We start from the raw sequence: 72089 nt of genomic DNA, 5'->3' as shown, positions 1-72089 counted from the left end.
GACAAATACAAAACTAGTGAGATGAACTGAACTCCACACAATGATGGCTGCAAAACAGCTCGGCTCCGCCACCCACCCCGCCCAAAATAACGATAAAGAGCGGCTGCCATGATTGGTTGCGGAATGGCCACGACGGAGCTACGAAATGGTGGTGCTCTCATGCTAACCCCAGCTTCAGTCTGAAACTTCCAGAAACACTGTAGACTACCAATTCGATCAGTTCCGGTAGCGCCCCAATGTAACCCGGTAGAGAAGAACTAGCCCTCCCCTCTTTGACTGATGGTTCTTGTTGCCTGTCCCTTCTGTTCTCATTTAACAGAACTATTTAGCCTGCTGAAAGGGGTTGTGTTCCGACCGCTGGTTGGTGGAGACATTTTGACTATATTCTGGACCTGCGTTGTCGCGTAATGCGTCATATGACGCGCCGCGTTAGCGCATCCGGAATTCATCCGGGGCGCGACGCGCAGCGCGTAACGTAAGCATAACAAGTCATGTGACTTGTTAATAAAACTTTTCATTGGTTCATTTTACTTTTCTTATTCTAATGATGAAAGGCTTGGTCATATGACCTAAAAATTACGCTTTTTATTACTTCCGAACATTATTTTTTCTTAAATATATGTTATAATGTTCCAGGCTAATGTACTTTCCCGGAAAATTTACAACTGTCCTGCAAGTAAAATATATTCTTTTTTCGAGAAAAAGAGCGTTTCTTCGTCCCATGACGGAGCCGTTGAGCAAAAGAGGGTCGACCTGCTGTCTTAGTCGCCGATACGCCTGAATATGAGATTCTTATCGATCACTTTATGTTGCAGGAGTAGAAAACACAACAGCCCTTGACCATTTATCTTTACTGCGTTCCTGCGTATTATACCTTTTACCCTTCATGTAATTGGTCTGCTTTATTTCACTTGCCTTTTAATGATTCTAAAACAGTGACTATTATTAAAAACTTTACCAATGTATATACTACTACCATGTTTTCTTTTAAAAACCTTTATTGTGAAAATTTCATTATACAAATACGAGCCTATAACCACGTGGGCCGGCCACGGAGCAAACTGTAATCGTATATGATGAGTAGACATTTACACTGTAGAGGAACGTAACGGGCGGGCCATTAGGTTGCAAGAACTAAGGTGTCTAACAGTTGCGGAATCGGTGGACGTACATTTTATAATTAAAATACGACAGGGCCAGTTACAATAAAATTATCTAGATATACATTTGCGGGCAAGTACCATGGGTGACGTTAATTCGAACTTTCAATAGTACAGTAATCAATAACACATCAGAACTTAATATCAATAGGGATGTCGAAATATTCAATCAATTCTCGTCCCCGCTCGCCATATGCTTCAAAACTGCATACGTATCTCGTGATTTCAAGGTTCTGCAACCAGTACACAACAAGGAGTTACGAGTCCCATTTATTCCGGCGCCATTTTGGGCGAGGACGGGCAGGTCCAGGATATAGTCAAAATGTCTCTACCAACCATCGACTATGATGATGTTCATATGCTGTATTTATTAGAGTAACACTCATCTGTCCACATGAAATTAATTTGCCACAATCTAAACATGTCATTTTTATCTTTCCAAAGTTCTAAATATTTGGGACCATTTCCCTTGCCTCTGATGCTGTCAGTGCCACTTCTTTGATGAATGTACTGGCAGGTCGGGGGTTCTCCTCCAAATCTCTCTTTTATGCAGCACTATAATTAATTGGTGCCACCTCTCCATATGACGATGCATGGTATAGTTACCATAACTATATTTTTTTTCGGTTCCTCTGGAGAGTACATCGTGGCAGATGAAGCGTCTAACGTACCGGGCATTTACCTTTTTTTGCATGTACAGGAAAGGAAAAAAAAAAAACGAGCGTCCGAGTTCTAAAGTGTCCCAGGGCCATTTTAGTAGACCAGGCCCAAATCCAAAGAACAAGCCGCCATTTTGAGAGTCCTGTTGCAGCCGCCTGTCGCTGTAGCATCAAGAGCAGCCGAAACTCAGCTGAATGGCAACTGAAACGGTAAAGGGGCGCCCCACTACAGCAGACGAGCCTCCACCTAGGAAGGCCCGTTCACGCCGCCTCCCCCCCCCCCTTCGGCACCCCACGCCGTTATTCGGAGCAGTATTGTAGGATGGCCACACCAGTGCGGCAACTTGCTAGACATCACCTCGGTGGTAACCGAATCTCAGCGCCTTGTGGTGTCTTCTATTCAGAAAACATTGTTGTGCTGCCTTCGACCTATTCGCCGCACGTGCGCACACAACTCAGCTGCATAGCTTGCTAGACACCACCTCGGTGCCATCCGGATCTTGGAATCTCAGCGCCTTTTGGTGTCTTCTCTTCAGAAAATATTGTTGCGCTGCCTTTGGCCCCATTCGCACATCGGTCCGCTACTGACGCCATCTCACAGGCTAATGGGGCGCCCCACGCCGAGTTTCAGCATTGTAGGATGACCACACCAGTACAGCAACTTGCTAGACATCACCTCGGTGCCATCCGGATCTTCGCATCTCAACGCCTAGTGGTATCTTCCATACAGAAAATATTGTTGCGCTGCCTTTGGCCCCATTCGCACATCGGTCCGCTACTGACACCATCTCACAGGCCAACAGGGCGCCCCATGCCGACTTTCAGCATTGTAGGATAGCCACACCAGTGCACCTTACTAGACACCACCTCGGTGCCATCCGGATCTTGGCATCTCAGCGCCTTGTGGTGTCTTCTATTCAGAAAATATTGTTGCGCTGCCTTTGGCCCCATTCGCACATCGGTCCGCTACTGACGCCATCTCACAGGCCAACGGGGCGCCCCACGCCGACTTTCAACATTGTAGGATGGCCACACCAGTGCGGCAACTTGCTAGACACCACCTCGGTGCCATCCGGATCTTGGCATCTCAGCGCCTTGTGGTGTCTTCTAGTCAGAAAATATTGTTGCGCTGCCTTTGGCCCCATTCGCACATCGGTCCGCTACTGACGCCATCTCACAGGCCAACAGGGCGCCCCACGCCGACTTTTACCATTGTAGGATGGCCACACCAGTGCCACAACTTGCTAGACACCACCTCGGTGCCATCCGGATCTTGGCATCTCAGCGCCTTGTGGTGTCTTCTATTCAGAAAATATTGTTGCGCTGCCTTTGGCCCCATTCGCACATCGGTCCGCTACTGACGCCATCTCACAGGCCAACGGGGCGCCCCACGCCGACTTTCAACATTGTAGGATGGCCACACCAGTGCGACAACTTGCTAGACACCACCTCGGTGCCATCCGGATCTTGGCGCGTTGTGCTGCCTTCGGCCTATTCGCACATCGGTCCGCTACTGACGCGAACTCACAGGCCAACAGGGCGCCCCACGCCGACTTTCAGCATTGTAGGATGGCCACACCAGTGCTGCAACTTGCTGGACACCACCTCGGTGCCATCCGGATCTTGGCGTGTTGTGTTGCCTTCGGCCTATTCGCACATCGGTCCGCTACTGACGCCGCCTCACGTGCCAACGTATTTTCTCCGCATATTATACCCTATGCCGCATAACAGGTCATGTGACTTGTTTATAAAACTTTTCATTGGTTCATTTTACTTTTGGTTTCCTAATGATGGAAGGCTTGATCATATGACCTAAAAACAACACTTTTCATTGGATGAAAACTTTTTTTTTTCCCCAAACGATGAAAGCCCCACCTTGTTTCTGGATGTTTCAGACTGAAGCTGGCGTCACCATGAAAGCACCACCATCTCGTGGCTCCGTCGTAGTCATTCCGCGAGCAATCATGGCAGCCGCTCCCCACCAGAAGCCTGCAGGAGTCGGGGGCCCCCAAAACTTTTGATGAATCCTCAAGGCGGAGGGGACGCTTTCGAGAATGGGGTCCAAGACCTAGCAGACAAGCGTCCGATTTCCAAGGTGTCCCAGGGCCATTTCAGTGGACCAGGCCCAAAAAGGAAACAGCCTGCCGCCATTTTGAGAGTCCTGTGACAGCCGCCTATCGCTGCACCGCAAGAGTGGGCGCAACTCAGCTGAATTGCGGCTTTTGACACAGTGGACCAAAAGCGGACGGAATGGCAACTGAAACGGTAAAGGGGCGCCCCACTACAACAGACGAGACTCCACCTGGAGAGGCCCGTTCACGCCGCCTCCCCCAGGGCGCCCCACGCCGTTATTCGGAGCAGCATTGTAGGATACCAAAACCAGTGCGGCAACTTACTGGACATCACCTTGGTGCCATCGTTCTGCTGCCTTGGAACTATTCGCACAGCAGTTTGCTACTGATGACCCACCCCCCGCGACGCCCCACGCCGGATTCCGAAATCAGTGAAATCTGGACGTTGTGCTGCGTTGGGACTATTCGCACAGCCGACCGCTACTTCGTTGTTTTTCCCTAAAAAATGTTATATGTTATTACTGTTTTTGTTTTCTTGTATATATTTATAAGTTATTAAAGTTTTATAATCTTACTACTTTGTTGGAGTGCTATATATTTTTAATGTGACACATAATTGTAAAAACTTTGATGTACAAAGAGTCATCCCTGGAATCTTCCGCTTCAGGCTCGGTCCCCTCCCCAATCACAATACAGGATGGTTTTCAGATAATAGGAACGCGTCTGCTGTGACGGATCTCATCGAGTGTGTGCCTTGATCTACTATAACTCCTTTGAAGAGGGGTGATTCTTTACAGCTGGGGCCATAAACTACATCTGCAGGGCTAGCTGATACCCTAGGACCGGCCTGGACAATCGGACACAGAGGAAAAGGAGTGTCAGAGGGTGCGGTAGTGAATAGGGCGAAAGGGAGGTGTCGGGCGGGCACAGGGTGTGATTCTCAGGGAAGAGCAGCGCAGATGGGGGGTGGTTTATTACCCATGCATAAGACAGAGAGCGGGGGTGACCACTGCCTGGGGGAGATGCTTGCGAGGGTGGGGAGCCATGCTAAGGATCGACAGCGTGCAGAGAGTGGGTCTGGTCAAGGCATCTAAAATGACTGCCGTGCACGACAAAAGTGTGGCATTTGAAAAAAGGCAAGATGGCGCAGACAATGTTTTTCAACACTTCCTGATTTCCTTCGAATCGAACGTTAACAGACGTTGGGGCATATTACCAAAGTTAAGCGATATTTATCCCTAACGATGCTTAGCAACGAATTTTTTACCGCTAAGCATCTTCAGAAATTATCGCAGATAAACCTTGCTATTATCAAGGTTTATCGCAAATACGATAAAAAACGACCGCAATGCATTAATATCGCTGAAAACTCAGCGATATTCATGCATTAACGAGCTAATGCTCTTAGCCATGTTATCCACCTCCCATTGGATAACATGGCTAAGAACTGCTCAGGGCAGGTGGTAGCTTTTGGAGATATTCGCGCTTATCGCGAATATTTCCAAAAGTTGGTAATAGGAGATAGCGATGTTAGCGACTGTTTCCAGTCGCTAACATCTTGGCACGCCCACTTTGCATGTCATTAGTGATAAATATCACTCACATGCAAAGTGGGGCCCAAGATGGTCGCTATCTCCTACTAGCCGTCGCTAACTGGTGTTAGCAACAGCTAGGTAATACAGAGATAATTTTATCTCCGCGAAGCGGAGCGCTGTTACAGATATATATCTTGTTTTTGAACGTTAATTTCTCAAAATCCACTGAAGCACATACATTGAGACCTAGCAAAGGCACATCGAGCTACCAGTCCCTACAATTTTGCCAAGTTTCGTGCAAATCCATTCAGCCGTTCGATTATTATTATTATTATTTTTTTTGCCCCGCGGGGCCCTTTTAAAACCTCCACATCAAACCTAAGAGGTCAAGGAGGATCTACTATGCCCCCTTATGGTCATTTGCCCCTTCGCTTTGGCCTCCTCTTGTCTCTCGATCCTACCGAGAGACAAGATGGCGGCCGCTACGGACTGTTTGCAATGTTTACAGACGCCGGAGAACCAATCAGCTTCGCAAACCTCCGTTACGCGAAGCGGAACGCTGTTACAGATATATATCTTTTTTTGAACGTTAATTTCTCAAAATCCACTGGAGCACATATATTGAGACCTAGCAAAGGCACATCGGGCTACCAGTCCCTAATATTTTACCAAGTTTCGTGCAAATCCATTCAGCCGTTCGATTATTATTATTATTTTTTTTTTTTGCCCTGCGGGGCCCTTTTAAAACCTCCACATCAAACCTAGGGGGTCAGCGAGGATCTACTATGCCCCCTATGGTCATTTGCCCCTTCGCTTTGGCCTCCTCTTGTCTCTCGATCCTACCGAGAGACAAGATGGCGGCCGCTACGGACTGTTTGGAATGTTCACAGACGCCGGAGAACCAATCAGCTTCGCTTCACAAAGCTCCGTACCGCGAAAAGTCCGCGAACGGAGCGCTGCCCGGTCCGCTGTTACAGATATATATCTTTTTTTGAACGTTAATTTCTCAAAATCCACTGAAGCACATATATTGAGACCTAGCAAAGGCACATGGGGCTACCAGTCCCTACAATTTTGCCAAGTTTCGTGCAAATCCATTCAGCCGTTCGGGCTAAAAGTGAGGCCAACCGCCCTATGGAAAACTCAATGTTAAAAACATGTTTTGGGACCCCCCTTTTTTCTCGGCCCCCCCTTGACGAACCCCCCCAAATTTTCAAGGGCTGCTCAGAAACAAAATATGCCATTTTCCTGAAAATTTCAGCCAATTCCGTCCACAAACGCCAAAGTTATTAGACATAGAATTTTCAAAAATCCCATAGAGAAAAAATCCTAACTATATATACCTACTGGCGACCGCCAGTAGGTAAAATATATATATATATATATATATATATATATATATATATATATACTGTGTGACACACATGTGCGATTAATGAACACCAATCCAGTCCATGGGAACGGTTGTATGACGTTTCAACGCATGCTTTTACCACGCATGCCTTTACAACGCAGGTATTACAATGCAAGTCGTTACAACAACTTGCTTTGGGGGGCGCTGGATAGTGAAATAGTTTAATTTTCTATTCAAAATCCAGTCCCCGTGGATAGTAGGGAAGGTGTTGGATAGAAAATTAAACTATTCCCTATCCAACAGCGCCCTCCAGCGAAAGTCGTTGTAACGACTTTCATTGTAATTCCTGCGTTGTAATGGTAGTGCGTGGTAAAAGTTTAGTTGTAAACAATGTTCCCCATGGGAACACAGTCCACAGCCATGGAGATTAGATTATCAGTCCCATAATGAGACGTATCTCATAATCAAAGTTTTTGCTTATCTTCTTACTAAAGCTGGAAAAGTAATGCCACGCTACCTGAAACCAGTCAGGAAAATTGTTGAATGAATCGCATTGCGCGATATGTCAATGCAATTAATCAACCATAATTTCACAAGGCATTATTTGAAAGCCGCTTGTGTCAACTTCGATAACAGTATCGTGACACGTTAAATCACATATACACAATGGTCTGCTTTACATGCACTACCTGAACCGGATGTAATGGTTCAGGTGACTATCCATGACTGACATACAATGAAATATCAAATTCTATGTATGAAATTGTTTCTAGCACCAGCATATAAGACCAGGCCCATGGTTACAGCAATTGACAAAACATATTAAATTCCAAGTTATAGAGTTCCAGTAGCTGTAGGACATACTGTTGGTATAATCTCCCACCGTATGTTAACAACAATAAGTCAACATCATCATACAAAGTCTAGAAATATAGAAACAGAAGTAACCTTCAGGAGAAATCAATGTAACATTACAGAATTGCACTCCTCCATTGCATTTAGACCTGTATTTATGCTGTCACATTTGAGGATCCAGCGACTCTCTGCTCTATTCAGCATTGCCTGTATGTCCCAACCCCAGGTGGCCTTAGTACCATGGTGTCAAATGCAAGAAGTTCAACCGGCATCATATTGCTAGGTGGATTGAATGAGGTCCCAATTTTGAAGGATTAAAAACCTCAGGGGAGCAATTATCCATAAAAAGGCTTTTATCGCAATTTGCAATTTGCAAAAGAATTTAAGAAGTTCCACTTGGCTATTGAAAAAGTTTGTCACTTTAGTTGTCACAAAACTCAATCCTTTGCTGAGTACTGATATGTTGAACTTCTTCCATTTGAAACCATGGGTATGAAAGAAGTGATTAAAATGTCAAGAACAAATTTGAATACATCTAATAAAATATCACATTTCTACTGTGACTGTGTCAAAAAGTCTTTTAACTTCAAGATATTCTTATTTGTTTCTTCCAGTTGATTTTTAAAGGCGGTTACTGAATGTGGCTCGGTTGGCTGGTTGTATTCTTAATACTAACCAGTCTGTGGTCTCTGTCAGAAATTATGGGATAAGGATTACCCAGAGGCTTTAGTTCTACCATCCATGAAAAGGGCCCAGTATAAACAGTGGGAATAGTTATTGAAAGGCCACGAAAAAAGGAAATAAATTGACTTGTGTCGCTACGTAAGGGATACATTAAACCTTGGTGAAGAAGTCAATCAATAAACATCAGAAAAACGTGATCTCTGGTGGTTTACTTTACATTAACCCACTGTTTGCTTTTAAGAGAGGGCACTCAATCAAAGACAACATCATCCACACAAGAATAAGACAACACATACTGAAAGAAACAAGCATTGGCAAAGGCAGTAGGTCTCGCCTATACAAGAGCTATTGGCTTCACCAATATGTTGTGCACATGGTGTACACCAGCATGGCTAAAAGTTAGTGGGATAAAAGAGAGTGGCGTGGAGTGGAGTCGTGTGAAGTGGAGAAGACTGGAGTGGCATAGAGTAGAGTTCAGTGGCATGAAGTGGAGTGTCACGGAATGGTGTGGGGTGGTGTAGAGTGTTGTGGAGTGTCGTGGAGGGAGTAGAGTGTGGTAGAGTGGAAGAGCATTGAGTGGAATAGAGTTGAGTGCTGTAGAGTGGAGTAGAATGTTATAGTGGTTTAGAGTGTCATAGAGTGGAGTGGCATCGAGGGTCATAGGGTGGGATGAAGTGGAGTGGATTGGCATAGAGGGTGTTGCCTAGAGTGGAGTACAGTGTTCTGGAGTAGAGTGTTGTGGAGTTGAGTGTTGTGGGGTAGGATGTTGAAGAGTGGAGTGGCTTAGAGTGGTGTATATTATCGTAGAGTGGAGTGGCATAGAGCGGAGTAGCGTAGGAAAGTGGAATGGCATAGAGCGGAGTATAGTGTTGTAGAGTTTAGTAGCGCAGAGTGGAGTGGAATAGAGTGTCATAAAGTGGAATGGCATAGAGTGGAGCAAAGTTGTGTAGAGTGGAGTAGAATGGACTAGAATGATGTGGATAACAGTGGAATGGAGTGGCATAGAGGGAGGTCCGTCAAGAGTCATAGAGTGGAGTAGTGTTGTAGAGTGGCATAGGGTGGAGTAGAGTTTAATGGAGTAGAGCATCATAGAGTGGAGTATCGTAGAGTAGAGTGGCCTAGAGTGACGTGGCGTAAAGTACAGTGGTGTAGAGTAGATGGGCGTAGGGTGCAGTGGCATAGAAGTCATTGGTTTTGAGTAAAGTGGTTTAGAGTGCATTGGTCTAGAGTGCAGTGACGTACAGTAGAGCGGTGTAGAGTGCAGTGGCATATAGTAGATTGTTTCAGAGTAGAGTGAATTGGCATACAGTGGAGTGGTGCAGGATAGAGAAGAGTAATGCAGGGTAGAGTGCGGTGGTGTAGAGTGCAGAGGTGTAGAGTAGAGTGGCGTAGGGTGTAGTGACTTTGAGTAGAGTGCAGAGGCATGTAGTGCAATGGTGCAGAATAGATTAAAGTGGCATGGAGTCATGCAGAGTGCAGTGGCATAAAGTGCAGTGCGTATAGTTGAGTGGTGCAGAGTAGAGTGCAGTGGCACATAGTAGAGTGGTGTAAAGTACAGTGGTCCAGAGAGTAGTGGGTGGGAGTACAGTAGTGCAGAGTATATTAGAGTGGCACAGAGTGCAGTGATGTAGGGCTCAATGGTTTAACGTGGCGTAGCATGCAGTGGCATAGAATGCAGTGGTGCAGAATAGAGTGACGTTGAGTTCATTGTCAGAGAGTGCAAACTTGCAGAATAGAGTGCCGTACACCGTAGTCGCGTACTGTGCAGTGGTGCAGGGTGAAGTGGCGCAGCGTGCAGTGGTGCAAAGTAGAGGGATGCAGAGAGCAGTGGCATAGAGTACAGTGGTACAGAGTAGAATAGCGTGGCATAGAGTGCAGTGACATAGAGTACACTGGTTTTGAGTAAAGTGGGGTTGAGTGTATTTTTGTATAGTGCAGTGGTTTAGAGTAGAGTGGTATGGAGTAGAGTGGTGCAGAGTAAAGTAGAGTGCCAGCATAGAGTGCTTACTGTGGTGTGTCGCAGAGTAGACTAGAGTGGCGTAGTGATGTAGAGTACATTGCTTTTGAGTAGAGTGAATTGACATAGATTGAAGTGGTGCAGGTAGAGTGGAGCGGTGCAGGGTAGAGTACATGGTCATAGAGCAGTGGCACAAAGTGCAGTGCCATATAGTAGAGTGGTGCAGAGTAGCGTAGAGTGCAGTGGTGCAGTGGTAGAGTAAAGTGGCATAAAAAAGCAGTGGCGTAAGGTAGATTGTTTTAGTGCAGAGTGAAATGGCATAGGGTGGAGTAGTGCAGGTTAGAGTGGAGTGGTGCATTGGCAAAGAGTGCATTGGCATAGAGTGTATTGGCATAAAGTGCAGTGTTACTGTGTATAGTGGCATAGGGCCACATGTATGAACATTTTTGGCATTCGCAAATGGTGCAATTCGGTAAAATCAGCCATTTGCAAATGCAAAATAGCGTTTCATGATGTGTGAAAGGCTTTGTAGTCGCAATTTTAGGTAATCGCAAAAATCGCGCTCCTGTAAAATTGAGACTACAAATAGGGAATCTCAAATTATGATTCCCTTAGCACATGTATGAAGCATTTTCCAAATGCAAACTGTGCATTTAGGAAAATGCAATTACCATTGACTTCAAGTTGATGGAAACCATGTGCACACTTTGAAATATCCACAAACTGCATGTTTAGGGCTTGCAAGCGAAGCGAAGCGAAGCGAAGCGAAAAGCCCTTTTTCAGAGGTTTTAAAAATGGACCTAGATATTCCACACAGCTCGTGCATATTATTTCCTAGGTCCAGTTTGATTAGGCTTTGAGTGAGTGTTGTTTTTAAACAGAACACGCAAAGGCCATAGGCAGTCGCGTAGCTCCACCCATGGCCTATTTGTGGCTGTTACGATTCCCTTAGCACATGTATGAAGCATTTTCCAAATGCAAACTGTGCATTTAGGAAAATGCAATTACCATTGACTTCAAGTTGAGGGTAACCGTGTGCACGCTTTGAAATATCCACAAAACTGCATGTTTAGGGCTCGCAAGCGAAGCGAAGCGAAAAGCCCTTTTGCAGAGGTTTCAAAAATGGACCTAGATATTCCACACATCTCGTGCATATTATTTCCTAGGTCCAGTTTGATTGGGCTTTGAGTGAGTGTTGTTTTTAAACAGAACACGCAAAGGCCATAGGCGGTCGCGTAGCTCCACCCATGGCCTATTGGTGTCTGTTACGTGCACCAAAGCCCATATGTCTTCAATTATCGTGGCCAGACACGGCCGCGATAATTGAAGACATGTGCTCGCAGTGGCGCGCGCACGCACCCCTCACGGGTGTTTTTTTTTTTTTAACAATAGCGATCGCAAAAGAGATCGCTTTCAGTGCTGCTTGTTTAATATTCCGGATGTTGTTTTTTTCCTTCTGTTAAATTTATGTGCCATTCCTGTGCCCTTTTCCATGCCCTTTCTGTGCAATTCTATATTAGCAGCTCTCGGCACCAGAGTCTGATTGCCAGAGCAGGGGATGAAGGGAACAGACCTGGTGAAAGGTTTTCAAAGTATGTTCTCTCCAAACTCTCACCTCTTTGCCTCGTGCTTGTACCGCTTATGCCTGGGGTCCCGAAGATCCAGACATGGGGTCTGCAAGGGAGGAGATGCGCTGCACTGTGCCACACTCCAATGCCCTTGCTCTAATTTCGGGCACGTCTCAGTACGTGAAAGGCTCCGTGCAGTGTCAGGGGTGTTTTGGTCCTGGTGGGGGGCCCAAGCAGGAACATACCAGGCTTCCCGCAATCCGCTCCGAGGCCTGGCTGGGCCTCTTCTGCCGGGGTCCGGGTTCACGCTCGGCAGCCGGTAGCTACAGACCGCCTCCCCTCCTCCTTACCTTGCCTGTAGCCTTTTGCCTAGCAGCCTCACTCATCCTGCCTGCCTCTCCCGCCTGGTAAGAAATAGGTAGAAGTCAGGTGGGTGGGAGGAGGAGCTGGGGAGCAGCACCGTCTCAAGCCTCAAGTCATGAAGTGTGTGTTGGAGCAGATACAGCAAGTAGGGCCTCGGTGGGAAACCGCTGCTCAGAACTCACCCCAGTGTTGAGGGCCCCATCTACTATCGCTGTCCTGCTGCCATGACAGCTGAACCGAGCGCCCCGCCGCCGCTCACCGCTGCTTGCTCCTACTTGCTCTTGTCGACCCTGCTGCCTCCTCACATCTTGGTAGTCACTTCTGGGTCAACCTCCTTGCTGTACACCCCTTGAATAAACTGAACTCTCTAATTGGTTTGCAAGTGAACCAAAACTGCCTCAGGGTAACTGACACTAAGGAACACCAAAATATTTTAATTGGGGAACTAAACTACTTATCCCTTTCTTAACCAACAGTTCCCTTTTTACCTCATTTTAATGTTTAGATTTTGGTATTATAAAAATATGCTACACACTTCTTTCTATTCTGACCCTTTCATTCACCTTACAAATCAACTTTTCCTTTCTTTTTTGCTTTCAGAGATGCACAGACCCATAATTTCAATTCCTTTGAGTCACCAAAGTAACTTTTTTGTTAAAAGGTGACAGTCATACAGCTCCAACATTTATTTGTGCCACAAAGGACCAATGCTTCCCTTTACTGCATGCAAAGGAGGCTACACTAAGTCAAACTGCACTAACAGGATTCAGCAGAAAGCCAGATTATTCAAACTAGCCAGCCTGGCTTTGTGTCAAATTATTATGCCAAGTGAAATCAAGTGCAATCAAAGGGATTACTAAAATATTGTGTGATATACCTTTACATGACATGCAATTTATCTTAAACTAGCTTACCCGTCGCGCGTTGCCAAGATCTCCGAAGAAAGGAAATTCAAGGAAACTCGTTATGATAACATTCAATTTACATTGTGTCATTTTTATTGAAACGTATTCATTTTGTTATGGAAAACATTTCAAAGTGTCGTTTTAATTCTATTTATTTATTCGAGTGCTTGTGGATACACGATTTTTTGTTTTTCCGTCTGGTGCGTACATCAGTATTCGAAAGATTATGAGGGCCCTGGGGGGGCCGATATTTAAAAAACATGTTATGCCAGAAACCTTTGCGGGAGTATACTCAACAATTTCCCAAAGTTTCCTGGCGATCGGATGAATGGTGTTTTAATTCTATTTATTTATTCGAGTGCTTGTGGGTCACGATTTTTTGTTTTTCTGTCTTGTGCATACATCAGTATTCGAAAGATTATGAGGGCCCTGGGGAGCCAATATTTAAAAGTTTTATGGCAGAAACCTTCGCGGGAGTGTACTCAACAACTTCCCAAAGTTCCATGGCGATCGGATGAATGGTGTTTTAATTCTATTTATTTATTCGAGTGCTTTTGGATACACGATTTGTTGTTTTTCCGTCTGGTGTGTACATCAGTATTCGAAAGATTATGAGGGCCCTGGGGGGCCGATATTTAAAAAAATGTTATGCCAGAAACCTTCGCAGGAGTGTACTCAACAACTTTCCAAAGTTTCATGGCGATCGGATGAATGGTGTAGTAATGCATAAAGGACAAACAGACAGACAGACAGACATACTTTCGTTGTTATCTATATAGTTATGCTTGCAGTTGCGCGTGCGCGCGCCACTCGCGGGCTTTTTTTTTTTATCCATTTCACAGCGAAGCAACTAAATAAAAAAATACAACCACTGACGTCTTGTTTTTTTTTATACCAGAGGGAATGAACTAGAGGTTTCAGGAGCCCTTCCCTACACCTTGGACGCCCGCAGCCTTCTTTTATTGGAAGTGATTTATTTATTTTTTACTTGATAGTCCAGTGGATGCTTTCAGCAGTGAGTAGACAGTGTGGTCGTGCGCTTCTGCTCTCAGTAAAGACGTTTCTTTTCCAATTTTTGGAAATGACAGTTTGAGGCATAAATCTGACGATCATGCACAAATCCGTATCTGCCCGAGAGGAAACTAACCTAAGAGTTACCAAGTAAGATTTCTGCAATATTCACCTAGCTGCAGCGGCAGGAGTGCTGTGTGCGGTGCTTGAATTTGTTTACGTCAATGGCTCTGTGCTGGAGTCGAGAGGTTGAGCTGTAAGTATTGCAAGTCACTGAGTGAGGGTGGAGATGGCATTCAGGGCTCTGGAAGGGACGAGGAGGTGTTTCATTCAAAAGCTGCGCACCCTTTCAGCACTGCTAGCTTGCATGAGAGTTTCCAGGAGTGGGGATGTGTATTCTTTCATAAGACACACAACATTAGTTTTCTTGTCAAGTACTGAAGAGAATAATGTGCTGCTCCCATTGTGCTCCCTCCAGCATTTCAGATATTACTAAACATTCCTGCACAAGACACTGTCCCGTGTGTTGTTTGTAAACGCTGTGCATACAGTGTGCAGTCAGGAAACTATGGGCCTCATTTATGAAGGCCTTGCGCCGCCGGTGGGTCACTTTTAAAATGGGAAAAAGTGATGCACCTGTGGCGTAAGGCCTTCATAAATAAGACCCTATGTTTCCGCTTTACCAGTACGTAATTCTATCTCTGCTCGTAGGGAAAAATGTTTAAGGAATCATTACGCACTTCTATCTCTGTTCCTAGGTATTGCATAATATAATTAGCTGGAAAACTGTTGAAGAAATCATTCTGCACACAATACAAATTTGTCTTATCTTGGTCTTCGATTCTGGTCGCGTTTGCTATTATTTGCTTTGTCCAGCCCACAAATCCTAATATTTGTTTCACTGCCTCCAGTGTTTGTTGTTTGGCTTTTGGTTGTGTTGGAAGGAGAGTTTTGAAGGGAGGCTGAGGGGTAGGGTAATGAACCAAACGTAAATTGAAGTTGTACTTGAAAATTAAGAAAGATGCACTGAAAAGCTGGCGTTGTGTTGTTTTTTTCACTTATCAATAATGCGGCTGTTGAAACGATGGCGAAATAAATGATACTTTGTTATCTAGAATTTTTTTAAATGCCTTTCAGGTATGTGCTCGAAAATATTATGAATTGGTGCATTGTGCCACTGTCAGGGGGTTTGCACGTGTGCTCAGTCCACGCCCTGCTGCGGCTTCTCCCGAGTGTTGTGAAGAGATCCTCCTTAGAATGCAGTGCCCCTGCTTGAATGTATGTGGCATATTTGGACAGGGACACACACACTGTGGCCCTGGCTGTAGAGAAGCAGGTTTCATCCTCCTGCTTGCAGGGGACCAGCGGTGTGGCGGGGGCTGCCTCAAGAATCCTTAGGCGGGACAGGCCAGTAAGCGCAGGTAGATGACCCCATGCCCACCTTTTATCGGCGAGGGGGTCTCCCATCACTGTACCTTACTGACCCCATCGTCACAGAGACGAACGTGAGCACTAGAGCCAGGATGGGATGGATGATGGCCTGACTGAGTAAGAAGGACAAGATTTTAAAACGATTGCTGAGCTGTGTGCAACGGCTTGTTTATGCGGGACAATGGGAGTCTGCACCGTGAGAAATAAACTCTCCTCTGTCTAACTTGCTTGGGTAGAGGAAGGACAATGTGCCGAAAAATGTACTGATTTGAGACAGAAAGAAGTATCTGGCAGAACAAGTCACCCGAAAGAAAAGGGCACTTTAAAAACCTCACATCCCTAGTAGAAGTGCTAGGTGTTAGGGGCTGGAGTAGGCAGAGGTAGTAGTGTTCAATAGTTCTCAGTGGTGGCACTACTGGCAGGTTTGTTTTTAAACTAAAAACGCATTTCTTAAATACAACACTGAGTTATTTTTCTTCTTTATTGTGTTAAAGTTGCCCGTTTATCTGCCAAGTTGCAGACAGAAGAGGTATATATAGAGCCCCACCCCGCTCTAGCTGCTAAAGTGGGGGGTTCACAATGTCAATGCAATAGATCTATGATCTGTGGCTCGGAAGCTGGGGCGTTGCATTTGGGGATGCTGCCCACCGGTTATTCGCAGCTGTCTCTCCTGTCTCCTAGTAACCCTGCCCCTCCTTTCAGCATAGGCTTATCTGTTTCTAATCCGGTCACTTATTTCATCTCAGCCTTTCAGTCTATACTTGTGGCACTCCCCACCACCACTCTAGGCTTGTCTCTGCGCTCTCCTAGTCACCCTGCCCCTTCCTTCACTAGAGTCTCTGCTTCTTACTTGTCTTCTACATTGACTTCACCCCTTCAGTATCTCCTAATTTCCCTCCCCATGGGCTGTCTCTCCCTCTCCGAGTCACTCCGTTCCTCCTTCCACCAGAAGCTCTCGACTTCTTAGTGGATTCCTCCTGCCACTGTCTTCTAGTGGTACTGCCATCCTGTACTACACGGGCTATCTCTCCCCTCGTCATTCTGTCCCTCCTTTCAGCAGAGGCTGTCCTTTCTCAACCAGTCACTCATTTCATCTCCGTCTTTTGGTCTCTCATGGTGAGGATGGGGAGGGAAGAAAGACTTGAGGGGACACTAGGGAGGAATAAAGTGATAACATTTGTGAACCTACATCATTCCACTGCAGAGAAGCAAGGTGACTGGCCGCCTTCACCAGCTGGCATTTCATCGTGCCAGTGCTACGAGGCAGGGTGACTGGCTGCCTTCCGCAAATGGCATCTCATCGTGCCAGTGCAACGAGGCAGAGTGACTAGCTGCCTTCAGCAGCTGGTGCAGGGTGGCTGGCTGCCTCACACACATACAACCACACACACACACACACACACACACACACACAAGCACACACACAAGCACACACAACCACAACCACACACACAAACACACACAACCACACAGCCACAGCCACACACACACAACCACACACAACCAAAACCACACACACAACCACACACACCCACACAACCACAACCACACACACAACCACACACACACACAACCCCACACACACAACCACCCACACCCCCACACACACACAACCACACACACACAAAAGCACACACAACCACAACCACACACACAACCACAACCACACACACAAACACAACACACACAACCACACACACACAACCACACACACACAACCACACCACACAACCACACACACAACCACACACACACGCAACCACAACCACCACAGTGCACCATCTGAGAAGGATGGAGCTGTGTATTTGCTTCCCCACCTCCCTGACAGCTATGACTAGGGAAGCCTGAACTGTACATGTCGGGCAGGCCATAAGCAAAATACCAGTCACCCTGACATGCGCAATTCAGTTAAGAAACCCTAACTGCCGGGTGCCAATAAACAACACCTACTAGTAAAACAAGCATTGGCATCGCCAATAGGTCTCGTTTTTATCTATCTCCCTCACTTACTTTTTTGTATTTGTTCACCCCTCTATGTTTTCCCATTTTTCTCTTCTGTAATTTAAAAAAAATTGTAATGTATGTTTCCTTCCCTGTACATGCCAGCCCACCTCCCACACCTCTCTGTCATGGCATCCCCTAACAGTGACATCCCCTCTTGTGTGCATATCTCTGTCTGCGTGTGTTTTTTGCTTTTGCGTGTGTTTCTGTGTCTGTGTGTGCATCTCTATGTGCGTGTTTCTGTCTCTCGGTGCACATCTCTGTCTCGGTGTGTGTGTCCCTATCTGCGTGTATTTTTCTGTGTGCTTCTCTATCTCTGTGTGTGCGTCTCTATATGTGCATTTGTCTCTGTAAGTACGTCTCTTCTCTATGTGTGCATCTTTGTTTCTATGTGTGTCTCTGTGTGTGCGTCTCTATACATGTATCAGTCTCTATGTGTGCGTGACTGTGCGTCTCTGTGTGTTTGTTTCTATGTGCGTGTCTGTCTCTGTGTGCGTTTGTGTGTGTTTGTCTCTATGTGTGTATCAGTTCGTGTGTCTCTCTGTATGTTTGTCTCTGTGTATATGTCTACTGTTAGCCTCACTGGCAATGTAAACATGGCATGGGAACGCTAAAAAACACATACTTACTCCACAGATACATGCAAACCTGCCATTTCCTAACACACACAGTACAAATAACCAGCAAACATATCCATCTAAATATAAACAATGCCAAATTCTCTAACTCTAACTAATGCGAGACCTGTTGCATTGCAAATGCTTGTTCAAAGTCCCATGTAGTGCATGTGCGCTTTAAATGTGCACATTTATATTTTTATGGGCACTGCACTCTATGCCAGTTCACTATATTCTGCATCAATGTAGTCTATGCCACTCTACACCACTGCACTCCATGCCAATGCACTCAATGCTACTCTCCTCCACTGCACGCTATGACAGTCTACTCTGCAACATTGCCCTCTTTGCCACTAAACTCTATGACACTCTACTCTGCATTCTACGCCACTGGACTCTGCAGCACTCCACTCTATGCCACTACATTCTACACCTCTCCGCTCCACTATACTTTACTTTACATCACTCTACACCACCGCACTCCACACCACTCTATTCTGCACCACTCTATGCCACTGTATTCTATGCCACTGCACTCTATGCCACTCAACTCTGCACCACTGCACTCTACACCATTGCACTCTACTATGCTCCACTCTGATCTATGCCACTGCATTCTGTGATGCTAAATTATATGCTGTTTGACTCTTTGGCACAATACTCTGCAACACTCTACGTCAACGCACTCTACACCAGTCCACTCTATTATACACCACTCCACTCTACTGTACACAACTGCACCCTACCCTGCACTACTCTACACCCATGCACTCTACAACACTGCACTCTACGCCACTGCGCTTTACCCAGCACCACTGTAGTCATCACCACTGCACTCTACACCACTCTACTCTATGCCACTGCACGCTACCCAAATGCACTCTACACCCCTGTACACCACTGCACTCTACAACGCTCTACTCTGCAACACTGCACTCTATGCCACTTAACTCTACCCCACTCTACTCTGCAGGACTGCATTCTTTGTCAATGCACTCTATGCCACTGTACTCTACGCCACTCTACTCTGCATCACTCCACTTTACACCACTGCCCTCTGCAGCACTCAACTCTGCACCCCTGCACTCTATGCCACTGCACTCTACAGCACTATAATATACTGTACTCTGCACCACTCTACGCCACTTTACTCTGCACTGTTCTATGCCACTCTTCTCTTCAGTGAGAGATAAGGATTCCAATGTTTTTTTAGATTCTGGTCACCTTAATTCAGGTTAAGCTAGTTACAAGCACTGTCATGTATGTAAGTCCCTTCAGATTGAGTTTGTTTTGTCCGCTGGTGTCCACCCTCAAACTAATGGCAAGCCAGAACATCTCAACCAGAGTCTTGAACAATACCGCTGATATTTTTGCAACTCCACTCAGAGTGACTGGTCGAACTTTTTGCCCTTAGCTGAATTCTTTTTCAATAATTCTGTTTAATGTGCTTCCCAGATATAGGAAAGTAGGATCTGCTTTTATGGTCACCCCCACTTTATATTTATATGTGGATAAATGGGAACACGCACTTACCGTCGCATGCTGTAAAGGGTCTCACTCTCTGATCCTAGAGTGTATGTAGCAACATTAAATAACAGCGTTCTCTGTTAGGGTCCGTCTCCCTCAGCTCAGCAGATGGCCCTATACACAGGGATTGTTATCTCAGGCCATGCAGCGTAAACACTTGGATGAAGTTTACCCCTCATTGCCTGAGATAATTGATATCCCCTGACGAAGGGCCACAGCCCAAAATGCATTGGAATGGGATAATGCAACATAAGTTTTCATGGTTGAAATTCATTATGAGAAGAATATTATTTGTTGAATGAATATGATTTACGGTACAAGGTGGAAAGAAAATTAACACTACCTGGCATTATAAACACATCATACCTGAATTGAAATGAAGGTTGAATTATTTTGAACAACCCCTGTTTAAAGGGGCATCTGCTGAGCTGAGGGGGATGGACCCTAACAGGGAACTCTGTTATTTAATGTTACCCCCACTTATTGCCTGGTGCTAAGTTGTTACTGACTAATTTGACTGGGATCCTGCTAATCAGGACCCCGGTCTATCTGCTTTCTCCCTTAAATTGGTATGTTCAGTACGTAGGTACATCCCAGATTGGATACTGGGGTACCCGTATCATTCCCTAGAATATTGTACTAAGGTACCCAGGCCATAGGTACCCTAGAGGCAGTGCTTAATTTTTGCCGGTGCTTTCCGGTGCTTAGCACCGGCACTTCCTTCTCAGGGCCGGGTCTACATGCGTCTTCTGCACGTAAAGTCATATTGATGATTGATATTTACCTCACTGACTCCGTGCAGAGTGTTGTTCTCGTCTCCCGAGTCCCTGTGAAGAGTGTTGCGGCTGTCAGAGCCTGATTCAAGAAGATTCTGATGGCACTACAGCTTTGGTGGCCCTTAGATCAGTGTTGCCGGTAGGCTGGATACTGATTGGGCAATTTGGGCTGGATTTGGTTCTGCAGGTGTAGGGTCTGTGGGGCAGCCAGGCAGCATGCGCAGATTATTTCCAGATTGCCACGCCCGGGCACACACACACCATCCCCATGAGTCATCAGCAGCTTTCAAGTAAGCCCAACGACGTTGAGGGCAGGCAGCAGAAGCACCAGGCCTATATCAGTGAATTAAGGCAGTGCCCCAGCCCACCACGTAACCATAAGTAATTACCGGTAGCCATGCCCATTGCCCGACCAACGCTGCTTTTTTTTTTGCGTGGTGAATGTGACGGTGATTTGATGATGCTGCACGGCTGTGCCACTCCCTCTGTCTAGCCTAGTAGCGGCCGCCGGCCGTACAGTCCACATAGATATGATATATATCACGATGAAGGGCCCAGCTGGGGTTAAGTTTCTTCCAGACTCCCGCTCCCCTAAACAGTTTGCTGCTTGAGGGCTATATGTATCAGTTAGTTAATGCAGTGCCCCGGCATGCCCACCACGTAACCGTAATAACCATAACCGAGTACTGATAGCCACGCACTGAGCCATGCCCATTGTCAAACCTTAACCAATGCTGCTTTATTTTTTTTGCGTGGTGGCGTGACGGTGATGTTAATGCTGCGCCACTGCCTCTGCCTGGCCTAGTAGCATCCGCCGGTCGTACAGTCACATATATCACGATGAAGAGCCTGGCCGGCTGGGGTTAAGTTAAGGCCCTGCCCGACCCCTGCTCTGGTTCTGAAGTGTCCCCCAGGTTCCTGCTCCTCTAAACAGTTTACTACTTCGAAATGGCTAAATCCATGCAATTTAACCTTCAAAATTGAAAATACATTTGGTTGCGTTCCGAGATGGTGCAGCGGACAGTGCATCACAAGTTGCCACATGGATATGTCACCACCAGGGGTCAGGCCAGGGAAGTCGCATTTCAGGTGTTTTCAAATGGAATAAGCAGAAACTTTAAACTTTGGAAACATCGCTTTCTAATCACAGATTTAGCACAGGAAGCATAATCTGGGGCCACAGTACCTTAGTCCTAATATCCGATTCTTTGGTGCCAAGCAGAATTTCTACTTTAATGGTTTATAACTTCAAGGTTATTAACAATCCATCTATGGGATCCGGTCATGAAATATATTTTTTGTCCTTTAGTTACCCTCCCTCCCTCACTAACTCTGTGCCTCACTGTATACTTCTCTCCATTCTCTGTATGTTTCTCTCTTTCTCCATACTTCCCCTATTCCTCACCGGATTCCTCCTGCCTTCCTCTCTCATTCTTATTCACTGACTCTCTCTCTTCTCTACCATTCTCGCTGTATGTATATATTTTTTTGTAGTTTTACTTACCGTGGACCAGTCCTCCAAAGTAACATAATATGAGTATCTATAAAAGATTCTCTTTCTTCTATTGTCCCTCTGCTTTACATTCGTCTTACACTGGTGCCCCTCTCATACTCCACACATGTGCTGTGATTGTGCATTGTCTTCTCCAATCCCATCCCTGGTAGCTAACTTGTCCCTATATTTAAATCTTTATTGGCTTGAGTGGTTGGGTCTGGAACTTGTTGAGTCTCTCAAGGCAGACTCTCTTTCCTCTCAGGAAAACATGTTGAGCTAAAAATTGCTCACACACTTGATTAGAGTTGGTAAATATTCCTAACTTGTCCATTAAGGCTGTGGCAGCCCTCAATATGAGTAACCAGCAGTTTCTTGTTGGGTAAGGCTCCCAAAAACAAAAAAGGTTCCTCAGCATTCTGGCCTGCATAGTCGTTAATTTTCTGTGCTTCTTTCCTCAGCTCAGTGCTCAGTGGGACTCTGACTCTGTTGCCATGATGGTATGGTGTACTTGAAGGGGATGGCTGGATAATTATTACAAACATCCATGTGCTTTCTAGGATTTGTGGTACTTATGTTATAATGGGATAAAACAAGGCAACATGTTCTAAAATGTAACGGCCGAACCGGAACAGCTACTCGTAAGTAATCCAATAAAACTGGAGAGCTCCACTTCCACACTGGTGTTAAAAAAATGTTCATTCATTAAAGTGTTCAGTTTTGAAACTGTACTTTATTAAGGGACAGGGGTGCTTGGTAATTTGGCTTTTTGCAGAAGAATGTGAAACTACCTTATTGCAGAAATAAACAATCCCTCCCCCCAACCAACAAAGAGACAGACAACCTTTTAGACATGTTACCCATTTATCAGGCTTTCTTGAAAACCAATTTACAGGAAAATTGAGCTACCTTTGATCTCAGTGTGGACTGAGGCAGTAGTTTCTTCGTGCAGACCCTTTGGCGAGGTTTCAGCATTGCCAACGTAGGAGTCTGCACCACGTGGGGCAGTGTCCGGCGCAGCCATGATACCACTGGTCTCCTCTGTCAAAGGTGGGTGCACTCTGACAACTTAGGTTTCCCTTCTGTTGAACCCAAACTGCAGGTGCTGCTCCAGGACCCCATGCGCAGACATTAAGGACTAAATACTAGGAAGATATTTTACCCTGGGCTGCGAGGGAGACTTCAACCCAGTGCTTATAGTGAGTATCTGGGATTACTGCAGCAGCACGACATCTTGCAGATGTAGATGCACTAAGGGAAAAATAGTCTTTCCACCGGTCCAGCATTGACTCTCAAGGGCATGCTCCCACATAAAACTTCAAGCCTGGCCTACATAAAATACACCAAGAAAAATCAGCATGGAAACAAAATGGCGCAGAACCTAGTTTCTGAACTGCGTAAGAAAGTGGATAGCTTGGGGGAGGCCAGAAGTCGGGACATAAAGACTACTCAACACCCTCTCTGGCCTATGTGAATACGTCACTACAAGCTTTGCTTTGTACATGCTTTTGGAGGGTTCACATAGGGTCCCAGCACTGGCCTATGCATGTTATATCAACACCAATGTTTGCTGCAGGCTTAAGCCATCCTAATCCGAGTCTTCTAGCATTACTTTGGAGGTCTGGATGACGTTCTCACTCTCGAAGCCACTAGTAAACAGCTGCCTTCCTTTAAATGGGTTGCTTGTTGCCTGTGTCCAAAGTGATAAGGCCAGTAGAATATCAGGCTCCTGGGGGCTGTAGCCGGTGAGTGTAGTTTGGCATGAACCACTGTCCTGCCACATCCAAATAATTTGTTCTCTGCCTTTACCTATGCATGCCTGGGGCCTATAGACAAACGGATTGATGTTCCTGCTTGCACTGTCTTGGAAGACTTTTAGCTCCAGTTTGGAACATCATATTACCATTGGGCGGAATGCTCTAACAGCTTAATTAACCTTCAGTGTATGTCAATACCACTTATTAAAGAACTTCCCTCTCCCTTATAGGTGTGTGAGTTGGGCCTTTAGCAGCAACTTTACCTCAGTGGGGGGGGGGGGACCTTTAGCAGCAAGTATAGACATTGGCAGCAGGATACACTCTCTGGTTCGGATAGCAGCTTGGTTACCTTGCAGCAGATGCTGGATGAGTAAATAGGGAACAGCCAGGCATGGAAGGAAGTGCTCTTCTCTTGGCAGCAGGACTCTCAGTGGAGAGTTTCATTTGCCAGGTAGTGAAGTCCTTCTGCAGTGCACCCTTCCTTCGCTCAGTGACACTGATATCCGCCGCATAGCTACCAAGGTTTCAGATTCCTATGAGTGCCATTTTCATAATTCCAGTCAATTCAGTGTAATTATGAGTGACATTTCAATGACTATGAACCAGTAGTACTGACTATGAATGACACTTTCTGGCGAGCAAAATCAAGCCATGAAGATGAGAGATTAGAAACATATAAATATCAGATATTGCACCCATTTGTGCATTAAGCTTGTCTCCATCATACATTTTGAGCTGAATCATCACCCTTTATTAAAGCAGCTTCATTATGCTCCCAAACAGGGCGTTACACGTCCATGATTGTTCAACACCTTTGAGCGATGTATGTAATTTTTAGGACAAGGTTATGGTGAAAATGTACTCTATTTTGCTCCGGAGAAAAAATATTTCTCTTTCATGGCCTGCAACAAGACTGAAATCCAAAATATCTATAATACTTTAGGCCTCCGATTCTTTCTCCCTAAAGTCATTACATTGAAGTTTCTTTTTCAAATGTATAAATATGATATGTTAAATAAGTCTGCACAGGTGTTCAAGCCGGAACATAGAGGTAAAGTTATCCCTCGTAAATACACACATGGTAGTAGCTACAACACACAGCTGTTGCAGGAAGCTCAAGAAAGTATCCCTACCAGCACAAGCATCTCTGGTATAGGCTCGGGCTAGCTTGCAGTTTCACTCTTACCATTAAAAACAGGCCTACAATGCTGCCTGCAAAGTGGCCTTGAAGTCTTGACCCAAGGCACGTGTCTGCATTTCGGATCTGGGAAAGTTTGAGTTTTCCCTATTTCGAGGGAGGCCAGCTCACCTCGCCAGCCCATTCCTGAGATTGCCTTAAGTTAAGCAGGAGTCGGATCCCCTCTATACAACCTGTCTTCCTCACAGGACTTGCTTTGCTTCAGAGTCCAAATGTCGAGTTATCTTGAATCGTTACCGCTGCTTCGTAGAGCTATGCTGACAATCATATCATTAACAACTAGTGATGTCTGGTAGCTACTCAACTGTCCAAAGCATCAGCCGATAAGCAGAAATTCTACCACCGCACTGGATAGAGCAGGAAGTTGAGGCCCTGGGGGTTGGTGAGTTTAGGATTGTGGAAAGATTTGGTTCATACAGTTCACTAACACCACTCAACAAGCAGTGGTCTTCAAAATGCTTCACTGCAACATACCTAACCACACCTTCACCACCTCTGCCGGAATGGGCAAGGCTCATTTGCTATGTTTGTCCTAAGAGTGATGTTTGGACTTTTCACAATCTTGACTTCTTCAGTGATGTAACTTTGAGGGCAGCACCAACACTCTGAAAATGGTTCCAGCACCACTGGCTTGGGTGCCTTTCTTTGACATTTCCATGCTTTCTGGCCTGGGTGCCTTTATTTATCTGCTTAGAGTGTTTTCAGAACATTTTGGTTTATTTTGTCACATAAGCTACGTAAAAGTTGTATCTTTCAACTCATAGACTATGTTAAAAAATGGCATACTCCAGTATTGTACTTTACCTAAATCAGCACATAGAGCACTGGAATTGTCCCTTTTCAATGTTTTACTGATTTTAGTCAATGTATTCCAAAACTGTGCTTTAAATGCACTTTTGATGTAACCTTTTTAAAAATGTTCACAAGACAGGGCAACCTCCTATCAAAAGCTGACTTTGAGGAAGGCTCCCTTGCTGAAATTCAGATTGGGTATTTCATCCAACTTTTAGCAGTGCCAGTTGATGTGGGTGGAGCTAATAGAGTAAATGAGTGGTGGCTGTAGAAGAAAAGTGGGTGTGGCCTCCAACAAACATTTGAGCACCTGCACTTCATATTTTACAAATTAAGCACAGCCCAGAGGTCCCCCATGGGCTGAAGCACGCATTATACCACCCATGGGAAACCTTTCAAAATGGAACTGCAGGCCTGCCATTGCAGCCTGTGTAAGTTGTTGCCAGCACCACTTACTAAAGATATAGGTTTCCTATACCTAGAGTCATTGCACTTGAAAGCTATAAGTCACTCCTATGGCAGGCCTTATCAATCCTGATCCAGGTGCTTGGTTCTAAGTGAGATGGTGCCACTGCATGAGCAGGACTCGCCTACAGCCTATGGAGCCCATTCTACCGAATTGTCAGCGAAGCAGCCATATACTTTATAGACAGGCACCGCGTGATTACGCGATGGCCATCTCGAAGCTGGCTGCAACAAATCCTATCATGTTTGGTACCAAACATGTTGGAATCATACCCCCACACCATAAGCGGTGTGGAGGTATGATTCCAAGCTCTGGAAAAGTCCTCTGTTAGGCTTTCAGTGTTCTCGGTACCAATCTTCTAGATCCGGACAGCACAAAATAGTTGCTGCAGACCAGAGACACTCTTCTGCCCTCCTGCTGATGAGCCAAGCTCGAGCAGGGGAAGGCAGAACAATAGGCATCCTGTCACCGGGAGGTGTGACCACCTCCCAGACAGGATTTAGTGTATTGGGACCAGGTGGGTGCACTTGCCAGCGCTACTAAGTCTGCATGAGGGGCATATTTGGTGTCCCTGTGCATAGTCCAGTTCAAATCAGTCCTGGGAGCTGTTGGCTTCTGCTCTGGTCCAAAACTGGACAAAGGACATGAGATCAACCTCCCCCTGTCCAGAACCTCCCCTGGGCGGGTCCCATGAATCGTCCCAACCCTTAACTAAGGGTACTTAAGGGCTTACCTGTGGGTGGGTCCCTAGATTCATCGTGGGATAATATTCAGATCAGACACCACTTCTACTTTCTGGGCACTCTGGACTTCGCTGTACTTCGCTTGCGCCCGACTTCGTCTCCCAACCAGTCTGCTGCATCGTCTGTTTCTGTGCACCATACAGGAACATTCCAAGGCCTGTGGGCATGAAAGACACCTGAAGGAATCTCACTTAGAGTGAAGGAGTTACTCCCCTGCATTTGCAGGCACCGCAGCTAAGTCGACCGGTCTGCTGATCCTGAGCTCCTCCGGACTCTGTAAGGTTCTGCACACAGGTGGTGGTTTTCTACAGCTCCGAGGCCTGCTCTTTCCTCTCACCAAGTTTTTTAAAAATATATTTATTTTTATTAATACAAGGCATTCAAATGGGTGCACAAAACAGAGGTTAGACATTCCCACATATCATTACAACAGAGCAAGGAAAAAAGAGGAGGGGGGCCGGAATACTATTACATACAAGGGTCACGGGGATGCAAGTATGTCCAAAAGAGGGTCAACCCATGGTACACAGATCTCTCCCCTGTACCGATTCCACAGACCCCAAACAGTTACCCATTTACGGGGTCGGCCTCTGGCCAGGTAGACGGTCTTCTCTCGAAACATACACCAGTCCATACTCTCTTTCCATTCCTCAAGCGTGGGCGGTCTCCCGGATCCCCACTGTTGTGCTATATTCCGTTTCGCTATCATTGCCCCTAGAGTGGCCCACTTTGTCTGAGTTGTGTTTAGATCTGTGGGTTCCCAGATATTAAGGAGACATCTTCTTGCCTCTGGTAATATTGCTACCCCCAACACCTCTCGCATAACATCATGTATCGAACTCCAGTAATCCATCATATAGCGACATTCCCAGATGATATGTAGGAACGTGCCCACCTGTCCACATCCTCTCCTGCATAGACCCTCGTCAGAATGCCCCATCCGGACCAAGCGTGGGCCTGTGACATACACTCTATGCAATATTTTCAATTGGACTAGCCTCAATCGCGCCGGAATCGCAACCTCCTTCGGGGAGGACACGGCCGATTGCCCGTCTTCATCATCCAGTTCAATACCATCCCTCATCCATTTGGCCCTCAACTCTACAAGGAGATCTACTCTGTGATTGATCAGTTTCTTATAAATGAAGGAGATAGTTCTATCCGGTAAGTGCCCATCTAATATCCTGTCCTCCAATGGCGAGGCCTCGGGTATCTCCTCCTCCACCGGTAATGTCGACAGCAACGCATGCCGAACTTGCGCATAACGGAAATACTCCACTCCACTCATCTCAAATTCAGTCTGCAATTCAGCAAACGTCTTGATCCTGCCCTGGACCCACATATCTCTAATTTTAGCAATCCCTATCAAGTCCCATCTATCAAAACCCTTCGTGTTCCAAAGCTTCCCTAGTCTGTCCGAGTCAAATAGCGGAGTGGCCAGCGTAAGTCGGTCTCTCCACCCCAAAGAGTTAGTGGCGTCATGCCATATCCGAACCGCTACCTTCGTTGGTCCCGTCAAACTATTCCCCGCCGACTTGGTATATAAAGCTCTACTGTAATTTCCACCCGGGAGTTGCCATCTATCCATAGCATATCCAGGGTCCGAGCCGGGCCCATAAGTACCCTGGTTTATGGCTGCCAATTGAGAAGCCCAATAATACCTTCTGATGTCAGGGAGGGCAATACCACCGTCATACCACGGTAACGTCAATTTAGTCAAGGCAATACTGGGTCTACCCTCCCATAATAAACTACGCTGCACCCTCTCTACCTTTCGGAAATAACTGGCCGGGACTATGTCTAGTGTATTCTGGAGGGCGTAAAGGAAACGAGGTAGGGACATCATCTTAAAAAGGGCCGCCCTCCCCAACAGGTAGAGAGGCAATTTCCTCCAACTATTTGCGTCACTTTTTAACCTAACTAAAGGGGGAAGGAGGTTCCTCTTGTACCGAACTGTGGGATCCAATGAAATAAAGATTCCCAAATACTTGAACCCATCAGTAGCGATCTGAGTCGGACAATTTTGTGGGGGAATCGGGGTGTCACCACTCAGCACATACAAATAGGATTTTCCCCAATTTATTGTGAGCCCCGAATTTCTACCGTATGAGGCCAAGACATCACAGACGACATTCAAAGATTTTCTGGGCGAAGTCAGATAGAGCAGAATATCATCCGATTATAAAGAGATTCTGTCCTCCACCTCAGGGGACCATCGAATACCTCGAATGGAAGGCTCCCAGCGGACCCAGGCCGCCAAAGGCTCCAGTGCCAATGAGAATAAAAGGGGAGAGAGTGGACACCCCTGTCGGGTGCCTCGCCCCAAACAAAATGTTGTCGAGACTCGATTGTTCACTACCACCTGCGCAAGAGGGTCATTATACAACAGACGCACCCAACTAATAAACTCCGGTCCGAATCCAAACTTTGCCAAGACTGCCCACAGATATGGCCATTCTAACGTGTCGAAGGCCATCGTTGCATCAAGCGATGCTATTATAGCCGGTTCCTTCAGGGTATGAGCCCTGGCCAACACCTCGTGCAATCTGCGAAGATTTAAAGCCGTATTTCTATGGGGAATGAAACCTGATTGATCAACGTGTACCAGACCGCTAATAACCTTAACAAGCCTGTTAGACAATAGTTTAGCAAGAATCTTGGGCTCCGCATTCAATAGAGAGATAGGCCTATAAGAGGCACATTTGGTTTTCGCTTTCCCCTCCTTATGTATAGCTACAATAGATGCCACTCTTTGATCATACGGCAACACACCCTGTTCTCGTGCCTCCACAAACATATCTCTGAGATGGGGGCAATCTTATCAGGCCTAAGCTTATACAATTCAATCGGGAGCCCATTCCGACCTAATGCCTTACCAGAGCTCAAAGAGCGGACCGCGAGAGCCACTTCATCTACGGTAAGAGCGCTATCCATAAAATCACGGTCTTCCTTAGTCAGGCCTGGGAGTTGGATATCTCGCAATAATGAGTGAGAGTCCTCCTCTGGCCGTCCCGCGACCAAGGTATATACAATACGAAAATAGTCTGCAAAACTATCCACTATGCCCTGGGGATCTTTTATTTGTGTGCCTTCTGCCGTCTCAAGTTCCGGAACAACCCGATCAGTCCTGTCTTTCTTATGTAACCAAGCAATAAGCTTCCCGGCCTTGTCTCCAACATCATATAACTGGCCCTGCTGTTCTCTACTTAGAGCTCTGGCACTTTCAGTGACCAATGCTTTATACTCGAGCTGCTTAAGATTCAGGACATGCAGTTTAGCACGGTCACCTCTTGCTCCAATTCCGCCTCAACACGAGCAATCTCAGTTTCTACTTTTACAATTTCTGCATTCCGATCCTTCTTTGCTCCTGCAATCAATGACAATACGTGATAGACTACCATGTGCATCAGAGTGGAAGGTGAACTGTCGTTGGTCCGGATGAAGCAGTCTCCAATCATCGACCAACCCCACTGCATCCATGAATTCAGGAAGCCATCTTTGCGCCTGCCCCATATCCCTAGGGGGGTGCCTGTCCATGGTGCCAGAGACCACAGCATTAAAATCGCCTCCCATAATCAGAGAACCTCTCGGGAGGTCCAGAAGGATTTTCCCCAAATCCACGAATGTGGTTGCTTGCATACCTGAGGGGACGTACACTGACAGGAAGGAGAGGATATGCCCCTCCCTGCGACCCGACACCCCTATATACCTGCCCCTGTCATCCTCGATGATAGAATCAACCACCATAGGGAGCATCTTCCTAAGCGGAATCCCCACCCCTCGGGATCCTGACGTGAACCCTGCGTGTGCCACCAAACGGTACCCCATTCTGTGCATTGCCCTACAAGAGTTCCCCAATAAGTGCGCTTCCTGAAGCAGTACCACATCTGGGACTTGACTACTAAGGAACTGAAGAACCACACTACGCTTGAATTTGTCCCCCAACCCATTTACATTCCAACTTAACACCTTCAGCCCCCTACCCCCCATCATAAAACATGTAGTAGGTCAGTCCCCCTCCGCACCTTAAACGTGTCACTATTCTGAATGAAGCCTTGAAATGCAATGCTTAAAAAACACAATACAAAAAAATTACAAACAATACCCCCCCAAACAAACCCCGTTTACCACCCCATTCCCCGAACCCCTGCCTACGGTGTTCGTCCGCCCCCAACTCGCAGTGTGCCTGTCGCCCCATACTCTAACTACTAAACTATCGAAAAGTAACCCTGAGGAGGAGTACGACCCCCGATTTCCCGCCCGTCCCCATACTTCCCAGCAGATCGTGGCACTAAGTGTCCATAACTAACTTATCTGCACAATCTTTTCGTACCACTCCCATCCTTCTGTTCGGTCAAACACCAACAGCAATACTGTTAGTTCTCATTCTTGCTCTTGTGCTTCGTTCTCTTCGTCTCCACTCCTTCGCCGCTGTTCATGCTGAGAGGAGATGGTCTCCAGCCAGTCCGAGGCAATTTCAGGATTGTCAAAGAACATTGCCCTACCCGCATATTCAACCCTCAACTTGGCGGGATATAGCATGGCATACTTAAGTCCTTTATCTCGGAGTTTCCGTTTGACGCCTATGAAGGTCTGCCGTTGCTTCTGCACCGCCTGCGTAAAGTCCAGATAAAAACTTAGAGTGGAGTTTTCATACTGCAGAGGGCCACCGGTCCTGGAGGCTTGCAGGATAGCATCCCTGTCCCTGAAATTGGGCACTCTCGCAATTATAGGCCGGGGTGGTGCTCAAGGTCGCGGTCTGCCTCCTGGTATCCTATGTGCTCTTTCAATTGTGAAGAAATTTCCCAGGCCTTTGGGTTTTAGATGATTTAGAATGATGTCTTCAATGAAAAGGTCAGTAGCTTGTTCCTCTGCCTTTTCAGTTACTCCGATGATACGTACGTTGTTTCTACGGGCCCTCCCTTCATATTCATCCAGCTTGCGACTAGTGACTTCACTGGAGGTTTGGAGATCACGCACTTCCCGCTGGAGGAGAGCCACATCGTCCGTAAGACTGGTGGTTTTAATGTCCAGTGATTTAACTTTTTCACTGGTCTTCGTGAGATCCGCTCGGATTAGATTAACTTCTATGGTTACCGTATCAAGTTTATGATCTAGGGATTCCATCTTCTTGCCGAGGGAGGTTTTCACCCCATCTATCGCTGCCATCACATCCTGCAGCGTAGGCTCTGCTGTAGAGGCCGAATCTCTCATATGACCATCTTGCAACTTCCCTAACCCAGGTGGCGACCCCCTGGGTTGCATGTAGCGGTCTAACTTATTAGTTTGGGTGTACCTAGCTCCTCTGGTCTTCGAGTGCAGCTTCTCAGTTTCAATTTTAGTCGCCATTGTGAGGACAGAGGGGGACCAAACAAGAGGTGGTAGAGCACCTACGACACTGCGGTAATCACTCCACTCAGTACACCGACCACCTTATAAACCTCCAGCTTATTCAGCGCTATTCCTCACTTGCGGTTCATACCAGGTCTCCCTGGGAGGAAGGATTAGTGATCAACCCAGTCGCACCATCCACCGAACACAGGTACACCACACTGATCTGTAAAGCGCACGATGATGGCTACTACACAGGGCGCACTCTCGTCCCTATGGCCTCGCACTGAACATATATGGTATTCTATGTAGGGCATTTGCCACCTTGCTAATACTGACCACAGCTGTAGTGTAGCCCCAGCCTGCTGTGCCACAATTCCTATTTCCAGTCTGCATACACTATAGTAGGCCCCTCTTAATTGCCAGCAGGTACGCCACTGATAGTCCTGGGTGTCCGCCTTTGCCTCCGCTTTATTGCCCAATGAGGCACGAGTTAATAGGGCCCACAGTCTTGCAACAGCAGCATCTGGGTTTATAATGCGGGCCTCGCCGATCAGAAACGCACCGACTACGTGCGTGTTCCAGTCTATTTACCCGGCGGGCCGCGAAGGGGGGGGGGACGCAGTAAAAGAAGCACCGGAGGCGCGGCTGAAATTCCCACAGTGCCGGATCGGAGACTTCCGGCGCTGTGCCCAGTGTTGACGCACTGCGGCCAGGACAAGCTCACTACCTGAGGCCCCGGCTTTTGGGCCTCCAGGCTACGATACTGTTAACCCCTTTTCCTCTGCTTCTCGGGGGCCATTCAGGACTCGGTTTGTAGCGACCAGCTTCTCCTCCGGTAGCGATTTCCACTGTCTGATATCACTCAGGATATACCCAGGGGCGGCGGGGGTCTTGGGAGCCCGGGACTCAATTGGCCATGTTGGTCGCTCTCCAAGCTCCTCCTCCCCCTCTCACCAAGTTTGAGGCAGTATCCCTCATGGGGATTGCAATAACCGAACCCTGTGCACCGTGTCAACTTGCAGTTGCAAAGGCTTGTTGGCTTCCTTCCAAGAAGATCCTATGGCTCCAAGTAGCCCCAACCTCAAGCACTTCCAGTGACCAGAATCTTCAGCCACAACACACCGTGTGCATCGGGCCCTGCATCTTTTGGTGAGCTGCTTGAGGTCCTCACGCGACTCCAGTAACTCATGCCTGAGGGTCCATTTAAGGGTCACCATTGTTTCTGTTGGGCTCCCCTGATTGCTCGGGGCCTGCCCTGACTCCCCTGCTTGTGGTGAGTCCCATGGACCTTGCTGGTCCCAACGTTGCTCCTTCTTCATTTCATGTGTTGGTTGCATTTGCCAAGGCTTGTTGTTGCTCCCGCCGGACATCAGCCCTTCAGCATTCGACATCCTTGTGCATGGCTCTTGGTCTTCCTCATCGTCGCCTGGTCTTCACAGCTGTAGAGTCAAGGTCATTGTCTCCCATCCTGCAACACCCGACATCGGAGGGCATTCATCTTCCAAGTCTCCTGGTCACCCCTGAGTGACATAGATTATGTTCCCTCTGCTTGCAGGTACCTCTTACCTAGAATCCACCTTCAGATTCCACCGGATACTTTCTCCTTCTTTAGCAGCTGCACTTTCCTGAAGTCCTCCTTTGGGTTAGACGGTGGTTTCCGACACCACTTCACATGTATGCATCCGGCTTCCCTGGTGTAGGTAACGTGGGTATTAGGGTATCCACGGGTGGGGTGGCTCTCCAACCTTCTGTATTCCAGGGAGTTTCTTCAAGGTCCACTGGGAAGGGGGCTTAACCTTTAAAAATCCAACCACAATTTACCTGTATAGTTGTATGGAGCACGCGGTGGTGGTCCCAAACTGCACATGCTCTGCGTGCGGTCCCTATCTACTCACCATGGGTGGTTCCTTGGGTTCCCAGCACTTCTACGTCCTCTCAACACTGTCTTGAAAAGAGTTGTGGTTCTTATACCACTTTCTTAGTATATGGTTTGGTCTCCCCCTGGGGTCCACTGTATATTTCATGTTATTTACTGTATTTCTATGCAGAATATTGTGTGCATTGTGTTTATCTCCATGTAGGAGATATCTAAACATGTTAGAGAGTATTCTATGATAAATACATATTTTAATAAATGCCTTGTGTGGTTCTTTTTAATTAATCTATACTATGAGATTGCATTTTGGTAAAACAGGCTGCTTTAAACTCCTTTTGGACTAAGCCTGAAGGCTACTCTCCACAGCTAAGGTTGTCTAAGACCATAAGGGTTATCTGGACTGGTGCAAGGTGCCCACTTACATGAGTGGACATCATATACCAATCCAGCTTCTTACACCAGACTTTACCATTTTCCTGTCAGAATGGGCTTCATCCTCTATCCTTCCTTTTAGGTTTGCGGGGTTCCATCTCACTTCCTGAGGCTGCTAGTATTTGTTTGTCATCTCCAAATGATTAGATGTAAAAATGTTCTAGATTTACAGGATTCTAAAAAAGAAGATGAAATCCACCCATGATGTTTATCAGTGTCAGTCCCCTGCTTATCGGGATTGGAACAAGGTTTGGTTGTTCCTACCTGCTCACCTATCCCTGAATAAGTTCAAACAATGGTTTTATTGATTTTTCAAGATTGGCTACATCATTAATCCTGTGGGCATTCAGGTCCAATTACCCTTTCTTTGGAAAGTACACCCAGAGTTTCATTCCTCTCAGTTAAAACTCTATGTAAAAGATCCTTTTCTACGCATGTTCTCATGTCCTCCTCCAATTATGGTGAATGATGTTTCTGTATGCAAAGTCCAAGACATTTATGACTCCCGCTTTTAGGACCAACCTGGAGTGTTTGATCCATTGGAATCGTTATCCTCCCATTGAGAGATCAGGGAAGATGCTTTCACAGTTCATGCCCCGGTCCTAGTCTAGCGTTTCTTTAGGAAATTTCCTGACAAGCCCGGACCTTCGGAAGGGGGGCATACTGTTGTACCATCTTTTGTGTCCCGTTCGATACAATGGGATGTGCAGCACAGTGGCCAGCAGGACAGCAAAGGCGCTGGCTGGCCACCATGCACTCCCACAGGCCTTACCTTGAGGTACTTAGCCAACCAGTGCAGTCTCCTGTGGCCCTCTCCCCGTGGGCCTCCCTAAAGGACACCATAACTTCTCCTTTCCACTGTCCCAGAATCCTCTAGGAAGGATTCATTGGATTAAATGGTTGCCAAACCAAGATGGTGGCTATCCCAATCTTTTCTATGGGATTGTCCTAGCCTAAGATGGTAGCATTATTCTGATGAGGTAATGTCCTGTCCCTGGGGTATATGTTTCCTTGCTCCAGTTGATTCTAGTATTCCGTCTCCTTTATCCAGTGTCTGCAGTAGTGTTCTTTACAGCCCACTACTGTCTTCAGTGTCCTATCTTTTAAAGCCTTGTCATCTTGGAGCCTCGCTGACTTCAGTGGAAGTTTTTTGCCTTTGGGTATTTTACCCCCTTTGGTCTCTTCAGGGAGGCACTATCTGCTTAGAAGCTCAAAGTGTCTGTTGCACTGGCTACTGGAGGGGGTCCGCCTTAACTTTGGCAGACTAAGGATATCAAGAACTAGACTCCAAGATCCTCTGGCCACCCAAGACTTACAGACAGAAGAACTCCATTTGAGAGGTTTGACAGTGCAGGCAGAGAAGGATGCTGGCAGGGGCAGCCGGGGGTAGGCTCCCTGTGCTTCCCCCAAAGACAACGCTAGTCAGGGTGCCAAGGTGGAACGGGGCAGCCCCAAAGATAAAAAAAAACAGAAGAGAAGATCGCTAGAACAAAGTAGTGGCTCGGGACACTATTTGAATATTCAAAGCTACTCGAGGGTGCACATCATAATGCCCTGCAAGGCTTGTTCTGATTCATAAATGGTGGTTTATGGTGACCTCGGAACTGACAGCGGTACTTCTACTAAGTTGTGGGGGCTGCAAGAGGCGCATCACCCCTCCACCGCACAGTGAAGTACAAACCTGACCCTTGAAAAATGCATGATTTTCATCACTGTTTAAAGCACTTTTGAGGTCGGACCTATGGCTTTTCAGCTGGGAGTGCAGCACCCTCTTGAGGTTGGATCTATGGCTGCATTTAAGGTGGTCTGAATGTGTATAATTAGACACCGACATGTTATGTTCATTTCAGATGTTTTATTGATGGTATAATGTTGACAGTAATTCGTTATCAATGTCGAAATGCTTTAGTGACAATTACTGATTGTATTTACACATAGTTATACATTACAGTGAAATAAGGGTGGCTTTGACAAGTGGATTATTTAACTTTTAAAGAGTTGAACCTTTGACAAAGCCAATAGGATTGCCTTATATGTTGTAGGGATAATGCTTGTCAAAGCCATAGGTCTGTTTTTTAAAGTGATAACTCTATATTGTGGTGTTTTATCTAGTATTGGTGGGATGTACTGTGATTTGAGGGGTCATGACCCTTAGGTTAAATGTGATTTCAGAATGTCATCTAAGGTATTCTTATCTGCCTGGTATATACATTTGTAAATGAATACATAGTATTTAGTAGTGTGCTTATAGTAATTGTACTTTTCCTTTAAAAAAGAAAAAACAGTGACTAGATGTTAGAAATGGGGTCTCTAGTTGGCAGAGGTATACACCGGATCACTGACATAATATCGATTACACTAATATAGAATTACACAAATATCGAGGATAAAATATCGAATACAAAAATATCAAATTCCTATCTCCAAACAGGTAAGTACAAAAATATCGAATCCAAAATATATTTAAAAAAAATATAGTTAGTCAAAATATCGAATTTTTTTAAATGTCTTAAAAATAATTTATAGCGTAGGGGTAAAAATTACTATTCCAACTCCAGTGAGTGCAACGGTAGGGAATGCATTGGATAGCGTAGGGGTAAAAATTACTATTCCCACTCCAGAGAGTGCAACAGTAGGGAAAGTGTTGGATAGCGTAGGGGTAAAAATTACTATTCACACTCCAGAGAGTGCAACAGTAGGGAAAGCGTTGGATAGCGTAGGGGTAAAAATTACTATTCCCACTCCAGTGAGTGCAACAGTAGGGAAAGCGTTGGATGATGCTGGGGTAAAAATTACTATTCCCACTCCAGAGAGTGCAACAGTAGGGAAAGCGTTGGATAGCGAAGGGGTAAAAATTACTATTCCCACTCCAGAGAATGCAACAGTAGGGAAAGCGTTGGATAGCGTAGGGGTAAAACTTACTATTCCCACTCCAGAGAGTACAACAGTAGGGAAAGCGTTGGATAGCATAGGGGTAAATATTACTATTCCCACTCCAGTGAGTGCAACAGTAGGGAAAGTAAATACTTCATATATTAATACAAATAAAATAAATATTAATACCAATAAAACATTATTTAAAAATTATTTCCAATTTAATATAATATAATAATTAATCAATTAGAAATAGAAATACAAATTAATTATTAACATTCATTACCTAATAATACAAATTAATGACCAATTAACAATTAATTAATTATCAATTGAAAATTAATTAACAATTAATTCAAAATAAATACCAATAAATAAATTAAAATATTTAATTATTTACAACTAAATTACTTCCCACCCTATTCCCCTATAAACCCACAACCCGCTATGTAAAATAAATGTATAAAATTAACATAATTATCAATTAATCAATTAATAAAAATTAATTACTAATTAAGATTTAATTAATTACCAATTAAAAATTATTTAACAATTAATTCAAGATAAATACCAATAAATAAATTAAAATATTTAATTAATTATAATTAAATTACTTCCCACCCTATTCCCCTATAAACCCACAACCCGCTACAGAATTAAATTACGCAAAAATTAAATAACATAAAATTCATTACTTAACATAAATTATAAAATAAATATACACTTTTCACACATATACTAACATAAAAAAACTTTAAAAAATTCGATATTATTAAATATTCGATATATTCAATACCTATATTATATACTTCGATATTTTGACTTTCTATATTTATGAAAATCGATATTAAATTACTTACCTTAAATTCGATATTTTTGCTGACTATATTCTGTCCATTCGATATTTTGTTCATTCTATATTTTGACTTCGATATTAGTGCAATTCTATATTTTTGATTTGATATTTTCACTGTATACCGTATACACCATGTCCAAGTAGGGACCATTGCTTCTAATCAGGATAAGGGAGTTACACACTTTAGATAACCCATGCTCACACCCTTGGTAGTTTGGCATGAGCAAACAGGCTTATCCCAAAGGTAATGTGTAAAGTATTTGCACCCAGTCACACAGTAACACAGTGAAAGCACTACAAATGGACACCACACCAGTTTAGAAAAATAAAGTATCTTCATCTAAACCAAACAAGACCAAAATGACAAAAATCTAACAAACACAATTCAAAATGTGACTTTAAAAAGGTTTCAAGCCATTCTGTCAATAGAAATCTATGGATGCGTGATTTTATACAATGTTACTTCAGATGCATCAAAATGCACAAGGCCAAACAGCCACAGTGATGGGAATCGTCAAAAAACGCAGCAATGCATCACTTCCTGAGTCCTTGGGGAGGCGGGGCGACAGTTCTGCAGGAGAAGGGATGCGTCGAATCCGGACTGTAGGGGGAGTGATGCGTTGATTCCAAGATGATTTTGGTCTGCGGGTGATGCATCAGAAAACTTGCTGCACAGGTGCGATGTGTGGAAATCTGGGATGCGGTGGAGGGAGTGATGCGTTGATTCCAAGATGATTTTGGTCTGCGGGTGATGCATCAGAAAACTTGCTGCACAGGTGCGATGTGTGGAAATCTGGGATGCGTTGGAGGTCAGTGCCGCAGCCGCAAACAGGCACTGTGCACAATTCTTTCAGCTGCAGACTTGGGCCTTCAACGGAGTGATGATCTCGGACTTCGGAGAGTGATGCACTGGACTCAGTGGGCGATAGATTTTTCAGCATCAGAAAAACAGTTCTCCGCAGTAGGAACAACCTCCAAGGGCCCAGACCTACTTGAGTTGGCACCACAAGGCAGGTCAGAACTCCCAGCAATGGAGTTCAAAGATGCTGCAGGTGAAGACTGAATTCAGAACAGGAGGCACGCTCTTAATCAAACTCTTGGAGATCTTCTCAAGCAGGATACCACAGCAGGGATAAAAGTGTCAGTCCTTTTCCTCTGCCCACAGACAGAAGCAGCAACTGCAGGCCAACCCAACATAGCAACACCACAGCAAAGGGACAGTACTCCTCCAGGCAGCTCTTCTTCTTGGCAGGGCCCTCTTGTTTCCAGAAGTGATCTAAATTTCTTGGGTTTTAAGTTCAATATTTATACCCCATTTTCTCTTTGTAGTCTTTGTTGCTAGAGTCTCTGTGCTTTGTAAAATCTAGTTCTGTCCTCTCTGGCCCGGCTTCACTACAGGACATGGAGACTGAATTGTGCAGTGCAGACACAGCCTATTTAGGTGCTAGTGAAAACTCCCACCACTCTAAATGCAGAAAAGTCTATTCAGCCTGTCTATGAGTCAACCAGGAAAGGCAGGGCACACCTCAACCCCTCTTGTGACTGTTTAGAGTGAATGCACATCCCCAGCTCCTGTCACTCCAAAACCAGACAGTGAATACATAAACAGGCAGAGGCACACAGGATGGTTAAATAAGAAAATGCCCACTTTCTAAAAGTGGCATTTTCAAACACACAATTTAAAAACACCTTTACTAAAAGACATGTTATTAAATTCTGAGTTCAGAGAGCCTAAACTCCATTTCTCAATCTTGTCCTAATGGAAAGATACACTTGTAAGATGTTACAAAGCAGCTCCCATGTTAACCTATGGGACAGACAGCCTGTCAATAGTGAAAAACGAAACTGGCAGTATTTCACTATAAGGACATGTAAAACACACCAGTACATGCCCCCCCCCTTAACATACACTGCACCCTGCCCATGTGGGTCAGTTGGTCCTACCTTAGGGGTGCTTTACATGTAGAAAAAGGGAAGGGTAGTGCTTAGCAAGTGGGTGAACTTGCCAAGTGAACATGGCAGTTTAAAACTGCTAGTGCAGACACTGCAGTGGCAGGTCTGAGACACATTGGAAAGGCTACTGGTGTGGGTAGCACAATCTGTACTGCAGGCCCTCTAGTACCATTTGATTTACAGGACCTGTGCACACACAGTATATACAACAAATCCTCAGCACACGTATGTATATAGCAATAAAGTGGACTCGGCTACACGAGGAGCGACGTCCGTGGTGTTCACTTTCTTTCACTTAGAAGATTTGGAGTGTGGGACTTACTGGGGATCCTTTAGTCAAAGGTGAAGTTGTGTGGACGTCGCAAGAAAACAGACCACTTTGTGGGTTGGAAATATCACCACACATTAAAGAGTCGTGCTAAGAAGACAATAGCCTTGATAAAGTCGCTGGACGAATTCCCTTGCATGCGACGAACGACTTGTCGGCTGTCTGAACATCCAGAAATTAAAGGAAAAAATCTGAACGCATCTACTTGCATCTAATCTGTGCTTTACTTTATGCATGTCCACTTTATTGCTATATGCATACATGTGCTGAGGATTTGTTGTATATATTTGTTAGGTGGCCTCTTGCCACTAGATTTGGGGAGGTCGGTGGTTCTCCTCACCTTACAGCACCGTTACTAGAACCAACATTTTATTACTAATAATTGTGCCATTTCTCCTGAGTGGCGCCTCCGTTTCCCCATATCCAATACCACTGTATATTACGTGCCGGTGCACACACAGTGTACTTTACTAGGGTGCTGTTATTGCATGCCACCAAACTGTGATTATTAGCCCCCACCACCTCCCTCTGGACGGCTGTCCTTCACTACCCTTAGAGAGGAAAGTGGTACAATGGGATCCTTGGTTCCCAGTAAGGGGAAATTGTGGGCCTATTACTTGCACTTGCCTCACATCCTCCACAACAAATAACCCATTTTCTTTCCCTGGATAACAGAAAAACATTATGAACAAACGGAAAAGGCAGGTTGGTTTGTTTAGCTTACAATATAGAACCACGGAATACTCACAAGTCATATCTGTAATCAAGAACTCCCATGGACACCTGTTGATCAACCCTATAGAAATAACAGAAACACTCTCCTTCCTGAACTCCTTATACTGTTACAATCATGCAGATCCTAATGTATCAGTCCATCCATATAGAGTTAATTTAGTCTACCTTTTGTATGTAACCAAACCTTTTCTATATGCACCCAAAAAGGTATACATATAGACAACATATATTTTACCTTGTAACAGTTGGTGTGCAAGCCAGTATGTCTCCATGTGAGGTAATCAAAGACTTCCAGCTTCCGTTGCAGTTTGCAATTTACTTACTTTCAATATATGTTAGAGATCTTCCCAAATAAATAATGTTCTCTTCTGTTATAGCAATTTTAGTAATCACTTTGTCATCTTTTTTTTTAGTGGGGAATTTTAATTTTATTTATTGATTTTTCAAATTGATACAGTTGGGAATCTGAAAAAGAACAACAACATAAAAAAAATCTACAGTGTATTTGCCATAGAAACAATATTACCTGAGATTGCACAATTGCATGAGACATCGACATCACCAAAATAGCGGATTCCATAACATTTGAAGGGCAAGTAGACATAATATCATAATAGCGAGTGATCTGACAGTGAAAGATAATGATTAATCCATGGTGCATACAATATACCAGAGAACATAACAGTGTCATTGCCCATACAGATCTGCAGACATTTTACCTTCGTATCTGACCAGAATCATTGCCAGTGTTAACATCCTTATCAGTACCACTTGGTTGCTTCCGAACCCAATCAATAAATGGCCCCCAGATTTCTCTAGGCCTAGAGGCGGGTGGCATCAGGTCCCAGAACATAGCCAACTGCGTTTGTCCATAAGTGACCTCTTTAATCCAGTGTTTGATACTGGGTTTCCTCCCACTACCACCTTGCAAGGCTATTTGGTGTTTAGCAAAGAGTAGCAGTAGTGCATGAAGTTTATGTTTTTTAATATGTGTGTCTCTCACATATCCCAGTAGACTCAGCAGTGGGGATGGGGATAGCGCCAGCCCCAGAATATGCTTTATAGCCACAAATATCGCAGTCCAATAGTCAGTAATTGCCGGACAGTCCCATGCCATATGTAGGAAAGAGGCAGAAGCAGCCCCGCAGTGCCAGCAACAGTCATCCTCTTTGAGACCCATTTTGTGTAGACTAATGGGCGTTCTATAATAGCGATACAAACATTTGAAATGAATGAGCCTTAGTTTATAATTAGGCGACAATTCGGTCATTTGGGCACAACAGTATGACCACTGGTCATCAGTCGGGGGGGGGGGGGGTGATATCCCAGCAGTCCATTCATTTTGGGTGGCCACAGGACAGTTTGCATATTTGTGTACAGTCTGGTTATGAGCTTGCATGAGGAGGGTGATCGCAGAACGTTGTCTAGAGCATTAAGTGGTGTCGGCTGGGAAGGAAAAGTCGCTATGTAATGCCCTACAGGCGGCTCGAAGTTTATGATACAGAAACGTTTCGGCGAAGTGCACTGGTTGCCCTGCCTCTGCTACTGAAACGTTCCCTCTGGGTACAGATCTGCAAATGTATGAAGAGACATCTTTTGGGCCACTTTCTTGTTAATGTCGTCTTTAATGGTAGGTAGCATAGGAATTTGTGCCAGGGGAATAGAGGGAGCATACAGAACCCGAGAGCCCACCATTCTCCTCAGTCCATCCCAAGCCCATCTCAGGGTTTCCGGGGTATCTATGTCTTCTTTGGGTCGCTTAAAAGGCTGATATATAGCCACCCGAAGAGGGACAGGCGCCATTGCGTCTGCCTCAACCGCCACGTGAGGTTGGAAAGGCGTTGGATGCACCCAGTAATTCAGGAATTGCGCCTGCGCACATAGCACATATAGTTTCATGTTTGGTGCACCCAAACAACCCTGTTTGGTTGGCAGCTACAACAGTTCCCATGACACCGGAGCCTGGCCTCCCGCCCAGACCAAAGATACCAATAGAGAACGTAATGTTTTGAAGAAAGGCTGGGTGAGTATGATTGGTAAATTCACGAAAATATATAGGAATTTGGGCAAAATAATCATTTTGACCACTGCAATTTTACCTGCAAGTGATAGTGGGAGTTTAGCCCACAGAGTCACCTTTTCCTCCAACCAGACAACAGCTCTGCCGTAATTTAAGTTCCATAGTTCTTGTAAGTCTCGGCTGATCCAAACACCCAAGTATTTCACTTTTTCTTGTTCCCATTTTAACGAGAATTCCAAGGTTACTGCCCTGGTATTGTCTGTTAGGGCTAAAATCACGGATTTTGCCCAGTTTATGGTCACCCCAGAGAGCCCACCGAATCTGATGAATTCTCTCAAAACTATATCGAGATTACGCTAAGGGTTAAGTATATATAACGTGATGTCGTCCGCATAGAGCGAAATAAGTAGACTGCGCCCGCTGAACCCTATGCCCTTATCTGTGTGGTGTTGCCTGATGCGTGCAGCCAACGACTCCATCGTGATGGCAAACAACAAGGGCGACTGCGGGCAGCCCTGCCTCATGCCACTCGTTATCTGGAATGGGTAGGAGACAATATTGTTCACCCGCACTCTGGCTATCGGGCAGTATATAGCAGTTTGATCCATTGAAGAAACATAGGACCAAAGCCCATCCTTTCTAGAATCTTAAATAGATAGGGCCATTCGAGCAAATCGAAGGCCTTTGTTGCATCTAAAAAAAACGTCGCCGCCTGTACATCGGGGTGTAGATAATGTAGAGCAGAGAAAACCGTTCTAAGATTGTGTGAGGTGGACCTTCCGAGTATGAATCCCGATTGATCTGGCAAAGCTATAATAGGAAGCAAAGGCTGCAGTCATTCATTCATTCAAAATCTTTATTCGGTTTTCATTGTTCGAAAAACCCCATAAAAGTACAGATTCAACATGGTAGCAGTTAAAAACAAGTATTTAATTTTGTAATATAAAATAAAACACACATTAAATTAATTAAGATTAGGACAGTGGTTTACACAACACTTTAAAAAACAGGCAATGGATTTAGCATATAGTTCATTTTCTAACATCAAAAGTGCTAGAAATGCTGGTCGACAAGTTCGAATTCCCAATTGTCTCAGTAATGGGAGAATCCATCGTCTAGGCGGAGCCTCATAGAATTTACAGAACAGGGTAACGTGAATTGAAGATTATAGCGAGTTATTGTCACATGGACATGGTGGCAAGTTCTTAGTCCAATCATTCTGCTTAGGAAACGAGATCAACCTATGAAATATGGTTAATCTGAGGCGAGTAAGCAGAAATTTCTCATATTGGGTTAATTTGTACTTTAGATATGGCTGAATTGAGAAGGTGGTTTGGATGGTCAGTAGATGTTGAACTGAACACTTTCCTATTTCGTCAGCCAATCGAAGATTACCCAAATGATGAAGAGAGATCCTTTTTAGGTATTTTCTCGGTATTTCAGAGATAGTGGCCGGGTGAAAAAATATCTCTGCAGACCTAAATCTTTAAGAAAGGACTTTATGTAAACTAACCATTTGATATTATGGCTATTATCAAGTTGCATGCATTCCTCTATGAGAGAGCGGGTTAAGACACATTGTTCAGTAGTCCAGATGCGTCGCCATAGCATTAAGGGCTGGATCTTTATAATATCGGCTAGGTAGTCCAGTCCTAATTCTAGGTGACAGCCATATGTCGTTGTGCTCTGGGGTACTGACAAAAGGTATCTAATAAAAAAATTCTCTACCTTCTGTAGCGCTTCAATATTTGAGTAACCCCATAGCCCTGAACCATAGGTTGCCACACTGATACATTTGGACTGGTATATCTTTAGCATCTCCTCGGGCGATCTCTTGCTTAACTTTTGAGCAAAAGCCACCAGCGCTTTCGTGGTTCTTAGGAATGATAACTTCCTAGCTTGAATTGCCTTTACCCAGTTTATCTTACTATCGATTAGGATCCCTAAATAAGGGTAAGAAATAGTAGTCTCTAAACTTGAGTTATTGACAAATATAGCTTTACTTTTAGTTTTATTTCTTCCCCAACCAATGTGCATTGTGAATGTCTTTTTTATGTTAATTTTGAGATTCAGGGAATGCATGAATTTACAATATGTGTTTAGCGAGCGCTGTAGCTGTACGGGGGATCTGGCCAGAATAACGGCGTCGTCGGCATATAAAAGTGCCGGTATAGGACGACGCCGTATTGATGGTAAATCTTGGCTCTCTCTGACCATCTCCTGCTCTAGTCCATTTGTATACAGTGTAAAAAGAAAGGGGGCCAGAACACAACCCTGTCTGACCCCCTTTCCTATAATAAATGGCTTGGTCAGCTCGCCATCTACCCCGTATCTTACCCTTGCTGATGCATCTGAATAGAGCTCTCTTAGGAAATTCACCAACTGTGGATCTACCCCCATATCTAGGATTATTGCCCACAAATTTGAGTGACTAACGCAGTCAAAGGCTGCAGTTAGGTCTACATAGACCATGTGCAGGGCTCCTCCCTTCGCTGAAAGGTACTTCCCTATTAATAAAGCTAGGTTCAAAGCCTGGTCGACCGTGCCCAGGCCTTCTCGGAACTCGTACTGTAAATCCGATAATATCTTATTGTCAGAGGCCCAGATCTGAAGACGGTCTAAAACGATTCGTTCAACGGTTTTACCGAGGGAATCCAAAAGGGATATGGGCCGGTAGCAGGCCGGGCTTTCACGATTGCCCTTTTTAAAAATTGGAACCAAAATGGACGTAGACCATGACTCAACCAGTCCTATGCTAGTTACTGCCTCCAAAACCCTTGTTAAAATCGGGGACCACAGATCTAAGTTATATTTAAAAAGGTCAACCGGAACCCCGTCCGGACCTGGTGCGTTGCCAGTTTTTGATTTTTTAAGGGCGCTAATGACTTCCTTATGTGCAATTTTTAGTTGTAATGGATAGCTGACTTGCTTCAAGGGCTCTCCAGGACCTACTAGACTGTCATCATCCTTTCTAAAAATATTTGAGAAGTGTTCAACCCACTTGGTTGCGTCTATCACCACTTCCAACTTCGGTGAATCATGTCCATCGCAAAGAAAAGGAGATTTAACTATCCTCCAAAAGGTGATATTATCATTCAAGGAGCAGCTCTCATGTAGTTGCTTCCATAAATTATCCTTAAACTCTTTTTCGCGTTTTTTTATGGCTAGCTTGTATCTTTTTCTTAGCTCCACTATTTAATTTCTGGAACTTGTTTCCCCTGTTAGAGCTACCTTTAATTTTGTATAGGCTTTTGTACAGTCTGTGTTAAACCAACCCTTGCTTACGGGCCCTTTTGATTTCTTTTGACATAGCAATTCATCTCTTATTGTTTTAATGATGGTATCATAGTTAGACAATACCAACTCAGGGGTAGTAGACAAATCTAAACAGACAAGGACCATAGGGAGAGCTTTTCTTAATACATTGGTCATTATTTTGTTTTTGTCAATCTTTCCCCATTTTAATGAAAAACCATTTAGTTTATCTAAATAGAGAGATTGCTGGTCTAAGATACTCCAACAAGATTTCTCTGCCATAATGGAGTGGGTGGTCATTGAGAACGTATTTGAAAAGTGGTCACTAACTGCATTCACTATTGTTTCAAACTTGCCTAAACTTGGCATGATGTCTTTTGAGGTGAGTGTAAAATCGATTACACTATTAGCACCCCTCCCATTAAAGGTTCTAGAAAATGGTGCCGGTGGCTAAACTATTTCATTTGCGAAGCCCAGATTTGCAGCTACCATTATTTCATTCATGTGGTCTCCGACAATCGATTATATGATGATACAACGAATTCCGTTGCAACGCATGCCTTTACCACGCATGCGTTACAACGGAATTCGTTTAGCACGCATAAACCTTTCACCGACTATTTGCGTGGTGACGTCATACGTCGCGAAGAGAAAACGGCATATTTTTACCGATTTCTCTTAATCGACTCTGATGCCGACGTGACTTATGGTGAGTTGTTTTATTTGGGGGGGAGACCCCCCCAAGCCCCCCCCCCCTTTTTTTTTACTTTTACCACATATGCCTTTACTACAAACATCGTAGTAAAGGCATGCGTGGTAAAGGCATTAGTTGTAACCATGCATGCGTTGTACAGCATGCGTGGTTAAAGATTTCGTGGAAACGGCTTCGTTGTAAAAGCCGTTTCCCCCGACAATCGTATGTGAAAAGTGTGTCGGGTTTTTCCCATCCTCATCCTTGATACCACATTTTTGGGAACCACTGTCTCTGCACAAGGTCAGATTAAAATCACCGCCCCATATTAATGTTACCGATTTTTTTATGTGTTTCTGCAAAAGATTCTGAATTAGACAAGAAATCTCGTTTAAAACATCAGTTAATTCTAACGTGTTCAGGTTAATAATAAAAAATTATAATAAGAGAGATAATAGAAGTTTTATGGACTAACATTAAAACCTGATAATTGGAGCCCAGCCTTATAGCTTCAATTTTGTCAACTAGGAGGGTATTTGATATAAATGTTATCAGGCCCCCTTGGCTCTTCCAGATATTGACGGAATGGCTTTGGAAAAAAAGGTTTTGTAGCCCTGCAAATGAACTGGGGTACATAGCCATGTTTCCTGTAGGGCAATTATATTATGTAATGTTACCTCTGTACTCCAATTAATATTCTATTCATAAGTTTATTCTGAAGGCCAGCTACATTCCAGAAGATAGTGTCTAGTGTTAAGTTACCTTTATCAGGTTCAATTGGCACTTTAGGATTCGTTGGTTCAGGTACTATGTTAGGTGTACTGATTATGTGGGTCTGTTCGATATTTCCCTTACCTGATATGCTTCCCCTGTCTCCAGTAATCCTTGGGCTTGTTAAGTCCTGGAAGCTTGATAGTGGGCCCTTGGGGGTGTTTAGTGAATCCATTTTATTTAATGCGCATATGGGCGTGGGGTGTGCCAGTCAACCCCATCTGAACAGGTTAGGGCAGCAAACCTATTTGAGGTCTGGATGTCAAAGATTGGGCCCCCCGGAAAGTTGTGTTGTGGGTTGATTGATCTTCGTTGCTGGGATAGTAATGACCTGGGATAAAAATAACTCAGACCTATGGTCTCTAAAATTGATTATTACTACGTCACCCTGCGTATTTTTGGGCCTCTGTCCTACCCAACCAAGCCTTCTAACATTTAAAATGTCCTCATTGATGTTAGGGGGTAAGGGTCTGTTATGGCCTAGCCAGTATATTCCTTTATTTTTTAGGTCCGAGTACCCTTCAACTTTCCCTGTTTTCAATTCTGGGACCCCTGTCAGTATTGCAACATAGGGGGCTGCTTCTGGGGGGAGGTCTATCCGTACATTGGAACCATTTGAGTTCCTGATATTTTCCTTCTCCCTCTCACTTTTTCTATTTGTATCCATTGGATTACTTTGATGTTCAACAGTTCCTTTCGTCGTGAATATCTTAGATGTTTTCAGGTCACTGATTGTCTTCGTGAAAGCCGGTGGATTTTCTATCAGTGGGAGTGTTGGTGGGAGTGCCTGTTTTTATGTTTTATTCACTTTACTTGGATTATAGGCTGCGGTCTATTCGCTATCAATTTAGCCAATATCTTAACATCAACATTGATAGGCGATAAAGGCCTATAGGAATCTAGGTCGGTTCCCAGCTTTGCCGGTTTTAACAAGGTGACAATAATTGCTTCGCGCATGGACCTAGGCAGTATACCTGTGTCATGCGCTTCCCCATAAACTGCTAAGAGTTTGGGAGCCAATTCTTCCGTGTATGCCTTGTAGAAGGCGGTCGTCAAACTATCGGACCCAGGGGCCTTGTCCAGGGGTAGGCTTTTAATAACATCAGTGAAATCTTCAACTGTGAATGGTAAATGCATATATTCTCTGTGTCGATCATTGAACCAGATCAGGGCCAAGGAATCTAAGAAGTCCTGCATACCGTCTGGACATTCAGTTTGCGTGGCAGTGTATAGATGGGTGTAAAAAGAGGAGAACTCTTTTAGAATAGCCAAAGGTCCCCTAACCATTTGTCTCTTTGCGTCCACAATTTCAGGTACAAAGACCATAGAGCTCGGGGAGCGGATCATATCGGCGAGAGTGCGCCCAGGTCTGTCCCCCTCACCATACCTACCTGCCTCCGCGTATTTCCCCAGAAATCTCACTTCCGTCTCTGCTTCCTCCTCATATTCTAACAATCTAGCCTTCAGGTCAGCCAGGAGAGCTGATTCGCCATCAGTATGTATTTTCGACTCAAGTTCTTTCATTTGTGCTTCTAGCGTGTATGGGGTGTTTCTAATAGCCTTTAGTACGCCCGCTTGCCTGGATATGCACTGTCCCCTAATGACCACCTTGAATGCCTCCCATAGCGAGGCCTCAGTGTCTACAGAGCCCGTGTTGAGCATAAAGTAGTCTGTTATATCAGTCCATATTTCTTCCTTGAAAGCCTCATCTAAAAGTGCATGTTGGGGGAGCCTCTAGGGAAATTGCCCCCGTGTGGTGCCAGGGAGGGACAAAGTCAACAACATGGCGATTGGTCCAAAATGGTCCTCTATAAATGCCTAACTTCTACCACCCAGCTAGCTATGTCCCTAGACAACAGCCAGTAGTCCAAATGGGACCAGGCACGGTGATGCTCACAGAAGCACGTGCCCTCTTTAATCAGTAGATTATGTAGGTGCCAGATGTCAATCATGTCCCCTTCGTCTAAGAAAGGATTCAACACTCTACTGGACGCAGGATGGTGTGTCCTTGCCGTGCCCTGCCTATCCAATTCATCATTTAGGATGGTGTTGAAGTCCCGTCCCCTCCAAGAAAGTGGTGTAGCCAGTTGCCCTGACTTTGGCCCACAACTCCTGAAAAAAGTCAGGGGAGTCCGTGTTAGGTCCATATACCATCACTATGGCTAACAATATACCTCGCAACTGACCCAGCAAGATAATGTATCGACCGTCTGGGTCCATGTGTAGTTCCCTTTCCCTCCAGTCCAGACCTCTCCTAATCAGCACCGCTACCCCTCTAGAGTAGTTGGAATACACTGAGGCATAGGCTACACCCCAACGTCTGTGTCTAAGTTTTGTAGGGGGCTACGAGCGGAGGTGAGTCTCCTGCAGTAAGCATAGATCTATATTATGCCTGGCAAGGTAAGCGTGTACCAACCTAGATTTTCTACTGTCATCAGTCCTCGAATGTTCCATGTCAAACAATTCACTTTCGTCTTGTGTGCAACGATAAAATCATGCATGTAACATTTCCAATGCTCGACCTCCATATGGGAGTTTCTGCCTCTGCTGCAATCATCATCTTGTTATTTGGCAATACACAACAGGAACAATAAAACAACCCCCGTCCCCCCCAAACCCCTCACCCACATCAACCCCCCAACCAGGTTGAAGCATGAGCCCCCCCTCATAAAACTCAGAACAACACATTGTAGGGAAATTCCCATGGAGTTAGAGTGAAAACCGGCCCACTACCCTACCGAAGCAGGGTGGCCAAGATATTGCAAGGGACAAAAACTGCAACAAAACATTAGAGGCGGATCATGCAGCTCACGATTCAGGATAAGAACATCCACGCTAATCCTGTAGTTACAATCAAACAGTTTACCACCCCTACCGCTGCAGCAAAGAACACCATGACCTGCATAGAAATCTGACAAACGCGATGAGGAAACATGAGTGCGACTGTGAACGCACGCCACTAGGGCACATTGCATTCTGAGGGCCAATTGAGTCGGTACATTCCAGCGGTAGCCGGTAGGCCCCAGCAAGAAAATTGAGGTAAGGCATTTACGGTCGCCTAGATGCTCCAGCAACTCATATTCCCTGGCTAAGAGCATACAATATTGCAAACTTGCATAAACTACAATGAAATTGTCCAATGTCCAACATCACCAAAGAAACAAACATATCAGTCATTGTCACTTAGCTGAAGAGAAGTGGCATCATTGGATCTAGGACTGGGTTTGATGCGTTTTCCCCCAACATGTTTAACCAATTTCAGAGCAGACTTGGCGTCCGTGAAAAAATTAGCAGAACCATCGTGCGACACCTTGAGTTTGGCTGGGTATAGCAAGGAATAGGGAATCTGTGCCTGTAAGAGGACCTTTTTCAACGGTAAAAATTCCCGTCCGGCTGCCTGTACTGCTGGGGTGAAGTCCAGGTAGAAGGCGACCTGGTTACCTTGATGTACTGTTTTCCCCATTGCCCGAGCCTGACGCAGTACCATATCACGGTCCTGGTAATTCAGTAACCTAGCCAGTATGGGTGGTTTAGCTCCCAAAGTACAATGCCCCCACTCCACGACAAACACCGGTGAAAGGTGCGCAGCGAATAGATCTCGTAGTAGGTCCACAACAGACGACTCCATCTTCGAAATCGCTGTCGTCTCCGGGATTCCCATGATGCGTAGGTTGTTACAACGCGACCGGGCCACCAAATCCACGTTCTTGGCCCTGATCACACTCAGGAGACGATCCATCTGCGATATTTGGTCTTTAGTTTCCACCTGGAAATCATGGAAGTCGGACTGCTTATTTTCAAGGACGTCCAGTCTATGTTCGTGAGCTCCAACTTGAGCCTTCACTGACTCCATCTGGGACGTTAACGTATCTAATTTTGCGTTGATGGTTTGCAGGCTTGACCTCATTTCTAACATGAGTGTCCGAATGTTCTCACCTGGGTCTCCCTGGTGATCCTCAGCAGCTCCGCCGGTGGCTGACTCAGAGTCAAATTCCATGTGTCTGGTCGAGCGGTGCTGCTCGAAGCTGATTTTAGGTTGCTTGACATCTGGCTTGCCCATGACCAAGCAGCGTTGCTAATCCGATCACAGCAACACAAGCGGGAAGGTCCGCACCACAACCAAAATGGCAGCACCAGGCCCCCTCAGCCACGCAGGCAGCACGTTTCCTCTGTAGATCCCTTCATGGCCTCCGTGTGGCCCGTGGATGCCGCAGTATACTGCACACAGATGTGCCAATGGGTCTCCTGACAATGCGTTGCCCCAGCCGAGGCGGTGGGTGCCAGGAGAAATTACTAGTCAAGGAGCACTTATAAGTAGCGTATCCGGAATGTCCATAAAATGAGTTCACAGCAAAGACTACTCCCCTCTCTATCTGGGTGTCATCCACTACCCCATTCCAACACTATTAGCCAGGGAATGTCAACTGTATTGGGCCGTGATCTCGTGTGGTGCGCCCAATAGCCCCGATCAGACTGCCACCATGAGATGTGTTACCAAGCAGCCCAAGGCCTCTAAAATGGCAGTCCCATCCGCTGTACCGAGCAGTTCAAGGCTAGCCAGTGGAGCATGTAAATCACTGCACCCTGCAGGTCCCCTCTTGCCACATATCAGACCAGTCCTCACTGTTCCCCCTGAAATGGGTCGCGGTTCGAAACGAAACAGCCACCAATCAGCGCCTGCCGGCACAGTCCCCGGCCTCTGCAAAATGGCGGCGAGCTGAGCCGAATGTTTTCCACCGTATCAACAGTGTCCGGTGAGGGATCTCCCCAGAGGCAGGCCAGCAGACCCCCGCTGCGTCAGCCACAATGCCACTACCTCCTCGTTGTGTACTTCAACACCTCCGACACTCTGGGACTCTCCGCTTTGCCCTCCCACGAAGAGACACTCCCATATGACCTCAGCGGCTGCGCCCGGCCTCACGGCACCAGCTACTCCTCCTCCTGAATCTCTTCGGCGTTTTCAGCACAGTGGGCAAGACGCGCGGTCACCTTCAAAGTCTGCGGCATCGTCAGATCCTCGGTCCCGCAGTTGAGCATGGCCTTTCTCCTCCTATGGCTCAGACGGCGCTGCCCAGGCTCACAGCGAAGCCCCGGCCTCTAGTTATGAGTTCAGCCGCACTCGTGCTCCATAGCGTCCGCCCCAGTCCTCGGTCGTGGCCGTCGGAGCAGATATCTCGGTGGTTTGACGATTAATGAAGCCAGGAATCTCCCCGCTTACGGCCGCAGCTGTTCTGCCTCCAGGCATCAAAAATGGCAGACTTTCGTCTCTTCTGAATGTGCGGATTTCTGCAGGATAATGACTCGGCCGGCGGAGCTCGCTTACAAAGCGGCCATTCCGCAGCACGGCTAGCCACGCCCCCCCTTACTTTGGCATCTACAATGGAATCAGAGCAAAGGTGTAGTTGAATCTCGAGGCAAAACCTACCCCTAAAATTGATAGGTCTTATAAACTGCATTAAGATGGTGATTCTTCTCAAGGTTCAACAGTTCTTCATCAATCTGGACTCACAAATTGATTCCTTTAAGTCGGCTAACCAAAATCCTGGAATATTGTTGAAAAAGTTATCTTGTAGACAGTACTTGAGAAGTTGTGGTTCGCTGAGTCATGAATCCCTTCCATCAATAGAGTTGTTGCAGTGTCCTAGAGATGCAGCTTGTTGCGGGTGCCCCAATGTGAATTCTGCTCCTGGTTTCTTTTCTGTTGACTGTCTTCAATTGCATGGTGAGGGCCATTCCATCGCCCACTCACATATTGCGTTGGAAAGCTATCCTTCATTGAGCTCATTTGCTGTGGCAGATGACAAATGCCCAGTGTAAAAATTTTCTTACATATTTGTAGGGGTCACACAGAGCTCCTATGCCCTTGTTCATGTCCTTAAAATCCCACAGCAGTTTGATTGGGATGTTCTAGCATTGGATGACTACCAAAGTAACAACTTCACTGGCCGAAAATTGGTACGCGCCTCATCTGCTCACGTCTTGATTGTTGTGACTCTTTTAGAGGTCAGGAGAGCCGTTTCTCTATCAGCTGAGCACCACTAGCTCTGCCATCAGGAACATCGTTGGACAGAACTTAAATAGGTAGGAATGCATCTAATGAGCTGTCCTCGTAAATGCCATGGGTGACCCTTCCAAAAACATGTCTACCAAAGTTTTTCCTGTCCGGGAGTGTTATGTAAACCTCCTGGACATTAAGTTTACTCCATGCGTTAAGTGACAACTCCCAGCATGTTGCAGATATTGAATATATAATGTACGAAGATGCACCGTCACAGACACTTTGAGTTGCTGTGAGCTGCTGTTTTTATTCAGAGGCACATCCTGCAGGCACAGGGTAGCTTGGGGTTTGGGGGGAGGCGTTTGGGGTGTGACACCCTCCCCAATTAAATGCATTCTTAGTCTGGGCCCCCAGCCCAGACTTAGGGGTCCATTATTATATCGGGCGGTTTGCCTCCGCCAGGCTGGCGGTAGCCACCGCCAGCCTGGCGGAGGCAATCCGCCCGATATCATCACCAGGTTTTCCCCCGCCATATTAGGATGGCGGGGGGGACCACGTCGGACGGAAGACCGTCCGCCGCTTTTCCGCCCCGGTCGCCTTGTGGCCGGGGCGGAAAAGGAATAATATGGTGGCGGTGTCTAACAGACACCGCCAGCCATATTATGATGTCTGGTTTGTAGTGCCTTTCCGCGGCGGCGATGCCGCCACGGAAAGGCATGCGGTCTTCACACTGGGGGCCCCCTGTGGGCCCCCAGAGTGAAGTACAGGTGGGGGGTGCACATCGGGGGTACCCCCCTTCATTGTCATTTTCAAAGCGGCAGGCACCGCGCGGTGCCTGCCGCTTTGTAAATGACAATGTGAAAGTGCATTTTCAGCATTGTGGCGGGCGGTGCAGAGACACCGCCCGCCACAATGCTGAAAATACAGGATGTGCCCGCCACTGTGGCGGGCACATCCTAATAGCACCCCCAGGACCCCCGCCCTTATGGCGGGCGGGCCCAATCGACGATGGGATGACGGGCGGGCAAAGTTCACCCGTCATCCTAATAAGGCCCTTAGTTGGGCCCAGAATTGGTTCTGCTGCGCCTATGTTGGGTTTTCCCACTTGTTTATTTGGTAAATGTAAGATTCACCTCCCCCCCCCCCCGAATCTCATCGACTAAGCTACACCCCTGCCCACAGGGAATCTGCAGAGGCAGCAGATGACACGTGGCTAGTCAGTCAGAGTTCGGTGGTGGTACCTCCACTGCCCCTGCTTGCTTGCCAAACTGACCCTCTGAGTGGTCAGATTTGGTAACAGGTATGCAGAAATATCGGCTGTTCAGGGGATTTGGAAATGGAGATCCCCTCTCTATAGAGTGTAATCAGCCTGATGGCTGCAGACACACAGAGATAAAGAGTTCAGGATAAGTGAGCAGAGACAAGAGCACAAACGATGCGGAGAAAAAGAATACCTACAATTCCTAACAATAAATACTCTTTGAAGTAAAATATACACGGCAAATCATTTTTTTTTATCCACTACAGTGAACAGTGGGTTATGCACCTATTGAGGTAGGCTTCAATCTCATTTACGGATGACTGTGCCCAGTTATCGGTGTAGAGCAGCTCATAATCAACTACTGACAAATGGTCCCAGAAGGCTCATGTACAGAGTGCACTCTTAAAAGTACCAAATGCTGAGGCCAATTGGCTTACCTGATGCAGATGTGTGAAGGTGCAATAAGTTACAGACCATTCCTGAAGTTTAGGGGTGATGAAAATGCTTTGTGCAACTAAGGTAGCATGAGGATAGAATGTTTTACAAGACAACTGACCATTCTCTAGGATGGATGGGGTGGTGTTTTGTGCATAAAAAGTATTCATGTTGAAGGATGGTTTTGAGTATGTGGAAGCAGGGGTTAGCTGGTAGTACTAGGCAATAAAGATGGATAGGCAGAGGGATGTCACAACAAACCAGCAAGTAGAAACAGTATTCGAGTGGGCAGGTGAGGTGATTATCACTGCAGCAGGGAGTCATTTTTCTTGGCAAAAACCTACTTGGGCTATATTTTTATATCCACAGTCAAGTGACAGCACACAGCAATGATCCCAAGAGGGAGGGCATCAGAAATAGTACAAACCGCGTAACAAGGATCCTTTAACTTTATACGGGTCCCGAAGGACTGTCGAAGTATTTACCCTCTTGGTCTCCCAACACACATAATCATTCACACAGGGTGGGTAGAAGAGCTTACAGTTTATATAGGCGGCACCTGTGTTTAAAGTAGGGTGATCCTTGGACCAGGAAGCACTGGTGATGAAGACTGGAGGAAGAGTGGTCAGCGTCTTCCTAGTTAGAAGAGTTTCTAGTGTCAGGTTGGTCCTTGCAGGCTCAGAAGGTCCCTTCTGAGACACCCTTCATCATTAGTACAAGCAACAAAGTGCCTGGAGACCTGGCCTGATAATAGGGGCTGGACTGCTCCCAATAGAGCAGGACCAAGACGGATCACTGAAACAATATCAACGGACCGAATATCGAGTACCAAAGATTTCAACGTAAATATATCGACTACAAAAATATCGACTCCCAATACTTAAACAAAAATCTACACAAATATCGAGTCCACAATATCACACCCAAAAAAAATCGAAAACAACATTATCGACCCTAAAAAATATCGCAAATAAAATATATCGACTTTCAACACATATAAAGACATAAGCAAAAATATCGAAAAAAAATATAGACCACTAAAATATCGCTAAATCAAATTATCGACTTCACTATACATAATAAAAAAACTAATATATCACGGAAAAAACATAGTAAATCGTAACATAAATCAGCATACTTATATAAAATAAAACATACTGCAATCAAGCAATAAATAAACAGCAACATTTATAACATATAAAACATTTTTATAATACAATAGCTTCACATAATATAATCATATAAAACATTATAGAGCTCACACTACAAAACAATATTAAATAAAAAGAAAGAAAAATAAACGCTCCACAATAAAAAAAACATTACTTGGCGTCTTCAAAACAAACCACATAACTACCAAAAAAATTCAAAATATCTCAAACAACCAATAAAAAACACCAAACAATTAAATAGATCAATCAAAGCAACCAACACATAATTAAAACACTATAAAAAGAAAGAAAACACACAATTATATACCACTTTGTGCCACAAAATGTGAAGAACAGAAAGCTGCTACTATCAAACAAAGGATATACAAAATAAAAGTAAGTACCAATACCTGACAATAACTACTAGGCTTAGAACTAAAATCTACAAATAATAATTTAAACAATAAACTAACCATTTTCTTTCATTCTTACCATGTCTTGCAGATATACCAAAATTAACGAAAAAAAGGCCAACATTTACAAACCTATCAACTCTAAAAACAAAGTAAGGGGGTCATTAGGATGGCGGGCAGACTTTGCCCGCCCGCCATCCTCGTGGTAATAGGGACCGCCCGCCATAAGGGCGGGGGTCCCGTGGGGGATATTAGGATGTGCCCGCCACAGGGGCGGGCACATCCTGTATTTTTAGCATTGTGGCGGGCGGTGCTCTCTGCACCACCCGCCACAATGCTAAAAATGCATTACATCATTTGCATTTACAAAGCGGCAGGCACCGTGCGGTGCCTGCCGCTTTGTAAATGCAAATAAAGGGGGGTACCACAGGTACCCCCCGTGTGCACCCCCCTACTCTCCCTCACTCTGGGGGCCCACACGGGGCCCCCAAAGTGAAGTCCGCCTGCCTTTAGGCATTGCCAAAAGCCCATCATAATATGGCTGGCGGTGTCTGATAGACACCGCCACCATATTATTCCTTTTACGCCCCGGCCGCAAGGCGACCGGGGCGGAAAAGCGGCGGACGGTCTTTCCGTCCACCGAGGTCCCCCCGCCATACTAATATGGCGGGGGGAAAACGAGAGTGAATGGCGGGCGGATTGCCCCCGCCAGGCTGGCGGTGCCCACCGCCAGCCTGGCGGGGGCAATCCGCCCGCCATAATGGGCCCCTAAGTATACAAACTAAAATAACAGAGACAACTTCTAAAACAAAACTTAGCAAGAAAACGTCCAAATGGAAAGAAATCCAATAAAGCTAAACAAAACATATACAATAAATCTTTTTTCTTTTACCAACAGAGCCATCAACAAAACAAACAGAGAAGTAAAGCATCAAAAACACAGCACAGCCCTCCAAACAACTGAAAAACAGGTAAATATACTGTGAAAATATGATAAATGCTAATGATAAACGTAAAACAATTCTAAATTTCTCAATGTAACATTTTTTTACTGTAGAAAGAAAACAGAACAATGACAGAAGGAGCTAAATGTATAAGTTCACAGAAAGGCAAAATGCTTCTTTGTTATATGGGCTATACATATACCCAAGAAAAACAGCATCAATTGAAAGTGTTTTGGAAATGCATCAAATATTACAGTAATAAACGTTATGGTCGTGCTGTAACTCAGGAAACAACTGTAACTAACACAACAGAACATAACCACCCTCCCAACGTGACAGAAATAGAAATTAGACAAATGCTTGACTCACTAAAAGAAGCAAGCACTAACACAGACCGCCCATCTACAACTATTCTTAAAGACCATCTAAGAACTCTCCCCCAACATGCATCAAGCCAACTCCCTTCTATAGATTCTCTAAAAAGGACAATAGCTAGGCCAAAACGAACAACTACAGCTACACCACCTGCCCCAAAAACCTTTGAGCAAGTCCAAATTCCCCCTGAACTAACAATAACCCATAATAACGAACCTTTCGTCATATATGACAATGCATCTAAAGAACAAAGAATTATAATGTTTGCTACAGCAGACAATATGGTGAAATTACACCAATGGGAAACATGGATGATGGACGGTACTTTCTCAGTATGCCCAAAACCATTCTACCAATTATACACCATCCATGGACACTATCAAAACTGCAATATCCCCTTCATATATGCCCTACTACCCAACAAACAGCAAACAACCTATGTTGAGGTACTAAATAAAATAAAAGACCTAACAAATGATTACTTCCCCCAAAAAATTATCATTGACTTTGAGAAAGCAATGATAAATACAATTCTAAAGACCTTCCCTCACACAGCAATCCAAGGTTGCTACTACCACTTCAAATAATGTATATGGAAACATATACAAAAATCTGCCCTAAGCACCCAATACTGCACTGAGCACTTTTGCCTACCAGGTAAAAAAAATAATTGCACTGGCCTATGTTCCAGTTACAGACGTAGCGGAACATTACAACCTACTAATAGACAGCCCCTATTATAAAAAAATGAAACAAAACTAAGCCCTCTCTTAGATTATTTCGAAGATACATGAGTAGGGAGACTACACCGATCAGGACACAGAAGGCAACCAAAATTCCAAATACCCTGGTGGAACGTCTACCTAAGTACACTAAGGGGCTGATTATGATGGCGGACGGACCTGAGTCCGTCCGCCACCATAGAGTAGGAGGGACTGTACGCAGGGGCAGCGGCGGTCCCTCCGTGCAAATTAGGATGTGACCGCCACCCTGGCGGTCACATCCTGTATTTTTATCATTGCGGCGGGTGCTGCTTGAAGCAGCACCCGCCGCAATGATAAAAATGTAAGTTGTGCATTTGCATGCACAAAGCGGCAGGCACCGCGCGGTGCCTGCCGCTTTGCGCAGGCAAATGCAGGGGGGTACCATAGGTACCCCCCATGTGCACCCCCGACCCCCCTTCACCCCTGGGGGCCCGCAACGGGCCCCCAAACAAAAATCCGTATGCCTTTGCACGGCGAAATGCCGCAGTGTAAAGGCATGTTCCTCCAGACATCCTAATATGGCTGGCGGTGTCTGATAGACACCACCAGCCATGTTAGTGCTTTTCCGCCGCGGACGGAAGGCGACCGCGGCGGAAAAGCTGCGGACTGAAAAACGATCCCCCAGCCATCCTAATCTGGCGGGGGGGTCTTTGTCAGTCCGCTGCGGTTTTCCCGCATCCTCCGGGCCGGAGGATGCGGGAAAACCGCCATTGTAATCAGGCCCTAAATAAACAAGCTAAAAGCAACAACGCTGGGGGCGTGGCCAAGATGGCGTCGGAGTAGGACGCTTCTCTGAGCCTCTCCGGCGCCGATCCAGCATAGCGACTTAAAGCAGGGTCCTGGACTAGCAGTTCGGCTCCCAGGGGGCTGCGGAGGTTGCCGAGATCTGGAGGAACGCTCCGGTGCCGCCGGTGGAGCGGAGCGACGTGTGCCCTGAGCGCAGGCACAGCGGCACTTTGCGGCCTGAGAAGCGCCGGCCTAGCATGGATCCGAGGCCGGCTCCGGAGATTGGCGGAGGTTGTTGCGGTGGGGGAGGGGCCCGAACTGGGCCTGCTGCCTCCGGCCTCCCCAGCGGCGGAAGAGTGAGGAGGAGCGCGACTGGTGAGCGGCGAGACGACCCTGCACTCCTGATTGCTCCGGGAGCGGAGTCGGCGGTGCCGGGCTTGGAGCGGAGGAGGAGGCCCAGAGGTGCCGGAGCCGAGGAGAGCCAGCGGGGATCGCTCGGGGAAGTGAGCGGAGGCGCCTGTGCCCGACGGGGACTGCGCCGTCGCGGTCAGCTGGAGTGTGTCGGACCGGCTGGAGGGGTGCCCGCGGCGGTCACGAGAGGAGGCAAGGAGAGCCGACGACGAGGTGAGCCGGTGGCGGTGGAGAGGTCCCGGCGGGGGGGGCCTAGCGGAGCACAGACTTTCCCGGCAACGTGGATTAAGGGACGTCATGGTGCATGTCTGATTGGCCTGGGCACGCAGGACGGCATTGAAGATACAGGCGCAGATTCTTGGGGGCTGCGGGGGCAGATGAGACTGGGTCCCTACACCACCTTGTGGCCAGCTTGAGCGGGCCAGAAGCGCTCCGGAACGCTGTCTGCGGTCAGGCCGGTGTGGCAGAAGAGCCCTGAGACTGCGGTTAATTGGCAGGCGGGGGGGCCTTGGTGGCTCCCTGACCAGAAAGGAAGGGTCCGTTGGGCTGATCGATCGGGGCCATTGCCAGCGGCGGACCCGGCGATCCCATTGCAACCTGACGTCTTGTGTTTTTGGGGTGTACAGAACCCCCTGGCAGAGTGTTACCTTCGGTCCACCGCGATGTCCAACGCACTGCGCAAAGGGCGCCCGGGGAAGGATGGGGCGTCTAAATCTGGGCAGCAGCCAGCATCTCCAGGGGCCAGCGGATCGTCGAGGCAATCGGACGACGAGGCACCTGTAACCAAGGCGTTTATGTCTGAGCTCTTTGCCTCCATCAAGGAAGACATTTCTGAACTCCGCGCACAATTGGCGTCCGATCTCCGGGAGGTGCGGAGGGATGTGGATGGACTTGGCGAGAGGGTGGCGACCCTAGAGGACCATGATTTGAATGTGGCTAATGATGTCCACCAGCTGCAGCAAGATATCATTCGCCTTACGGAACAAAACTTGGATCTGCTGTCCCACGCGGAGGACTTGGAAAACCGGTCCCGTAGGAACAACATCCGCATCCGCGCAGTGCCGTGGGATGGTGAAGCGGGGGACCTGCGTGGCTATGTTCAGGAGCTGTTTCTGCAAGTTTTGGATGACGAGGATGTGCGGGAAATTAAGATGGACAGAGTACACAGAGTGGGGTTGCCCAGGCGAGGGGGGGGGCCCCCTCCTGACATCCTCGTGTGTGTGCACGATTTCCAGGTGAAAGAACGCATCCTGTGCAAAGCCAGAGCCATCACTTCACTGCAGTTCAGGGACCATCGTCCGCAGCTATACCAGGATTTGGCGGCCTCCACGCTGCAAAAAAGAAGGGAGTTCCGGCCAGTGACATCCTTCCTGCGGGAACGCAACATTGCCTACTCTTGGGGTCACCCATTCCGGCTCATCTTCCGATGGCAGAATCGGCTGGCGCAGATCCGCTCTCTCCAAGTGGCGAAAGATCTTCTGGGTTTGAACGACGTCGCGCCCTCCCAGGGGACGAGCACATCTCCTTCGCGGCGGCGTCATCGCTCTTCCTCCTGGCACAGAGTGGGGGCATCTCCGGACCGGCGGCGACCGGATCTCAACGCTAGCCTACAGGAACGGGGCAACGCAGTGGCCTCGGTGGCCTCGGCGACTTTGGCTGACTCTCAACGGAGCTCCGGTGCGGCATGACCTTTGCCATGAACATGGATCGGCGCTGGAGGGGCTTTGGCCCTTAGGTCTGGGGGTATGGATGTACTTTTGGAGGAGACACCCCGGACCGTGGCCTTGGGGGCTACCAAGTCGGTCCCTCTGCCCCGGCTCCAGCCTGGAGGGTCCTTCACGAACTTTGGACTTCTGGAACTGATGAGTATCGCTTTCAAATTTAATGTTTTGAGTTTTTTCTACCAGTTGCTTCTTTCTTTACAGGGGGGGTTGGGGAGAAGGGGGTGGGGGGGTCCATGGTGGTGACGAGGGGGGCATGTTGGATGACTGGGTGGTGTCGTGTACGAGCACTTTCAGGGAGTGTGGTCTGGGAGGGGCTGTTGCCGAGTCTGTTACACACGGGTGGAAGGTGGGGGGATGCCTGGGGGGAGGCGTGGCTGGGCCACTAACATTGCCTCTGATTGAAGGGCCCCCGAGGGCGGGAGAGGGGATTCACGAGAGGCCTGCAGAGAGTTCCAAGGTTATACTACACCATGCCGGTTAGCATAGGGACATGGAATGTCAAGGGTTTGAACTCACCGCAGAAGAGGCAGAAGGTATGGAAGTATGTGACCGATCACCAGTTGGATATTGTGGGATTACAAGAAACTCATTTGGCACGGAGGGACGAGTTGCGCCTGCGGCATAAGGCATATCCCATTATATATAGATCCTCTGCTGTCACGAAGCATAGAGGGGTGGCACTCATCTTCCGTGCGGCACTTCATTTTCAACCAGTAGAGGTGCGCAGTGATAAGGAGGGCCAATGGCTGCTGGTAAAGGGTCTCGTTCAGGGACGGCTGGGCACCTTTGTTGTAGTGTATCTCCCCAATTCTGGTCAGAATAAATTTTTGCAAAGCTTGTTACAAAAAATTGGGGACTTTGCGGAAGGGGACTTGTTTCTACTGGGGGACTTTAATTTGGTGTGGGATAAGGAGGTAGATAGCTCTGGGGGTCACAGGGCGGGCACGGGGGTGTTCTCCACTTCGTCGAGGCAGGGGGTGGAGGAGTTGGGGTTGGTTGATGGGTGGCGTTTTTTTCATCCTGCCTCGAGGGACTACACCTTCTTTTCGCATGTGCACCACTCCTACTCCCGACTGGATCACATTTTTATAGGCCAGGCACTTCGTGGAGATGTCCTGGATGCCACCATCCTTCCGATTTCAGTCTCAGAACACAGTATGCTGGTGCTTAACCTCCGTTGGTCATCGCCCAGTGCCGGCCAGCGGAAATGGTATTTCCCGGCCTCGGTGATCAAGGACGATGCCTCCAATAAGGCGTTACGTGTTGCCATCAAGGAATTCTTTGAGCTTAATCCCCCCTCAGATACATCGGTCTCGAATACTTGGGACGCTTTTAAGGCATCAGTCAGGGGCACGTGCCTGGGACTCAATGCGCAACTCAATAGACTGCGACGGAAGGAGCGTGAGGCCTTAGAAGCTGAGGTGGCGGACCTCGAGCGGGCTCACAAGCTTAATCCTTCGAGAGTGACCCTCCGTCCACTGACGGCTGTGAGGGGGAAGCTGAGGGCTCACTACAACAACAGGGCCGAACTCACGCTCTTGAGACTAGGGCGACACTCCTATTCCGATGGGAACAAGGTGGGTAGGCATCTGGCGCGCCAATTGCGAGATAGGAGGGAGCGCGAATATATAGGTGGAATCAGAGATGCTGCGGGAGTACTGCAGCACAGGGATGAAACGAAGGCGAATATTTTTGGCCGCTTCTATGCTGATCTTTACACGGGGGAAGGTCTCGGAGAGGAAGCTCAGAGGGAGTATTTGCGACGTCTGCCCTTACCCCAGATCTCTAGATAGTGGAATGAGTTGCTGGAGGCGCCGATCACTAGGGAGGAGGTCCTTGAATCCATTAAAAACTTGAAGTTACACAAAGCGCCGGGACCGGATGGTTATACCGCTGTCTTTTACAAGTCATACGCATCCGAGATATGTGATTTCCTAGTGTCGCTTTTTAATGATATGGCGGTGTCTGGGTTCTCTGCGGGTTCCCTAGCGGAGGCGGTAATCACTGTCCTACCGAAGCCGGGGAAGGATCTCGCGCAGTGTGCCTCCTTTCGCCCCATAGCGTTACTCAACATTGACGCTAAGCAATTCTGGCACGCAGGTTACAAGACCTGATGCCGGCAATCATACACCCGGATCAATCCGGATTCATCAAAGGGCGCCTGACGCACCTGACGCACGACAACACTCGCAGGCTGGTTCATTTAATTGAAAAGGCGGACAGGTTCCGCATCCCGGCAGTACTCGTGGGTCTGGACGCGGAAAAAGCCTTTGACCGGGTGGATTGGGGCTTCTTGTTTAACACGTTGACAGCCTTTGGGTTTTCTGAGAAATTTATCACTATGGTCAGGGCGAACTTTTGCAGCCCCAGGTCGCGAGTGGTGGTGAATGGACAGATGTCGGCTTTTTTCTCGCACTCGAGGGGCACCAGGCAGGGATGTCCCCTTTCCCCCCTACTATTTGCGCTCAGCATTGAACCTTTGGCGTTGGCAGTGAGGGAGCATGAGGGGATCCGTGGCTTGCCGTTTGCGGGTGAGCAACATAAGATTACGCTATTCGCGGACGACGTCCTGTTTTCTGTAGCGGACCCGGAACATTCTCTGCCCTGCATTAGGGAACTCTTGCTAGAATATGAAAAGGTGGCGGGCTTCAAGGTGAACTACGGCAAATCCTATATCCTAAATCTGACTCTCTCGCAGGCGGAGGTGGACCGCGTGCGGCCACTGACGCCGCTAGCCTGGGCCGCCAGTTCCATTGTTTATCTGGGAGTCCACTTGACTCCGACGGTGGGCAAACTGTTCTCGGCTAACTTCCCACCCCTTATGGCAAGGACCAGAGCCGAACTGGAGAGATGGAAACACAAATTTTTGTCCTGGTTGGGCAGGGTTCATGCAATTAAAATGGTTCTTCTTCCTAAATATCTATACTTATTCCAGGCTTTGCCCATTCCGATAGACAGTAATTACTTTAGGCAACTCAAGACACAGATACTCCGGTTTATTTGGCAGGGGGGTCGGGCTCGACTATCCTTTGTGGTTCTGCGTCGGCCTAGATCAGAGGGCGGGGTGGGGCTTCCGGACCTGCAGCTCTACTACAAGGCGGCTCAACTGAGGGTTCTGGTGGAATGGTCGCAGCAATTCTCAGACAAGCACTGGGTGCACATGGACCGGAGCGTGGCTGGCCGGTCGATATGGGACCTGGCCTGGAAACCAAAGAAGGACCGACCATTGAATGCTTATATCAGTACCCCCACGGGTACCACATTGAAGGTCTGGGACACTTTGGCCGCGGATGAGCGTTGGACCACGTTCCCCTCGCCATTTACACCTTTACACTTCAATCCGGCCTTTCCACCGGCGCTCAGAGAGGGGGTGTTTGATGTGTGGAGAGAGGGTGGCTGTAGGGCCTTGACCCACCTTTTTCATGGACAGGACCCCCATTCTTTTGCTAATTGTGTACGGGACTATCGGGTCCCACATTCCGATCGGTACCGTCATATGCAGTTGTTGCACTGGGCCACGTCACCCGGCATACTGGAGGCTGCTACGAGACCTCCTACGCCGTTCGAAGCTTTTTTACTACGGACGTCTGCCATGAAGGGCGTTGTCTCCTTCCTTTATCAATTGCTGCTTAAATCGGCAATGTCGCCTAGACCACGCTATATGGAACTGTGGGAGGAACTGTTGGGGAAAGATATCACTGATAACGAATGGTCCGCGCTCTGGCGAGACATAACTCAATTTAACCACTCAATCAATCTGAGGGAGGCCCATCTTAAAACCCTCACGCAATGGTACTTGTGCCCGACCAGGCTCCATCGCATATACCCAGCGACCTCCGATAAATGCTGGCGGGGTTGTGGATTCCTAGGGGACTTTCGCCATATTTGGTGGGATTGCCCTGTGATCCGGCCTTATTGGGAGGAAGTTCTCTCGCATATTAAGGACATCCTCCAATACCCTATAGAGGACTCTATAGCCTCTGTTCTGTTGGGCCTTCGTGATCCCAGCCTGGAACATCAGACACGAGCTGATAAAAAGATTTTGTGGCTCTGCCTGGGGGCAGCCAAACTCACGTTGGCTGCGGCATGGAAACGGAAGGAGGCACCAGCGATCTCTTTGTGGCACGCACGACTGTGGAAGCTTTTGAGCTTGGAGAGAATGGCGGACATCTTCCTCGGTAATTTCAAGAACTTTAAGCATATATGGGGACCCTTGGTGACCTTCCTCTCTAGGGGGTTGCCGTCGGCTGTATGTCCAGCTTCTTTGAGATCTCTACATCTCTTTCAAGTCTAGAGCGGCCCTATGAATGAGTGTTGTCATCAAGGGGGGAGAGGGGGGGAGGGGGGAATGGGAGTTACACCTTCTGGTTTTTTGGGTTACTGAGGTGCATGATACCATATGCAGGCACGTCTGACTTAGCTACACGGGCACGTGGGCCTGATCGCACTGGACTTTATTTTTTGCTGCACGATATGACATCGGTGGTGGACTGCTTGACCTTGTGATTTATTACTTCTCAATTGTCACCATGCTGTTGGTTTAAATATGTCCCTGCTTCGAGAAGACGTTGCCTCTTGGTTTTTTCTTTGGTCTACTCCCCCTGCGTGGGGAACTATACAACATCTCAGTACTCGTTTCTGTGTTTCCTTTTGTTCTGTGCAAAATAAAAAAAAAAAAAAAAAAAAAAAAAAAGCAACAACGCTGTCGAAGGATGGCACAATGCTTTCCAAGCAAGTACAGGCAGAGGTTCCCTAAACCTACATAAACTCCTACAAGCATTACAAAAGGAGCAAAGCTACCAAGAACTCCAAATGGAGCAATCTATAACACAAAATGGTCCCTAAACTAACTAAAGAAGCAAAAAAAAATATACAACACCTTACAAAGCCAGGTAACCTTATACCCAACTACCAGAGGCCTACCATACCTATCTACCATAGCTAAAACAATTCTATAAACATAGCTGACATACCTACACTTTTCAAATAGTAAACATAAAATATACATATTAAACACATGTTAGAAACTGTAACAAAATTATTCAAATATATTTAATCCATTTATTTAAATATATCTAAATAATTTCCTTACAATTTCTAACATATAACGTAAAATTATATAAAAAATAACATGACAATCCCATCCCAAAAAAATGACAAAGACTTACTCACTTTGTTGCTGAAGAGAAACCTTTGTAACGAAATAAATCCTTCCATAGAATTAATCCATCCAAACAATCCAAACGAGATGATCCAAAAATAACACGAAATCCAAAAACGTTCTTCTCCAATACAATCCACTCGAAAAACCCTTAAAAACACAAAAATAGTTCCCAAAAACAGAAAAAACGCTCCATGGAAATGAAATATATAAAAAAAAAAACTACATCCATAACGATTCTTCTCCATAATCAATCCAACGATAACCCATTAAAAACCCGAAAATAGTGTAAAAAATAAGAAACGCTCCTGGAAAATGCGAAAATGTTAGAACGTGTGTCTAAAATATATTAAAAAATAATAGACACACTTCTTACGAAAAAAAAGGCAATCTTCTCCCAAAGACGACATCCACACGAGGTACCTGTAAAATAGAAAAAAAAACATACCCACCCACACACAATGCACCCCAACGTACAATTTAAAACATTATTAAACATAATACAAAACATTTAAGTAACATTTCTAACCCTATTCCTACCTCAACATAGTAACCCAAAACGAGTAAATCGGAACCAAAACGAAAACCGTAACTACCGCCTAAAACACACACATCATACAACTACCAAACAATAGAAAACTTACACACACCCAAATAATTTATTATTCCCACTCCACCAAGTATAAACTCAAGGAAGGTGCTGGACCCTCAACCCAAATAATTAACTATTCCCACTCCACCAGGTATAAACTCAGGGAAGGTGCTGGACACTCAACCCATATAATTTACTATTCCCACTCCACCAAGTATAAACTCAGGGAAAATGCTGGACACTCAAACCAAATAATTTACTATTCCCACTCAACCAAGTATAAACTCAGGGAAGGTGCTGGACACTCAAAAAATATAATTTACTATTCCCACTCCACCAAGTATAAACTCAGGGAAGGTGCTGGACACAAAACCCATATAACTTACTATTCCAACTCCACCAAGTATAAACTCAGGGAAGGTGCTGGACACTCAAAAAATATAATTTACTATTCCCACTCCACCAATTACAAACTCAGGGAAGGTGCTGGACACAAAACCCCAATAATTTACTATTCCCACTCCACCAATTACAAACTCAGGGAAGGTGCTGGACACAAAACCCAAATAATTAACTATTCCCACTCCACCAACTATAAACTCAGGGAAGGTGCTGGCTACAAAACCCATATAATGTACTATTCCAACTCCACCAAGTATAAACTCAGGGAAAGTGCTGGACACTCAAACAATATAATTTACTATTCCAACTCCACCAAGGATAAACTCAGGGAAGGTGCTGGACACTCAAACAATATAATTTACTATTCCCACTCCACCAATTACAAACTCAGGGAAGGTGCTGGACACAAAACCCCAATAATTTACTATTCCCACTCCACCAAGTATAAACTCAGGGAAGGTGCTGGACACTCAACCCAAATAATTTACTATTCCCACTCCACCAAGTATAAACTCAGGAAAGGTGCTGGACACAAAACCCCAAGAATCTACTATTCCCACTCCACCAAGTATAAACTCAGGGAAGGTGCTGGACACAAAACCCATATAATTTACTATTCCAACTCCACCAAGTATAAACTCAGGGAAGGTGCTGAACACTCAAACAATATAATTAACTATTCCCTCTCCACCAAGTATAAACTCAGGAAAGGTGCTGGACACTCAACCCAAATAATTTACTATTCCCAACTCCAACAATTATATATCCTAAAACAATTCAAATAATAAACACATACAAATAACATACTTAAACTCCATCAACTATATATTCTACCAAGGAGCTGAATAGTCAACCCAAATAATTTATTATTCCCACTCCACCAAGTATAAACTCAAGGAAGGTGCTGGACCCTCAACCCAAATAATTAACTATTCCCACTCCACCAGGTATAAACTCAGGGAAGGTGCTGGACACTCAACCCATATAATTTACTATTCCCACTCCACCAAGTATAAACTCAGGGAAAATGCTGGACACTCAAACCAAATAATTTACTATTCCCACTCAACCAAGTATAAACTCAGGGAAGGTGTTGGACACTCAAACCATATAATTTACTATTCCCACTCCACCAAGTATAAACTCAGGGAAGGTGCTGGACACAAAACCCATATAATTTACTATTCCCTCCCACTCCACCAAGTATAAACTCAGGGAAGGTGCTGGACACAAAATCCATATAATTTACTATTCCCACTCCACCAAGTATAAACTCAGGGAAGGTGCTGGACACAAAACCCATATAACTTACTATTCCAACTCCACCAAGTATAAACTCAGGGAAGGTGCTGGACACTCAAAAAATATAATTTACTATTCCCACTCCACCAATTACAAACTCAGGGAAGGTGCTGGACACAAAACCCCAATAATTTACTATTCCCACTCCACCAAGTATAAATTCAAGGAAGGTGCTGGACCCTCAACCCAAATAATTAACTATTCCCACTCCACCAACTATAAACTCAGGGAAGGTGCTGGCTACAAAACCCATATAATGTACTATTCCAACTCCACCAAGTATAAACTCAGGGAAAGTGCTGGACACTCAAACAATATAATTTACTATTCCAACTCCACCAAGGATAAACTCAGGGAAGGTGCTGGACACTCAAACAATATAATTTACTATTCCCACTCCACCAATTACAAACTCAGGGAAGGTGCTGGACACAAAACCCCAATAATTTACTATTCCCACTCCACCAAGTATAAACTCAGGGAAGGTGCTGGACACTCAACCCAAATAATTTACTATTCCCACTCCACCAAGTATAAACTCAGGAAAGGTGCTGGACACAAAACCCCAAGAATCTACTATTCCCACTCCACCAAGTATAAACTCAGGGAAGGTGCTGGACACAAAACCCATATAATTTACTATTCCAACTCCACCAAGTATAAACTCAGGGAAGGTGCTGAACACTCAAACAATATAATTAACTATTCCCTCTCCACCAAGTATAAACTCAGGAAAGGTGCTGGACACTCAACCCAAATAATTTACCATTCCCAACTCCAACAATTATATATCCTAAAACAATTCAAATAATAAACACATACAAATAACATACTTAAACTCCATCAACTATATATTCTACCAAGGAGCTGAATAGTCAACCCAAATAATTTATTATTCCCACTCCACCAAGTATAAACTCAAGGAAGGTGCTGGACCCTCAACCCAAATAATTAACTATTCCCACTCCACCAGGTATAAACTCAGGGAAGGTGCTGGACACTCAACCCATATAATTTACTATTCCCACTCCACCAAGTATAAACTCAGGGAAAATGCTGGACACTCAAACCAAATAATTTACTATTCCCACTCAACCAAGTATAAACTCAGGGAAGGTGTTGGACACTCAAACCATATAATTTACTATTCCCACTCCACCAAGTATAAACTCAGGGAAGGTGCTGGACACAAAACCCATATAATTTACTATTCCCTCCCACTCCACCAAGTATAAACTCAGGGAAGGTGCTGGACACAAAATCCATATAATTTACTATTCCCACTCCACCAAGTATAAACTCAGGGAAGGTGCTGGACACAAAACCCATATAACTTACTATTCCAACTCCACCAAGTATAAACTCAGGGAAGGTGCTGGACACTCAAAAAATATAATTTACTATTCCCACTCCACCAATTACAAACTCAGGGAAGGTGCTGGACACAAAACCCCAATAATTTACTATTCCCACTCCACCAAGTATAAATTCAAGGAAGGTGCTGGACCCTCAACCCAAATAATTAACTATTCCCACTCCACCAACTATAAACTCAGGGAAGGTGCTGGCTACAAAACCCATATAATGTACTATTCCAACTCCACTAAGTATAAACTCAGGGAAAGTGCTGGACACTCAAACAATATAATTTACTATTCCAACTCCACCAAGGATAAACTCAGGGAAGGTGCTGGACACTCAAACAATATAATTTACTATTCCCACTCCACCAATTACAAACTCAGGGAAGGTGCTGGACACAAAACCCCAATAATTTACTATTCCCACTCCACCAAGTATAAACTCAGGGAAGGTGCTGGACACTCAACCCAAATAATTTACTATTCCCACTCCACCAAGTATAAACTCAGGAAAGGTGCTGGACACAAAACCCCAAGAATCTACTATTCCCACTCCACCAAGTATAAACTCAGGGAAGGTGCTGGACACAAAACCCATATAATTTACTATTCCAACTCCACCAAGTATAAACTCAGGGAAGGTGCTGAACACTCAAACAATATAATTAACTATTCCCTCTCCACCAAGTATAAACTCAGGAAAGGTGCTGGACACTCAACCCAAATAATTTACTATTCCCAACTCCAACAATTATATATCCTAAAACAATTCAAATAATAAACACATACAAATAACATACTTAAACTCCATCAACTATATATTCTACCAAGGAGCTGAATAGTCAACCCAAATAATTTATTATTCCCACTCCACCAAGTATAAACTCAAGGAAGGTGCTGGACCCTCAACCCAAATAATTAACTATTCCCACTCCACCAGGTATAAACTCAGGGAAGGTGCTGGACACTCAACCCATATAATTTACTATTCCCACTCCACCAAGTATAAACTCAGGGAAAA

The sequence above is a fragment of the Lissotriton helveticus genome, chromosome 8, assembly GCF_964261635.1.
Source record: "Lissotriton helveticus chromosome 8, aLisHel1.1, whole genome shotgun sequence".
NCBI classification, from domain to species: Eukaryota; Metazoa; Chordata; class Amphibia; order Caudata; family Salamandridae; genus Lissotriton; species Lissotriton helveticus.
Note: the sequence above shows the minus strand (reverse complement) of the source record.